At 41.9% G+C, this 71,290-nt stretch overlaps 4 protein-coding genes across 8 annotated transcripts in view; 1 reads left to right on the top strand and 3 right to left on the bottom strand.

Annotated features, from left to right (window-relative positions):
* Window positions 1–2,927, top strand: part of IRF7 (interferon regulatory factor 7) — a 27,184-nt gene extending 24,257 nt beyond the window's left edge. For all 4 annotated transcript variants that reach the window (XM_048487111.1, XM_048487110.1, XM_048487112.1 and 1 more), the window contains one exon: window positions 959–2,927. In XM_048487111.1, coding sequence (XP_048343068.1) covers window positions 959–1,132 — 174 coding nt within the window. In that variant the 3' untranslated portion in view covers window positions 1,133–2,927. The remainder of the gene's footprint in view (window positions 1–958) is intronic.
* On the bottom strand, window positions 2,800–16,802 carry LOC125427554. Its single transcript, XM_048487113.1, has 8 exons — window positions 16,572–16,802; window positions 12,921–13,111; window positions 10,533–11,014; window positions 10,024–10,181; window positions 9,008–9,167; window positions 8,180–8,250; window positions 4,853–4,953; window positions 2,800–3,098 (listed from the first exon to the last, which is right to left on the bottom strand). The coding sequence occupies exons 2-8, from the start codon at window positions 13,107–13,109 to the stop codon at window positions 3,081–3,083; spliced, it is 1,179 nt and encodes a 392-aa protein (XP_048343070.1). The 5' UTR covers window positions 13,110–13,111; window positions 16,572–16,802; the 3' UTR covers window positions 2,800–3,080.
* LOC125426306 (malignant fibrous histiocytoma-amplified sequence 1 homolog) lies at window positions 15,189–22,984 on the bottom strand. The gene is made up of 5 exons (XM_048484565.1): window positions 22,921–22,984; window positions 18,010–18,889; window positions 16,572–16,863; window positions 15,592–15,693; window positions 15,189–15,371 (listed from the first exon to the last, which is right to left on the bottom strand). Exons 1-5 carry the CDS (start codon window positions 22,937–22,939, stop codon window positions 15,189–15,191), a joined length of 1,476 nt encoding a protein of 491 aa, XP_048340522.1. The 5' UTR covers window positions 22,940–22,984.
* A 5,778-nt stretch (window positions 22,985–28,762) lies between these two features.
* PHRF1 (PHD and ring finger domains 1) lies at window positions 28,763–62,783 on the bottom strand. Of its 2 annotated transcripts, none has more exons than XM_048483826.1 (18): window positions 62,627–62,783; window positions 52,952–53,066; window positions 52,090–52,203; window positions 51,343–51,584; window positions 50,224–50,307; window positions 48,663–48,784; window positions 48,301–48,401; window positions 46,433–46,599; window positions 44,583–44,712; window positions 43,637–43,761; window positions 43,078–43,265; window positions 41,952–42,071; window positions 37,239–37,393; window positions 33,906–36,626; window positions 33,316–33,467; window positions 32,136–32,399; window positions 29,908–30,036; window positions 28,763–29,744 (listed from the first exon to the last, which is right to left on the bottom strand). In XM_048483826.1, the coding sequence occupies exons 2-18, from the start codon at window positions 53,040–53,042 to the stop codon at window positions 29,607–29,609; spliced, it is 5,043 nt and encodes a 1,680-aa protein (XP_048339783.1). In that variant the 5' UTR covers window positions 53,043–53,066; window positions 62,627–62,783; the 3' UTR covers window positions 28,763–29,606. The 2 variants fall into 2 exon arrangements, with proteins under 2 accessions (XP_048339783.1, XP_048339784.1); XM_048483827.1 differs by having other exon boundaries at window positions 33,391–33,467.
* Window positions 62,784–71,290: the final 8,507 nt, after the last annotated feature.

Here is a 71,290-nt window from a genome sequence, read left to right as displayed (position 1 = left end):
AAGAGATCTCTTAAGGTTACAGTACAAAGTGCTCTCGTTAATGGGTGGGGGGAAAGAAGTAGCATTTAAACCATTTTTTAATGGCTGCATCGTTCATTACTAAGAGATGTCCTTTAAGAGTGAGGAGGTTGTTGATCCAGCCATTGATGGTGGAGGGTTGAGGAACAGATAAGAGAGTGCCATGAGTTGTGAATGTGAACATCTAGGGAAAGTGCTTTAAGAACATGTTTTATCAGTCTTCAGAGTGTTTTTATACTGGTTTTGAGAGTGTACATAATTGTTTATGGCCTCTGACTACTCCCACAAATGGATGCTGCACAGAAAGAAACAGTCCGGATCTCTATCTAGGGAGCTAGTGCTCATTCTGTCAAGTGTTGACCTAGCTGCACCATGCCTGGCATTCTCACTCATGTTAGCAGCTCAGAGACTCTTACAGACCAATGCTGTAGTTGCTAGTGGCTCTGAGTAAAGGCCTTTTTGTTCTCCTCCTCTTGTGAGATGATACCAACTACTATTGCTTCTTGTATTTCTGCAAGAATCTCACCAATTCCAAAGGATCATTCCCTGTTAGGGGACTCAGTTGTCAGCAGATTCAGACATAGGCTTTTCTGCATGGCCCTGAATCAACCTTCTGCCTCCAGCCATGGCCTTCACTTTTATAGAATAGATCATAAGTGGTTCAGTTCTTAAGTCTTGAAATTCAGCAGCCATCATCTTAAGCAAGTGATCCAGACTTTATACAAGGGGTGTCAAACAGATTTGTTACGAGGGTCAGATATGATATAAATGACTGGGTCAGTATGGGGGTGGAAGGGCGATGAACCTCCTACTGTTAGCCATCTTTCTATATTCTGTCTCCAGTCCCAGACAGCTCTGTTTATATATATAAAATATGAAGACAAATATTTGGATTTTGGAGAAAATAAGTAAAGTGAACTGACTTTTGTATGTTTTTTAGTTGGTGCCCAAGAAGTGTAAAGAGTGGCATGAATTCGTGCTGAGGGAAGGAGCCTCATCTTTAAGCAGTGACATGAGCCTACACATTTCTAACAGCCTGATGGATTGTATAGAACACGAATCACCAGATGTAAGGCAGCTACCTGGATGCTCTGTGCCCCGGCTTGTTCCTTGATGCCTATGGCTTAGGTTTGCAGCCTATATAATGTTACAATCAGCATGCATTATCAGTTCTCACTATTGTTGCCCTAACTAGATTGCTTGGTGAAGTGGGGAAATCTCCAAATTGTAATTTCTTAGAAGCAAATTAGGAAGGATTCTGGGGTGCTGTAGATCCTTCTGGTAGGTTGAAGTTGTCTTCCACTGCACAGGTATGAAAAACCCCTATAGAGATGTTTCTGCCTGTGATTAAAGGTTAGTAGAAAGTGATGCTATATACTCAGCAGTTTCAAACTAGCAAGCACTAATTGCAGGAACAGGAATGATTACCTTTTCAGCATCTTTGCTGTCTGTATTGCTGCATCTACCTGTAGCAGGATAGCTGGAATATTCAGAAATACTACATGGTGAAGCTCTTCTAAAGTTTGTTCTAAGTGCATCACATATCTCAGCAAAAATTCTTTTCAGAGTTGGTCTCGTTTTAGGCTCTACCGTGATTTTTCTTAATGAGAAGGTAGTACATAGTGCACTCCAACCCTAAGGCTCTTTTCTTGAAGATTTGAAAAAGCTGAACATTTTCCAGAAGTTGGATACAGTGGTGAGTTTGGGTTTAGCGTCAATAAGCACTTTAAAGTCCATTATAGGAGGAATAATAAAACAATAGGGTTTTCCCCTTCAGAAAAAAGGTGGATGAACAAAGACACTGTCAAGAAAGTTCTTGAAGCTGCTGCAGATGCAGCCATTATTTTATTCTAGTGTATAGCAGTACATGCTTTGTGTTGTAAAAAAATATTATGCTGTTGAACTAATGGAGTTTCCCTCTGCCCTCTTTTCCTTTATTGTCACTGAGTGAGTGTCAGTGCATGCATGTATGTACTGGTTACTTGTACAGCTAGAAGGAAAAGGAACTCATAGTAAATCCTAGCAAGTCCAAGAAAACTGTAGCCAACCTGGCCTGTGGTGGTGCGGAAGGGGAGAGAATGGTTTTTCTCCTGGAATGCTGACCTGGCAGCACAGTGCCCTGAACGGAGAAGCCTGTTTGAATTCAGAAACTCCATATTGGGACTGGACAAGACTGTCTAATGACCCCTCCCCCCACCTCATGCCTGGCACTTACGCGGGAAACAGCATTTGAATATGAACAACAGCACACCTGGGCGAAACCAGTTCTCTTTTGTCTATATTTCTTAATATTTCCTCTGACTCATCCTCCTTGTGACCATCTACGTTACAACACCCATTAGGGGTCATTACCTGTTTTGTCCAACACCTGGCAAAACCCATCAACACACACACACACACACACACACACACACACACACACACACACACACACACACACACACACACTAAATTTATTTTATCTGCTGGTTTCTTTTAGTGAGCTGAAACCCGTATACACAGGCAGTATGTATCGATCAAGCTACCCAGTGCTCCTTAAGCCACGCTAAGCAACTTTTGCTCTACAGCTAATTTCCCCAACCAAAGAGGGTCGTTGCGTCTCACCATTTTGGGTAACAGAACCTTCCCTGGAAGGTGTTTGTCTCTCCATTCAGAACATGCAAGGAGCTGAAACACTCCTCTCCACTGGAAAAGACTTAACTATTGATTCTTTAGCTAGTGCTCTGGAGTATGCCACATATATGTAGGTATGGAATCTTCAGTATTTAGGATGGTGTGGAAATACAAACTACTCAGAGTTCTATAGAAGAAAATTCTGAAGGCCCTGACAAGTAAAAAAAACAGCCTTTGTGGGACTGATCATTAGCTAGTGTACAGAAATAATGGGTAAATAAATTGACATTCTGTAATGCTTGCAAAGATGGGAAGTGTTTATTAGAATGGTATAGTCAAGAAGACATACCATGGAATATTCAAACTGGTCAGTATGATTTAAACACACTCTTCTGCCCCCACTCTTTTGGAAAGGATTTGTGTCAATGTCCTCTCTTGTGCTGTTGCTGTTAATTGGCCTGGAAGTTCTGCAACAAAAGTCATATAGCTATTAAATTACTATTTAACAAAGCAAAGAAAGATCTAGGTTAGCATCACACTACTGAATGAGGTTTCAGTCACAAATCCCAATTCCAACTCACTTGCCAAATGTCTGTAACTATAAAATTTGAAAGGATTAGAATTGGATGCATAGTATCTGCTCTAGCATGAAAAATTATCTGGTTAATCCCATGTTAATCTCCATAATTCATTTCCTGATGGGGTACATCACCCATAGTCAACCCACCACCAGCCCTTAATCAAAAGGGACCCTGAGAGTTCTGATCCACACCCAAAATCACTGCACAATAAGATATTAACAGCATAGAAAATTTGGCATGTTTTGCCATAAGAACCACAGAAAGTTAAGACTAATAGTCATTGTAATCACTTTCTAGTTTCACCTGACTAATCCTTCCTATATTCCTCTGACCAAAGTTCTTGAGCAAAGTCAGAAGCAAATACAAGATAAAATAGTTAACAGCAAACATTGAAATACAACATGGCAAATTGAATTCCTCTATGCAACAGAAACCATAAGCACTAAAAATTTGGCATTTTTTTCAGATGAGGCCTCACTATCGAGTGTGGTCTGAGTGCTGTTGCTTATAATAGAAACTATAGAAAATTCTTCCATGTCAGTTCCATGCACCAAATCTAACATGGGTAGATAGTACCCATAATGCAAAGAAAATCAATGGAACTTAATCACAACCAATTTCTTATCTTAAGGGGACTGAAGTACATTAATTTTCCCTAGCTTGGACACCAACTCTTCCACAGCAGCATGAACATTCCTAGAGGAATGGGGGCTATCCATGCAGTAGGCAATTCTCACATGGCTGCCATACAGTCGAGATCCAGACAGTCAAAATACAGCACATGCAGCAGAACTGTGGATGCAATATGACAGTGATGGCGAACCTATGGCACGGGTGCCAGAGGTGGCACTCGGAGCCCTCTCTGTGGGCACGCACACACAGAGTTCGTCATGTGGGGAGCAGAAAATCACCCCCCACACACACACACACACATCTAGGCTGGCCTGGGCCACTGAGCACGACGTGCGCACACCGCGGTGAGCAGGGAGGACTCAGCTGGCAGGCCTGGTGTCTGTGCTCTAGGTGGCTGCTGCCTGGGGGGAAGGGGTGCAGAGGAGGCAGAGATACTAGAGAGGCACAGAGCGTTGCGCATGGGACTTGCTGGAGGCTACAGCAGGCTGGCCCCTGCTCGAGCGGGTGGGGCTGAGGAAGAGGGAGCCAACCGGTTTTTTCTAAACCAAAACCTCAGCATACAGGTTAAATTGCCAGGTTGGCACTTTGCGAAAAATAAGTGGGGTTTGGGTTGCAATTTGGGCACCCGGTCTCAAAAAGGTTCACCGTCACTGCAATATGATATATAGACTTGCACCAGGGAGACCCATTCCGCCATGTTTCTCACTGACAGTACAGCCCTAAACAGTTGCACTGTTCTAAGTCCATTTAAATTAGTGGACTTAGAAGGTTACAGTTCAGTTAAGGATTGAACTGGAAGTTATCTTGGACCATTCACTATCAGCCTAACCTCCTTTAGAGCACTGTGAGGGTAAAGTAATGAAATGAGCTCTGATAAGCCACCCCTGAGTTTCCTTAGAGGATGATCATGATAAAAATTAATTATACTTTAAAAATACAAGCTGAGTGGCAAGTTATAAATTTCTGGTTCAAGACTAGTAATACACAGCAAAATACAGCTACAGTACCTGTCTCTCCACATGGAGAGTGCTGGGTCCTATAGTAGCAGTCCCATAGCTGGTGATATTGTAGTATGCAGCAGGCTGGAAGATGTCTAGTTCACTTGGGACTAAGCAGATAAGTGATCACATAACTTAGTTAGCAAACCATTGAACAAACTAATCTCTTTGTCGCTCTCTACCAAGTTTTATATTACTGTGATACTTTAAACTACAATGGATTACCAAACACAATGGTGTAAGCAGGGGCAGTATGTTTAACATGGCAACAGTCATAACTCCTTGAGGCCTAAGGAACTCTTAAGACTGTATTCAGCTGTTACAAACAAACAACAGTTTGTGATGCACATGAGCCTGAAATCCTTGGGCTTCTGCACCAGGACTGAAGACGTTCTGTTCAGGGCCAAGTTGCTATAGCAACAGAACTGAGGAACTTCAAGAAAACCGGAGGGCGGTTGTTTCTTGCAGGCAACTTATTTGGTGATTCTGACACCAAAAAATTGCCAATTTGATCAAGCTGGAAGTTTTCAGCCTCAGCCCATGAGAGGAAACATGTAATTTGAAGCTTGTTCTCATCACAAATAAGTAATGCTTTGCTCATGACATCTGAATGCAGAGGACTACAAGTGCACAGGGCTACTCATCACCTCCACCCAACACTGTCTTACTGTATCTTGGTAGACGACTTTCTGCTAGTTAAAACATTAGCAACAATAACTATAGCTACTACATCCGGCAGCTCACTCTAGGCTGCAACCCAATGCAGGATGTCACAGATCCATGATTTGGTTTTTGTTGTATGTTCAAAGATGGGCTCAAGTAAGATCTGGGTGTTGGTAAGAAACAGGTGACCTCTGCTCCCCAAGTGCTGTTTTCCTCATCTGAATGGCCCCTGCCTGTTATTTGCCCAAAGAACTTGAAATAAATGGGCTTAAGTGCTTGATGTACCATCTTCTTTGGCTGTAGGAGGACATGGTGATTCCCAGCCTTCGATCAGGGAGGCAGAACTAAATCTCGATTTTGCTTCCTGTTTCAGTTATTTTCTGGCCTAGACAAGGGAGAGCAGCCTAGACACTAGGCTCTGCAAGCTTGCACCCTTCTATTTTTTTTCCAACTTTGGTCCTCACTTTTCTCCGCTCTACTACTCTCCTGACCTCCACTCCCCTTACTCTTTGTATCTCTCCTGTCTATCTTCTCTGGAGGGAACCTTTCTCAGTGGAGAGAACTTTTTCCGCATGCCACAAAAAGGCAGGAAACAACTCCAATCACAGCTTCCCTGCTCCTGCTGGTGGTAGTGCTCCCCACCCAACATTCCCCACGCTGCTCAGGAACTGCTACAGTGTACCCGTTGGCAGATGGTGCACAGGGTGATCACCTGGGGAGATAGAGCCTCTACTCTGCGGAGCAACAGAATGCAGAGTCCGCCATTTTGAGCACACCTCACAAGCGCCTGGAGGTTGACTCTGCCAACTGCAAATGCTTCAGCACTCCTCGACAGGGCAGATCGGAGAAAGGGACAGGGGAAGACTCCCGAGATGGTCCTGATCCAGCAGCCAGGGTCTTCTCATGAGTAACACACACACCCCGCATGCAATCCCTCACTCCCATTATGCTGGAGTGATTACATTAACAGGTTTTTCAAGCAAGAGGTGTCTAATCTCAGACAGGAGATGTTATCCCTGCTGCAGGAGGGGGGTAATAGGCAGACAGAGGGGAGTCCTGCTCCTTCCTCTTGTCCCTCTCAGTCTGAACCTAGTCAGGGGGCTAATAAACCTTGGTTCACCAAGGCAGTTCACAAGCTGGGGAGGTTGAACCAGCCCAGAAACCCACTCTCTGGGAACAGGATACCCTCTCTCACAGTGTGTATGAAGACAGGGAAGAGGGGGAATTCATTTCTGATGAGGAAACCACTCCTCTGGAAGTCCCCAAGCAATTCCTCAGATTCTTTAAACAGGAGGAATTTCAAACATTACTCTGCAAAACCATAGCTACCCTTGATTTGCAGGGAAAAGCTCCTTCAGAGCCATCACCCTCCAACCAACCTAACACCAAGGGTAGGATAGCAGGGAACAAAGAGTTCTTTCCTAAACAGGAGTCTCCTGAAAGGGTCTTCCCTTTCCCTATTTTCTTTGATAATTAGATCAAGAAGTGGGCTAAGCCAACTACCAACAAATAGCTTCCTTCATTTGTTAAAAAGCTGCATATCTTGCCGGAGTTTGCCAATGGATTCCTGCAGGTCCCCCTGGTTGACTCTGCAGTGGCGCACTCCAGTCAGGGGGCATTGTCTCTGAAGATGGAGGAAGTCCATCAGAGACTCCTTGAATAGACACTTGCAGAGCATGCATGAAGCCACCTTTATAGCCATCAAAGCCTCAGCAGCTGCATCTATTATATCCAGAGCTACCATCATGTGGACTAGGAAGATGTTTCAGTTATTGCCGGAAACCAACAAGTGACTCATTGAGGGTGCCAATAGACTACTTCCTTTGCAGCAGATGCCACACTGGATTCCCTCATCTTCTCTTCTAGTGTCCTGTTCAGTGGCTTCACAAAGAAACCTGTGGCTTTAAGCATGGCCTGCAGATCTCTGCTCTAAGACTTTTGTCTCTGGGTACCCCTTCCAGGGAGATATGCTCTTTAGCTCTTCTTTAGACAAGGTCCTGGAAGAAACCAAGGATAAGATGAAGGCTGTGCCCTAGTCCTTAGGCCACCATGAGAGACAACCCTCTACTGGGTTCAGTTTTGGTTCTCACCACATCCTACCCCATTATTCAAAGGAGAACAAGGGGCAGAATTAAAACAGTGCCAACCAATCCTTTCATAAACAATGCCAACCAATCTTTTCATAAACAACAAGGAGCAATGGTACACACCAATTTGACAAGAACAACAAGGACACCTGATCTGCCTCCAACTCCAAGGAATGACCATGCCATTTAAAGTTCACGATTCAAAGTTATAAAGTTATATTTAAAGTTCACGATTCAAAGTTATAAAGATGAGTTGAAAGGTTAAGTTAGTGGGTTATACAGGATGGCTATCGGAAGTATTCAAACAGGAGCAGGTGACTCCCAGAAAAAAAGCAGGAAGCAGAATCAAGATTTAATCCTGCTTCCTTGACCCATGGCTGGGAATCACTGCTCAGGATGTCCTCCTGCCTCCAAAGGAGAAGGACTCTTCTCGGTAAGTATCCAATTGACCACTCTCTCCAGGTGTCAGTCAGATTTAATTGGGCCTACAGTTCAGAATTAAACCCCTCACTTTCATTATTCTTCCCGTATTGTTTTGTCAAGCCCCAATAAAGAAAACATTAAAATAAAAAAGCTCTAGTATCACCTTTGGGCAACAGTAGCTCAGTTTTATATCGATGAGCACAAATACGACAAGTTTTGATTTCTTCTTTTGTCCTTTAAAGGAAAATAAAACATGAAAGTACCACTAATGCTACTTGTGGTCACCAGATGTTTCAATATGAAATTATGTACATCCAATATTAAGGAGACACACCTATTTTACATTTTTTTTAAGTGTAACTTAGATTGGGGAGATGATGGCTGCGATCCACCCAAAAGTTTCTCTAACAGAAGAGATTCCCATCAGCAATATGACTCAGCTTCCACCCCACCCCAACACGCACACTGCAGCCCAAAATGCTGCTGCTAGGGAACAAGAGAACCACAAGAACAGCATGAAGTGCAAGTGGGCAAGAATCACTCCCTCCTTTCCTCCATCCATGGAAATCCTTCATCAGACCTAACCCTGGGGTTGGAATCCCTCAACCAGCCACGAAACTTACTGCCAAGCCTTGGACAAATCACTGTCTCTCAGATCAACCTACTTCAGGGTTGTTTCACTTATAAAATAAAACAGCCCTACCTGAGCCTCTCAGAACTCTGTGGAGGAAGGATAAGATTAAAATGAGACAAATGTCCAAGTTACAGCAATGATGTTAAACCCAATTCACACACTGATGTGAAGATTTTAAAAATTATGACCTGACAATACTCTTGCCACATCAGTGCTGTGATATGGTGTCTTTAGTCCAAAAAGAAAAAGTCTAGAACTAATTTATTATAATTTAATTGAAGAAATGTATTACTTTTGAAAACTGGGAGATCCTGTGTGCTTAAAGACTGTCTAAAAATCATAGGTTATGATACATACACAGTGCTGTTATCATCCACGTCTGGCCATATAAATTCTGCAGGACATCCCACTGTACGACATGGTGCCTTTAGACAAAGATGGAGACCAGGCCATTCTTCCAAAAGTTTATGGTTGATGGAGATTATTGTCATGATAAAATCCCAGGACAATTGAAATCCTTTAAAGGGCAACAGAGAGACGACTACATTTGACCACTGGTTAAAGGGTATGACAGCAAGTGTGTCACTAATGCAAGGTGTGTGTTCAAAAAATTTAAGGTGCAGAAAAGCAATTATTGGTATCCCACACTTTTCCCAATGAACACGAGAGCCGGCATGATGTAGTAGTTAAGAGTGGCTGACTCTAATTCCCCACTCCTCTACATGCAGGCTGCTGGGTGACCTTGGGCCAGTCACTGTTCTCTCAGAACTCTATCAGCCCATGCAGAGGCAAGCAATGGCAAACCTCTCTGAACTTCTCTTGCCTTGAAAACCCTACATGGTTGCCATAAGCCAGTTGTAACGCACGCACACACATAACACACAGAATGCATCTTTTAAAATATGTAGTAGCTGGAAAAAGCACCCAGAAATTCCAGCACCTAGTTTGGACTCCCATTTCCACCAAGAAACTGGCACTGGATATGTCATTATCACCAGCTTTAAGTCAGTTTAACAGCCATTTCCTGTCTGCCCCTGGAAGTCCTGGATAATGCAATTCTTTGAGTGGGGTGCTGAGGATATGTAATAGAGAATTCTGTACATCCTTTTATAAATCAAATTTGAGTTAATGCTATGATATTTCCTTGTAGTCGAACAGCTCCATGTACAGTTTGCATCATCTCTGCAGTTTCATAACTTTTAAACACCATTTGGCACACTCTTTTCTCCAAATGCTTTTGAGGCTGTAATATATACCAGTACACATGGCCTCAGTTTTTCATAGTAAGAATTCAACATACAGAAAGGTTAAAGGAAAAAGTGAACTGTTTCTCATGCTCGCTGAAGCAAATCACCACTGATTGTTCCATTTACCTGACCTCTCCACTGGTTTTCTGCACCTGAGTTCAATATAGCTATATCCTTTTTGGCCGTGTGCTTTGATCAGTAATGGTTTGGCATTGCTTATGAGTAGGCACGTTGTTTTTGCAACCCAGTGAGTCGAAAAGAAACAGCAAGCTTTCACCATGAGCCTAGAAAAAGAGAATCACATGCCAATACCTTCATATCCAGCTCCTGGTACCCCATTCCCCCCCGCCCAGTACTAGAATCTCCACTGAAGGTCAAATGCATCTTCTTGCAGACAGGATTTAACAGTGTCTAATCCAGTGATTTCCCAACATCTACAGCCCCCACTCTTAAAAAGTCATGCTCTGTGTTACTGGTGAGATGGGTTTCTGGCAGAGATGCTCAGCTTCCTTAGCAACCAAGTGAACTGTTTGGTTCATCTGTCAGCTATTTATTCCATGTTCCTGCCCTGTTAACTGCTAGAATATTGTCTGGTCAAGCAACAAATAAGAAGTTTAGTAGGATCTATTTACTACCTCTGGAAGAAGCCTTCTGGAATCTCTGGGGAGAAATACACACGGATCTGAAGATCATCTGTGTGATCCCCTCCCCACCTTGATGAAACCTCTGCACTCTGGTTGAGATAGGTAGGAAATAAGTAGTGAGCCTCCTCATGGCTTTGTAGAGTTTTCCACGGTTTCCCAGGTACAAACGCTTTGGCTCTTGGATCTAGTCCTTTGGTGTTTCTGACTTCAAGGCAGATTTCAAAGTGCTCCAGGAGACTGAACAGTTTTCCTTTGTGAGATCTGCTACACACCATTTCTTCAAACACATCTCTCATTCCATCTGAAAAGAGTTGGTGCTTCAGCAAGGCTCTGATGGCTTTTTGACACAGCATGGCCTTGTCCTTAAATGTCCATACCCAATTGGCCTGGTCTCGAATGGTGGCACATTCTCCAATCAAAATGTCCACATCAATGCTTTCTAACTGCTGCACCAGACCATACCGGACAAGAGTCTAGAACATTAAAAAAGCATAAAAGAAGTCATGAACACAGTTTTTCCTTGCTGAAATCAATCAATCGAGGGCAACGTAGCCTCCAGCAAAGATGCCTCGAAGGACATTAAAACTTCTTCCCCTTTGTAGCAAGTATGAAAAGCTGAATTAGACATGCTTGGCTAGTCCAACCTGCTACATCTGGCTCCTGACTTCAGTTCAATAATTCTAATGACCTTGTGTTCCAAATAAGAATCTATTCCATGCTATTGTTTAACTGACTATTTACAATCATTTTAAGAAACAAACATGCATTATGTGGACAGCAGTTTCACATGATCTCATTTGATGCTGGAACTTAAATAGGAGGGCGGAAGGAACTCCATGGAAGCTAGGTATTTCCTCTCACCCCTTGGCTCAGTTTAGGAAGTCAGCAGTGCACACTCCATAGCCTGCAATGTAAACCAGCGGAGAACATGATGGTCTGTCTTTGGAATGCAGAGGATCGGGAGTGCTGAAATAATGCTGATTTCTTCCAATTAGGGCCCACAGATTCAAAATGGAGATGATAGTAGGATAAGTAACAGTATTTGACTTGTTTAAATATTTTAATGTTTCTTATGTACATCATCTTGTGGACCCTGACTGCATGGGAATGTAGCATAAAATGTTCTTAATCTATATATATAAAAAGCAAACAGTGACTTTGTTAGTCACTCCCTAACGCCGAAACGGCTGGACGGATCGCCCCCAAATTTTCACATGACGTCCCTCCCTGTTGCGGGCAGGTAATGGGACCTTCAAATCACCGAAAGTCCATACCTGAGCCAGGTAAAACGTCTTTTTCCTGGTGCACCAGGCCCTGAAGCTGGCTGTGTTTAACTGTCGCCCTTAGAATGTTCTGTGGCCTGAGGGCTTGGGATGCCCCTAGAATGTTCGCAGAGATGGGCAGAGATGAGCAGTGAAAACAGTAAATAGGTAATACTGGTAGGTAATAGGAGTGGAAGTGAAACACATACATACTTTGCCATGTGAGATGTCAGGTGGGGTCCCCCCCCTCACACGTAGGTAACTTTCACTCTCTGTGCCTCACCCACTGCTACCACACAACACACATCCAGCTCATCCTCACACACCTCACTCTGCCCTCCCTCACGTCCAACCACCACTTACCCACTTCCTCACCCATATTCACCACAGCTCTCTTTTACTAAAAGCGAGCTGGAGTTTGCCTTTTTCTTCTAAGAAAATCCACAGGGTGGGGGTGAACCAACACTACCGGCTCCGCTTCTTTTGCACGTGGCCCGTTAAAAACCCAGGGAGCTGGCCTCGATCTGAGCGCCTTACCACCTTGCCTCTGCTGCCTGACTGGGATAGCCTCCTTGCCCCAGTTCTGCCTTACCCAAGCCAGGACTGTGCGTGTCAACCAGCCTCATGGACAGCGGCATTCGCACTCTGGACAGTTCCGTTGTGGAATGGGAAGGGTTACCTTATACTAAAAAAACAAGACAGCACCATATAACAATGTGAATTGAAAAGGGAAAGAGGGATTCCATTCGACCACCCCAAAAGACTCTGCTGCGGATCATTGGACCTGCATGGACATCTGTGTGGGTTGCGGACTGTGATGAGAAGGACAATTGCCACAGCAACGCGTGGCTGGGCCCCGCTAGTAATTCAATAAGATTGGAGGGAAGCATTCTTCTAAATCAGTAGCAAAGAAGCTAGCCATTTCCACATCAATCAGTGCTGATAGATACTGGGTTTCAGGATAAAGGTGAAGTATCTTGGCTTCACAACATGATAATGGCTGAGAAGTCTTTTATTTATTACTTACCTTGGGAAAATTATATATTTTCTGGATGTCCTATGTTAAAAATATGGGCTTTAAAATAAACCAGATGAAAGGAAGACACCAGATACTCACTTTAAATATGGTTATCAAAATAGCTGGATGTAGAAACACTGTATTTTCCAGCAGCTGGACCTCCTCATACCATACAATTAGTCCAATGCGGTGGAGGTATCTCAGGATGTCCTGCAAAAGTGTTTCATCCAAAAAGGTCAGGTGATCTTGGCAAGAAAGCTCACTGTATAGGAGACCACGGTCCATCATACCTGAAGAACCAAAGCAGCGCTTGTTAGCATCTACTACAGAGATGTAGTCCAGGCAGCAATCCCACGCATACTCACAAGGCAGAGAGTGCCACTGAACACAATATGAGCTTTCTGAGTCAGCAGGTTTAAGATTTGAAATACTTTCGAGATCTCAAGAAGAGGCAGAGAATTGACCTTAAATAGAAAAAAATGCTCGTTGGCAATTACAGTTTAACCCTCGCGGCAAACCTACATGTAACAGAAAATCTCTGAGTAGTCTTTCCTGAGGTTTTAAAAATGCTAAAAGCAGTTGGGGAAAGGCTGAACCTGGACAGAAGCTGTGATGATCAGGGGATGGGTGTATATATTTTCCCTTGTGCCCATTTTCTGAACTCAAAACCTCAGTGCTTCCAAGAATGACTATTTTTTCCAATTGGTAAAATCACAGCATTTCCAGTAAGTCTTGGAGATATGGGAATATGAAGCACACAGAAGCCAAGGGAGGTACGGCATTATATTGCTGTGGTCGCCACTGTGGTTCCTCAGACTTCTCATCCTTTGCAGATGTGGAAAACACTTAACAGTACCTAAGGACAGTGAACTGAGATAGCAGCAAATCTTAGCACTGTGTTCAGTGTACAAGCCAGCCAGAAGAAACACATACTGTGATCTGAAAGCCCTGTACCTTCATCCCAGGTGTGTAGGAGTCAACCGCAGTTCTACATGTTTAAAGAAATATGTTCTGGCCATTTTTAGGAGGAAACCTAAGATGATATCTCACATTTATAGCGGCGGGGGGCTCATTAATAACATTTACTTGCCATGCTCTGCCACTTTTTCCTTTCTTTCCATAATATCCACAATTGCTGCTTCCACTTGCTTGTAAACAAGGGGAAGTACTTGGATGATGTTAGGGAATATGTCTTCATTCTTGGCATGGTCCAAAATTGTATCTTCAAGTGTTTTAATGTCCTTGTAATCCATACAATTGACTGGAACAAGATCTAAAATCTGAAGTAGGGGGAAAACAACACGCAAAGCTCCAGTTATCTAGCAAGCAATAGTGCAAACTATTTAAGATACAGGTTGGGAAATAATAATAATCACTCCAGGCTAATTAGGGGGTTTCTCAGATTGATTAATTTACAAATTTTGTACTCTGCCTTTCTACTCTAACCAGAGCCACTAAGGCAGGGGTGGAGCGTGGGGAACCCTGTGCCCCCGCTGCAGTGGCGTTGCCCGCCCCTACCCAGCCCCGGAACACCCCCGGACCGCCCCCACCACAACAAACCCAGGGCATCACACTCCCCCTGTCCCATTGGCACTACACCACTGCACCAAGTCAACTAACAGAATTAAAAACATACAGAATAAAAACACATCTTAAAAATAATTAAACAAACAAAAACATAATTCAAACCAATGATAATCAAATAATTAAAAACAAGGCAGGAGGAAGGGGTCACTGACGGAATGACAGATGAGAAAGAGAAAGACCCTGAAATCTTCACCTACTGATAGCAGACTGGAAAGCAAGGGGACAGGCGAATCTCTCTGAGATAATTCCCATTTTTTAATGCTGTGGCCAAGAGGTAGCTTGTCCCAAGCTATGAGGGGCTTCAAAGGTCAACCAGTCCATTAAATTGTTCCTGGAAACAGACTGTAAGCTACTGTAGATGAGCCAAGGCCAGAGTGATATTGGCCCTACAACCCACTCCAGTTAGCATCCTAATCGCAGCATTCTGTACCAGTTGAAGTTTCTGAACATTTTAAGGCAGCTCCACACAGAGTGTACTGTAGTAATCTAATGTAAATGTAACTAAGGCCTGCGCCACAGTGGCCAGATCTTTTCTGCCAAAGAAAGACTGTAGCTGGCTGATCAGACAAAGCCACTAAAAGGCACTCCTGGCCACAGCTGCCGTCAACTTATCCAGCAGTAGGCTGGAGTCCAAGAGCACTCCAAGTTATGGGACTGCCCCTTCTGGGGGAGTGCAGCCCCATCCAGAACAAGGGACTGCTTGAGACCTGGGTCTAACTCTCGGCTCACCAGTAACCCTTCTGTCTTGTTAGGATTACACTTCAGTTTATTAGCCTACATCTACTCCAGGACTGCCTCCAGGCACTGGTTCAGGGTTTCTGCAGCCTCCATGGGGTCAACCAGAAAGGCAAAGAAAAGTTGAGTGTCACCTGCATATTGGTGACAATCCAGCCCCAATCTCTGTACCACCTCACCCAGTAGTTTCACATAGATGGTGAAAAGAGTAGCAGAAAAGATCAAATACTGTGGTTTCCCACAAATCAGAGCAGCAGTCCCTGAGCACCACCTCTGGAAACCTATCCCCCAGATAAGAGAAGAACCACCATAAAATGGTGCCTCAAGGCCTGGAAAGCTGGTCTAGAAGGATACCATTATTAATGCTACCAGAAGCCACTGAGAGATCCTGAAGAATCACTTAGAGTTGCTGGGCCTCCCAGTATATCTTCTGCCCCTCACTCCTCACCTGGGAGGTGGAAGAAATTCCCAGGAGAAGTGGGGGAGGGACCATCAGCATCTCAGATGTGATGATGGCCACTCCAGAAATGATGTCATTACCTTGTGGGATCTAGTAATTGTTCAAAATTGAGAGTGCTCGCAGTTTCACTTGCAGAAAGCTAAGGAATTTACACTTCCACATTTTATCAGTAACACAATTTATATACTAAGTTATAAATGATGAATTTTATATTGTTTAAGACAATAAAATACATTTAGGCTTGATAAGAAAGCCAGAAAGGCACAACAAAATTCTCCCATATACCTTCACCATTTTTGGAAATGATGCAGCCTGAACCCTGGATCAATTTCAGTAGTGTTCTAGGAATTATGCATTGGAGCTCCATCTTGTGGTCACCAACAGGCAAAGTGTACTCTGTCATTCATTGCCCCCCCCCCCCGCCCACCCCCTATGATTATTTAATTATTCCTGTTAGCATATAACAGCACTCATATTCACAGGCATAGCAACAAAGAAGGCAACGCTTACAACCTAGATTTACAAACAAGATAGACAAGGGGGAAGAACACAGAGGTCTTGGAAGCAGAATTGTGTCCTAAATGCAGCCATCTCTGGTTAAAGTTGTCTTAACCCAGTTTTTTAAAGGTTCAATAGGGGGTCTAATAGCACCTTAAAGACTAAAACTTCATTCTACCATAAGCTTTCATGAGTCAGAGCTCACTTAATCAGATGCATGGGGTATCCAACTGAAGTGAGCTCAGATTCACTCATGTGTGAGTAAAGTTCATTACAATTTAATTAGGGTCATTTAATCCTTTTGACAAAGCATGACATGATTGCTTCCGATAATATTGCTTCCCAAGACAACATTAAAACACCACAATGATAAAGACCCCAGAAATTGTTTGGGTACGCTTCTGGAGTTCATATCTTCCTTTACATCTCAGACACCATAAACATACATAGTAAATCACAGTGCTCCTCACCGTTAGGCTGCAGCTCTCCATTTCCTTCAGTCTATTCCACTGGTCCGCATAGAATTCTGATTCCTCATTGTTCTCCACATTGGCAATGAAGTGGGCCAACCTGGTCTTCCTCTCCTCCAACATAGCTTGGATCTTGCTCATGATGTGCTGTTTCTTCTCTTCTACCTCCCTCTCACAACAGGAATCTATGTGAGTCCCAACTGGAAGGACCACAGAGTTTGGCACTCTCATGAAGAGATTGTTGATCCAAAACTCAACAAGTTCTTTGAAAGAGTCATTACTAAGTTGGTATCTGAAAAAAAAAATCTGCAGTCACACAGTCATAGAAAACTGCCCTAGCATGGAATAGAAAAGCAAACACTTTGACATAAAAATACTGAGTAGTCTACCAACACCTCTAATATTAATAGTATGAAAAAAGTAAATTTTATCCAGATACTAATAACTATGATGTGATCGCTGAGTGGTGGGAAAATGCTGGTGTTCTCAGTTGCAGAGGAAAAAGTGAGGTGGATCACCACTGAAAGTATTCACGGAAGGTGCTAATAAAGTTAATGGCAACACAGAACTCCTGCATATTGACATGCCATTATAATATACCATGCAGGACAGGGAAAAGAACTGTCATTTATGTAGTGAGCAATAGAACAGCAATGTATTGTCAGCTTTCATGGCTGAAATCAATCGGCTGTGGTGTGTTTTCCAGGCTGTGTGGCCGTGGACTGCTAGTTTTTGTGCCTAATTTTTTGCCTGCATCTATGGGTGACAACTGCAAAGCCAGATCACGGTAAAATGTGTTTTTCTCGGTATGGTACAGAAACATATCTTACCATGACATGCTTCAGAAGATACCTGTCATAAATGCGGGCAAAATGTTAGGAGCAAGAGCTACCAAGCCAAGGCCACATCCTGGAAAACCCACAACAGTCAATGGAAAGGCATTCTATTGCATATGCTTAATAATTTTTTTTACTTTGAAAGGGAGCAAAAAGAAATAGCTAAACTGATCATCCCTCCCCCTTTGTCAGTTGGAATTCACCTGTCAGGGCTACAATTTGAGACTGGCTGTATCATGCCTCATTGCTTCAAACAACAGGTCTTTAAGGCAAAACAGAGGAATATGCAGAGTTCATTTTCTATGGTTTTATGGGCAAGCATATAATTGCCTTGCATGGTCATCAGAACAACCTACAAGAATGAATTCCATAGGATGATAGGGTAATTACTCCTTCAATTAGTAAGACCATCTATTTAGTAGATACTATGCCACAGTGATTTTCAGTGACTTGGGAGCAACCTGTGATTCTCCTGAACGCTATGACACCTGACCCACGGAACAGGAAAGTAGGCAAAGCCCTTTTCTAATGAGAGCTCTGGCTGACAGTGATGTTCAGTTCTGCCAGGACCAAGTTTGCAAGGCAGGCAGGATGATACTTACTGCTGAAAATTAATGACCAAGATGACAAGAGCCTGTGGGGTGATGAACACATGATGGGTCACATAGTACTCCAACTGGCCAGCAAAGTCCCAAAAGAGAAAGGTGAAATCTTGGATCTGGAACTTACTGATCTCTATCCCAACTGTCCTCTCTTCTTCTGGTATACAAATAACTTGTCTTTCCTTAAGGCTTTTGCAAATGGTCGACTTCCCTGCCAAGGATGTTCCCAGAAACATTGTTTTTACTCTCCTGTCCTCTTCAGCTGGGCAATTCTGCAGTTGGTCGAAGTAACTTATGATTTGCTTGATGCCTCCCGCACAGACTTCATATGGAGGTTCCCTCAGTGGGTTCCCATTGACCTTGAACATCTTCAGTGACAGTTCTTTGAACAACTCCGCAGGAAGCTGGCGCACCATATTATTCTGCACATAGAACTCTTGCAACCTTTTAAGTTCCAAGACCACCGGAGGGATGGCTAGGAATAAGTTGTTGGACAGGTTGAGGTATTGTAGAGTGCCACTGCAGGCAGCCAGGTCTTTGGGAAGGACATCTAGGCGGTTGTTATTCAACCGGAGATGCTTCAGCTTGGCAAAACAGGAAAAGATCCCTTCTGGGATTATTCTAATTTGATTCTGATTGAGTTCTAGCTTCTCCAGATGAACCAACTTTTTGATTTCCTCTGGGAAGTCTGTTATTTCATTTTTAGACAAAATCAGTGTTTTCAGGTTGCAAAGCTTTGAAATCCCATTGAGATGTTTTAATTTGTTCCTGTCCAAATTCAAGCTCTCTATGTGGTAATTTTGCAGAAGAGAAGGGGGAAGCACTTTGAGCCTAAGTGTGGAGAGTGTCACTTCCTGCAGGAAATCTTCTTGTCCTTGATCTGGGAAACAAATGGCACAAGACTCTGGTTATTTAGAAGCTAGCAGATTCAGCTTGTGTTGCGCGTTTACACAACATTTCATACAGCCATCCACCTAGACTGAATAATTATTTGTTCCTTATAAGCAGTTTGCAAGATCCATTGCTCAGGTTATTTGGTTACACAAATATATATTTGACACCTCATCTCTGAGGTCAGACTTTTGGAAAACAGTGTGCACTTACCTGTAACTATTGTTCATTGCATTGTCTTCTGTGCAGACATATAGTTGCACTGCTTTTGCACGAGCCAGCTACTCTGATTACCCAAATTAGTCTGGTCTGTTCCCTTTTTGATTGGGGAATTAGCTGAGAACAGACCTGCAATGTGAAAGGGAGTAATTGGGGAAAATCTGCACCTGTTTATTCAGAGGTTGCTCCCCTAAGAAATCTGCACAAAAATCAGAACTGAGGAGAAGAGCTACAATTTTATTAAAAGGATTAAAAATAATAAAAAATGTATATAAGTTGCAAATCTCCACACGTAGAGTGTTTTGAGAGACCTAGGATATAAAGATAGGTGATCGATAGAGGGAACAGAAGAGGGCATTAAGTGAAAAGTAATATTTACTATTAGGAAAAGCTATAGTACCAGATTACATCCAAATAAAGATTGCTCAAGATCATGTCTCTAGGCTTGGCTTCTGACAAGGTGACATGTCAGGCAAGCGACTGAGCCATATGGATAATCTGTTCCAGGTAGAGTTTAATGTCTTCACTTGGAGAGAAGTGGTCTGGATTTCCTACAGGGTCATTGGGAGATGAATTGTAGGAAATGCTTGAGCTTTGGCTGGAACAGGAATCTTATTCCTCAGAGTCTAAACTGGTTGAAGTGGGAACGGTGGTGGTGGTGGTGGTGGTGGTGGTGGTGGTGGTGGTGGTGGTGGTGGTGGTGGTATTAGTGCCATCACATCAGTACCGAAGGACGATCCTTTGGTTTTGATGCTGTCCATGGTTTTGAATGGGATGATGATCTTTGGAAATCACTCCAATCCTCATGGCAAGGAGGATACAGGTAGAAAGGGTAATGCTGCCAAGGGTCAGTGGCCACAGAACCAGAGGCATCAGATCCAGAGGGGTCCATCATCAGCCAGTTGTACTGATTTGACCTCTATACCTCCCTCATAAATGGCAGGGTTTTGAGGCAGATGAAGGTTTTTCCACTCTGCTGACAGAACTGGTAAAGGTGTCTTTTCTGTAATGGAACGTGGAACTAATCTGTGCTTCTGTAATGGAATGTGGAACTAATCTGTGCAGCAGTGGTGTAGGAGGTTAAGAGCTCCTCTATCTAATCTGGAGGAACCGGGTTTGATTCCCAGCTCTGCCGCCTGAGCTGTGGAGGTTTATCTGGGGAATTCAGATTAGCCTGTACCCTCCCACACACGCCAGCTGGGTGACCTTGGGCTAGTCACAGCTTTTCGGAGCTCTCTCAGCCCCACCCACCTCACAGGGTGTTTGTTGTGAGGGGGGAAGGGCAAGGAGATTGTAAGCCCCTTTGAGTCTCCTACAGGAGAGAAAGGGGGGATATAAATCCAAACTTCTCCTCCTCCTCCTCCTCCTCCTCCTCCTCCTCCTCCTCCTCCTCCTCCTCCTCCTCCTCCTCCTTCTTCTTCTTGGGCTCAATTTTTGACTGCTGTTTTAGGATGAGGCTCTGAAGAGCAACAGGCCTGAGGAGTGAGATCTCCTCCTGATCAGATCCAAGCTTGGTACTGATAGAACCATGGCAATTGAGGGTAACTGAGGCAGTTGGTCTGTTCTGGTAGTGGTCTTAGCAACAGGAGGTCAGATATGCTCAGCCAGGGCAGATGGCTTTAGTGTCTGGCATTCTGATCTGGTCAAAGACATTTTAAAACACCTGGCTTGACAACACTACATGTGAAAGGGATCTGGGAGTCTTAGTAGACCACAAACTGAACTTGAGTCAGCAGTGTGATGCAGCGGCCAAGAAAGTCAATGCCATTCTGGGCTGTATCAATAGTAATTTAGTGTCTAGATCGAGGGATGTAATTGTACTTCTCTATTCTGCATTGGTTAGACCTCCTCTGGAATATTGTGTACAGTTCTGAGCACCCCAATTCAAGAAGAATATTGACAAGGTGGAATGGGTCCAGAGGAGAGCAACCAAAATGGTTAAAGGTCTGGAATCCATGCCCTATGAGGAGAGGCTTAGGGAACTGGGTATGTTTAGTTTGGTGAAGAGAAGGTTAAGAGGTGACATGATAGCCATGTTTAGATATTTGAAGGGATGTCATGTTGGTGAGGGAGCAAGCTTGTTTTCTGCTGCTCCAGAGACTAGGACCAGGAGTAATGGGTTCAAGGTGAAGGAAAAGAGATTCTACCAAAACATCAGAAGAAACTACCTGACAATAAGGGCTGTTCGATAGTGGAATGCACTACTGGAGTGTGGTAGAGTCTCCTTCTTTGGAGGTTTTTCAACAGAGGCTGGATGGCCATCTGTCAGGAGTGTTTTGATGATATGTTTCTGCATTGCAGGGGGGTGGACTTGATGGCCCTTGGTGTCTCTTCCAACTCTATGATTCTAAAAAAGAAGCATGATTGCTTCTAGCATAGAGATTAAATTGTTGGCACATTTTACAGGCAGCTACATTCTGCCCCTCACTGAGGCATATTAAATGGAGAGAACACTCATTAGCCCAAGTCATCTTCATGCCACAAGAAGAACATTTTTTGAATGAAGTTTTCTGCAATATGATGGAAAGTCTCAGAAAGATAATGAAGAAAATAGGCCAGTGAGGAGAAACCAACTCATGGAGAGCTGGAAGTCTGACCCTTTTGTCATGGCAATGAAGAATGAACTGAGGGAAAGAGGCATCCTCCTGTTAAAGAGATGACTGTTGAAGCAGAAAAATGGGCTCCATTATGCTCCAAAGCGGAGGGGCTCCATCTTGTGACTTTCAAAGGGCTAAAAATAGCTAGAAAAAAAATTCTGAGCAGCTGGAACTGCGCAGAAGACCAAAGATGAACTAATCTTTTACTTATCTGTTGCTGCCTGACTGTGACTATAAATCCTGTACACATGTTACAGTGAATCTGCTCCTGAGTCAAAAGCTAGCACAGGGAATGTGTTCTGATTTTTGCTGTTCTACCTTTCTCCTGGCATTTTTTTAAAGGGAGGAGGGACTTTGAAGATCCTCCTCTTGTACACTGAAGTGATAAGTGTCATCCAAAATTCTACTGCTTCAGTCTGTTGCATATGTAGACTATATGACCCAGTCACTCATGGGAAGCATAATTTCAGCCATCTGTGTCATACAATTAACACTTCTTGAAAACTGAGACACAACACTTACCAAACTGTTGACTCAGACAAAACGATTAGCAGAATCAAGCACAAGAGACAAGAAAATAGTTACTAGAGAAACAGAAGAAGCAAGCTTAAGAGAAAATATATTTTTACAGGACACTATTCTTTCATGTTAGCTTTCCATGGATCCCACCATTAACTTCTCTCTGTAGTGCTAAACTTCTGAACTAGAACAGAGCCACAAGGGGATTTTGTCCCATGGATCTGTTCTGCTAATGGTGGCATTCTCCTCTGACGAAAAAGTCTTTTTTCTGGAGAATTTGCCTTGCACTGAATAAGGTGACAACACATCTAGACCATACCACTTAGAGAAGAGTCAGTATGTTGATTGAAAGGAAGCCGTGTTATATCTGGTATAGCCCAGAAAGGAACTGATCATAATTCACTGCACTGTATTGCTTAGTACACAGAGCAGCTTGTAAAGGCAATCAAATGTCTCACACATTCATAGGGAAACATTTTAAGGCTACATTTCCCTCTTACTGTTGAGAAGTATGCTGTAATATAGCAAGCCAACCACTCTGTCCACTTGGTGCAGAACCTTTTTCCAGTCAAAGAGGCTCTTCCTTCAGAGAAAGGTTCTGCACTTAGCCAAGGGGACTGGTAGGATCTAATGTAGCCTCTCCATCCACCCATCCCCCATAGAGCAGCCATCAGCAGGTACTCACTCAGTCTGTGCCAGGCCATGCTTTCTGTTCCTGTCCCGTCCCTAATGAGGAAGCAGCAGCTGCAGCTTTCTGCTCCCAGCTACTATCACTTCCTCAATTCTTCTCTTTTTGTAAAAAAATTCTGAGTTCCACCCTCTTTACTATAGACTAGTTCCAAATCCCGCACCAACACATCACCACTCTTGTTCAATGCCAACAAAATGAAAAGAAAGAACTAGAGGCTGTTCGCAGCTTCTGACTTGTGAGATGCATCTATCACATGCCTTTAGGAAGCTTCCTTTTCTGCTTACAGTATTCAGAGATATTGTAGGGGCTGGCTTCGGTGCTGATAGAATGCTACTGAGTATTAATTAATTGTGGGGTTCCAATGCTTAATTGGGGGCTTGTCACGGTAAGTGTACGCATCGCAGCTGAGGTAAGCCTTTCTGATAAATATACAGCCTGGAGAAAAATGCCTATTTCCAGAATAGCTGGAGCAGCAGAAAAAGTTTTTTATTTATTTATTTATATTTATTTATTCGACTTATAAGCCGCCTCATCCCCAAAGGACTCGAGGCAGCTCACAACACGGCTGTTATTCCAAACAGCAATCACACAACATAAAACTTAAACCTATTAACCAATTAAAACTTGAGCAGCAGTTACACACCACAAATATAAATTAAACAACAAAAGTTGTTTAACAGTTAATTAAAATCGGCGCCCACCACTTTTTTCTTTCTGTGGGGTGAGTACACTGATTGGGAGCCCTTAGTGGTGTGAGGGCAGCCCTCTGTGTGGCATTGCCCAGCTCAGATTTTTAAGTTTTCCTGTTTAAAAATAATGAGTCTATAGCCAAGAGACAATATGTAGGCCATAACCTGCCAAATCACGCCAAAAGAATACAGTCTGCACCATTTTTCCAGCTTTTAACCTATACATCGACATAAGGGAAAAAGGTGATATGTAGTTTCATATTTCACTCCTTTACATGTACTAACTTGTTAGAATGACAAACAGAATCTGGCTAATGTTTCTTTCTCGAAAAGCTTTTTAAAAACACTTAATAACCAGCTGTTGGCAACATTACAGTGCAAATACCATGTACAGGTACCCCCAGTTTAAGATCAAATGCTTAACAGGGCTGCAACTATTACTTTTCAGAGATGACCATTTCAGGACAGTGCTTTTTCACAATTAATGTATAGATTTCAGCACCATAAGATGACAACCACACATTTTATATATACACTTGGATTAGAAAGCCTCCCCCAGTTATGAAATTTTTGGAAACCAGCACAAACCCAGATTACTTTGGATCCAAGGTAACCTCAGTGATTTACTTTCGTATAATGGAATGAGTTACGATGCTCAAGGAATTTTGCCTGTAATAAGGAAATTCCTTTACTATCTTTGGACAAATCTAAAGTGCAGGCACTCTGTGTGAGCATTCCGTACTTGTAAAATGTTCAAAAACTGGTTTCCCTCTATTTTTTTCTGGTATGAATGCCCAAAATTGCCTTGGGCTAGTCACTGTTATGCCTCAGCTATAAATTGGGACAAAGGACTTATGTATAAAAGGCATAACAGCTCTCTTGAGCAAGGAGCTTCCCCAGGGTGGCTTAAAGAGGCAGTGGTCTGCCCGCTCCTAAAAAGACCGCTGTTAGATCCTGAGGATCCGGCCAATTACCGCTCAGTCTCTAATCTACCTTTTCAGGGTAAGGTAATTGAGCGAGCGGTGGCGGATCAGCTCCAGCGATTTCTGGATAAAGCACACGTGTTGGATCCCTTCCAGTCCGGTTTCCGCTGGCCATGGGACTGAGACGGTGTTGGTCGCCATGGTGGATGAACTTCGGCTGCACTTGGATAGAGGTGGGTCAGCGCTGCTGGTGTTGTTAGATCTCACTGCAGCGTTCGACATGGTCCACCGCCTCGCCAATATCAGAGTCTGCGGGTCGGCCTTGAATTGGCTGGCCTCATTTCTCAGAGACCGGGGACTGCAGGTGACATTGGGGTGTGAGAACTCCAGGCGCTACCCCATTGAATGTGGGGTGCCCCAGGGGGCAATCCTCTCCCCAATGCTTTTCAATATCTACATGCGCCCCCTGGCAAATGTGGTCCAGAGTTTTGGGCTGCAGTGCCACCAGTACGCTGATGACACTCAGATCGTGCTCACAATGGAGGGCAGCCTGTCTGCGGCCCCTGGAGCTCTCCAGCGTTGTTTAGAGGGCGTGGCGGGTTGGTTGAGAGCAATTCGGCTGAAATTAAATCCTACAAAGACGAAGGTCCTGTGGCTGGGATGGGAGGAGAGACCGGTGGACTTTTGCCTGCCATTGCTAGATGGCGAAGCCTTACAATTAGCCTCGTCTGTCAAGAGCCTGGGTATGAACTTGGACTCCACACTATTGTTGGAGGGCCAGGTCGCTCAAACAGCCTGGGTAGCTTTCCATCATTTGCGGCAAGCGCGGCAACTGGCCCCATATCTGTCTTGTTCCGATCTGGCCACTGTGATCCATGCAACGGTCACCTCCAGATTAGATTATTGTAACTCGCTCTATGCTGGCCTGCCTTTGTTGATGGTCCAGAAATTGAAACTCGTGTAACATGCAGCAGCCAGATTACTGATGGGAACATTGTGCCGAGACCGGATCACTCCGGTCTTATACCATCTACACTGGCTGCCCATCGAGTTCCGGGCCATCTTCAAAGTACTGGTTTTGACCTTTAAGGCTGTTAGCGGCATTGGGCCAGCATATCTGAAGGACCGCATCTCCCCATACTGCCCTGCTAGGGCCCCCCGCTCCTCGGAGGAGCATCTGCTGGAAGTCCCCAGCCCAAAACAGATCCGTATGGCCTCTACAAGGGCCAGGGCTTTTACAGCCCTGGCCCCTACCTGGTGGAACAGGCTCCCTAAGGAGAACAGGACCCTGCGGGACCTTCAAAGTTTCCGCAGGGCCTGTAAAATGGACCTATTCCGCCAGGCCCCCCGTGGATGGGGTTGGGGGGAGGGAACTGTCACCATACTGATTGTTTTAAATTATAGATTGAACTACTGTTTTACATTTTATTGTATGTTTTTAATTATGATGTACACCGCCCTGAGCCTACTGGGGAGGGCGGTCTAAAAATATAATAAATAAGATGAACACTGTGTATGTGAAGTAGTAGATACAGAAAAGTGATTTACTTCTCAATATAGTAGTTAGATTCTAGCATTAAAAAATTATTACTTATGAATTCAGTTGTGCTCCAAGAATCACAAAAATTGGGACAAGTCAAAGCTTGACTTCTGAGCACTGTGAGCATAAGATACGTTATACAGTCTGGTGTATTAGGTTTGCTTAGAAATTAGGCTCCATATTCCCTCAATTTGATTTAGGTTCCACCACTTACTTGGACTCAGGAATATGTCCAGACAGAAATTCAACAGATGCAGGTTTCTCAAGCACTTGCTACATACACACCTACTGCATACCTACTCTGTTGCTCCAAATGGTGTGAGATCTCCTACAATGTGAACAGTGCAGCCTGGTGTCCAAAGATGACTGAATATATAAAAATATCTTTACACAATGTCAAATTATAGAAGTCTAAAAAGCAGATGCCAATACTGATTCTAGGCATCTGAGATTTTGAGAAGCAGAAACCCCCCAATTGTTCTATGAATCCTCAGTTCTCTGACTTTCAGCATACCCCATCTGTATAATGGGGCAAATAAAATCTGTATTGTATGCCTGCACTATTTGTGGCCTTCTCTATGAACTGGGCACCTATGGGCTTAATCTGTAAGCTAGTACAGTATTTGAGACTATTTACATGGTGTGGAAGTTCATTTACAATTTCTATGGGTTTTTTGGAGCACATGTTAACTTGGAAGAGAAGGTAAAGTTTCCCCTTCAGTCGTGTTCGACCCTGGGGTACCACTGCAAGCAGTGATTTCAGAGGCAAGCCATTTTTGTGGGGAAGCTTGCCATTGCTTTCCCTGCTATTATTTACCCCCTAGCTATGTACTAGGTACTCATTTACCAACCAAGGAATGGATGGATGGCTGAGTTGACCATGAGCCAGCTACCAGGATATCTGACCCACAGGGGGCTTGAACTCCTGACCGTGTGAGTGGCAGCGCAAGTGCTTAACCACTATGCCACACGGCTCCTAACTTGGAAGTACTAGTAACTTAATTCTTCTATTAAATGAATGGGTTATTTGAGCCTAGAACATGGCAGCCACATTCATAAGCTGGGCACCTGGCTGTGGTGGCCACTCCCAAAGAGACTTCCCCATGGTGAGGGGAGGCTGGATATACCAAACAGCCTCCACACTGATGTGGAGCCTCTAGGGTTTCAATGGCAGCTTAAGTCCAAAGCACAGCCTGCTGGCATAATGCCAACAAAGGCCAGGAGGGAGCCAACTAAGGTTAGCTCCTCCTTGGCCACACCCTCAGCCTGCCCCCACTACAACAGGGGCAGGGGCCTTGGGATGCTGGCACAGTGTCCAGTACCAGGGGGATGGTGGGGGGGGGGGGCAGCGGATCCCACACACTGGTGAAATCATCCCTCCACTGGGGTAAGTGCCTCAGGGAGGGTAAATGTGCTGGCGTGGCAGCGTGCCACTCCCAAGAGTAGATAAGCCTTCCTACCCTTTGAATGGGGCTCTTAGTCCCCATTGGATAGAAAGGTGGGTTACAATTGATAATCTGAAACACTACATAAACCTATAGCCATTCAAGTCCCTGCTGTGGCTGCAAAATTACATGAGGTGACCTGTGAAGAAAATAGTGTGACAAGAAGAGGATTTTGGAGGTTGAATAGCAGAAGCCTTGTTTGAATCAGCTACATTCCCTTCTAGGTAGTCAGACAATTTAAATATTTTGTACTTATAAATCCCTCTCATACTTCCTATTGCCAGGATTTATGGAAATTTGAGGCAATTTTCTGCAGATATAAATATTCAATTTATAGTTAGTGTCTACCACTAACTTTCTGAATACTACACAATAGTTCTCAAAGCAATTTACAATAATAAAATCTATTGCTCACTAAAGAATACTGCTGTTATGTTGATGGAAGTGTTTGAAAGAGTTTTATTAAGTTGGGGTGAACTGGAGTTTGTCACTTGGATGTCTTTAAGCAGATAGCGTAAGCCACCTTGAGCCACAGGGAAGTGTGGTATAAATGTTCCAGCAAATACAATCAGTAATTGCACTGAATGGTAGAGTAGATCATCTTATAATTTTGTTATGTAGCATTTTGGTTAGCTGGAACTGTTTTTCTCTAGTTTGCAATTTTAAAATACAGCTGTCTGAAATGACCTGGGCTAGAAACTTAGTGTTCAGCTACTTACCTTGGAAGATAGGTGCACGGAAGGCAAGTATGGTAGTAACTTGGATAGGGGAGTGAAGAAAACCAGCATGTGGATCTGTTAAGATGTTACATAGACAAGGATGGAATAGAACTAGGACGCTGAAGTTCAGGGACTGGAAGCAGGCCATGGAATCAGGCACAAATTCCGCATTCATCCTTCTCTGTTTGCTTTCATCATCCCGTACCACTATCCACCAACCCAGATTAAACCAAGCTTGGGGATGCTATTACATCCTCTTCAACATCCTGGTTTAAATCAGGCTCCCCAAAGTGAATTTCAGAGCATTGTATATACATTTAAGCTCAAATTAACAAGTTAACATAAAGGGAAACCTACAGGGCTGGGTGCACACAATCCCATGACTCATTTCCTTCTCCCCAAGACTTTATTAACTGCACACCTGTCTTTGAGAAAATAAATACTTTGCTTGATCTAGATTACCACAAACAACCCCCGCCTCCCCCATCTCCCGAACAAAGGACACCTCCTGCAGGACTGAAACAATTCAAAATAATTTTATAAATTGTCACATTTCCACTTTGTACATTCTTCTGTTGCACTCCTCGGGTTTGCCACTGAAAGCTCGCAAATGTATCCCCTCCCCCTCCCCTCTCAGAGAAAGGTAATTTTGTTCAATGCAAAATAAACCATCAGCACATTATTCAAAGGAAGTGCAACTTAGTCCAGTTCTCCCACCATCAAACCCCCACAAATTGAAGTTGGAGTTCCTCATCAAGACAGCCTCACCAAAGTGTAAATAAATGCCACTTGAAGAGCAATATTTTCTGAAGAGAATTTATAAAGGCTAAGTGCATATCTGCATTTCCCATATGACAGAATGAGTCAAAATTTCTCTCACTGAACAGGCAAAAATACCACAGTTCAATTAAACTAATTTCAGAGAAATCTTTAAAGAATCCGTACTTCTCATAAATAAAACCACAATGGGAACAGCATACATTGGCGCATACTGTATAGAAAAAATGTTGTCTTTCAACTGTGAGCAGGTCAGATGCACAGACTCCTCCCCCCCGCCAGATATGTGATCAAACTAAATCATGAAAATTGATAGTGCACTCTCCCTACATATGTACACACTCACACACAGAGTTTTCTATGTCCAGAGCTACTCCTCAAAGTAAAGGGGTGTATGCTGACAATTTGCTTCTTGAATGGCAGTGAAATTTATGATAAGACTCCAGTCCTGCAGGTAAGTCCCACTGCATCCAGTACCAGAGGAGGGGGTGTTCCATAACATGCAACTGCATATCTCCATCTTCCCGTCGACGAAGAAAATTCCTTGGTGAGAAGCATCTCCACTGTTTCATCTGAGTCTCAGTTTCTCAGTTCCCAACTTCCCGAGGCTCTTCTGCTGTGTCAGTCTTCTTGTGTTTCCGTATATGTTTGTACTTCTCAACATAAGCCTTCACAAGATTAGCTACTTTGACAGGGTTGATTTCACCACTTTTACTATGACAGATCTAAGAAACAAAAAAAGTGGATAATGTTAAAGTTTCTAAAACCTTCGTGTTTATCAGCACAATGTGACGGAGTCGGATTTTACTGTGTGAACAGCTAAAATCCAGCTCCCGTTCAAAGCAAGTGACCTGAGCTGCCAGCTAACGAGCTTTTCGCTCCCGTTACCTTTTGCACTGCCTTCCGAAGGATGTCTTTATATTCCTCCTTTGTGATCTCTCTCTTCTGGTAAAAGGGCTTAATTGCAAGTTTCACTTCTTCCACAGCCCTCTCTTGCATGTGAAGCTTCTTCATATACTACAACAAAAAAGTTGAATTAGCCAAAACTGTCTCAATTCAAAATATCCTATGAGTTAAAGAGCACGGCTGCTACCTGCATGCATGAGACCTCAATCCCAGAAAGGCAGCTGTGTAGTCATGATGTAAAATGTAATTAGAGTACTGTATTTTAATAGAGACCAGTACTAAAATGTATGGAGTTTACTTGTTTATTTAATTGTATTGTATACCTGTGCTGTGAACCGCCCTGAGCCCTCCGGGGGAGGGCGGCCTACCAGCCTAATCAATCAATCAATCAATCAATCAATCAATCAATCAATCAATCAATCAATCAATCAATCAATCAGAGAAGAGGTTTGCTTAAGAATCAGTGACTAAAAAAAGAGGAAGGAGACCATTTTCATAATGAACAGAAACAGTAACTGGATCTTCCAAACACCGGGACTTTAGACAAGTTCATAAAGGAAAGTGCTTAGTAAGATAATCAGTAATCTTGGCAAAGTTATTGGAAATATTAAAAGAGCAACTCCAGAAGGATGTTTCTGTACCAGAAATGGGGGTAACAAGATGACATACATTATCTGAAGTAAGCAAATGTGTGAACAAAAGACAAAATCAAACGTCAGATAAAAGCAGAAAGAAGAAAAACATAGCATTAACGCAGTGATTTTTCACAATGGCATTATGGTATGCATGTGGGTGATTCTAATCATCACATTTCTATAAGTACCGTATATACTCATGTATAAGTCGAATTTTTCAGTACATTTTTAATGCTGAAAAAGCTCCCCTCGACTTATATGCGGGTCATTAAAATTTTTTGTGTGTTTTTACTTTGCCGGCCAGCAGGGGGCGCAGTTTTTGCTAGCAACACCAAATTTTCAGGGTACCCTCAGAAGACACCCCTGGTGATACCAGCCAAGTTTGGTAAAGTTTGGTTCAGGGGGTCCAAAGTTATGGACCCCCAAAGGAGGTGCCCCCATTCCCCATTGTTTTCAATGGGAGCTATTAGTAGATGGGGCTACCCTTTTGAGGGTCCATAACTTTCGACCCTCTGAACCAAACTTCACCAAACCTGGCTGGTCTCATCAGGAGAGTCTCTTTATGATACCAGCCAGGTTTGGTGAAGTTTGGGTCAGGGGATCCAAAGTTATTGATCCCCAAAAGGGTGCCCCATCCCCCATTGTTTACAATGGAAGCTAATAGTAGATTTTCCATTTCTGATAATATCCCTCTTAAAATCTAAGTTGAGTTACATTTGGACATACAAATGATGAGGAGGAATCCAGTTTTGAAGGATTTTAACTCTTGTGTTTTAGCTTAGTTGCTGATTGAGCTAAGGTTTTTGTACTTTTAAAGTTATTGTTGAGACCATATTGTTCTTGTTGACCCTCTTTTCCACTTACAGAGCCAGTTTACTGTTTTTCTTTTAAATAAATATTCAAAAACATTTAACCTACTGATGCCTCAATTGATGTAATTTTATTGGTATCTATTTTTATTTTTGAAATTTACCAGCTGCTGCTGCATTTCCCACCCTCGACTTATACGCAAGTCAATAAGTCTTCCCAGCTATTTGTGGTAAAATTAGGTGCCTCGACTTATATGCGGGTCGACTAATACACGAGTATATACGGTATCTAGTAAAAATGGAGACCGTACTAACCAGTATTTAAGATGATCAATCACTTGGAAGACCTTTCTTATGAAGATAAATTCAAGGAACTGAAGCATTTCATTTTAGAAAATGACAAGTTAGGAGGGACATGGACATTTATAAGAAGATTATAAATGGCTCCCAAACAGAATTCATCAGGAGAGGTTTCTCTCTCTTTCTCTCAATGCATATAGGATCACTCAGCAAAACTGTGACTGGCAATAACAGAGGTAAAGTCTATCAACAGCCTTGCACGACATTAGTTAAATGGAACCTCCATGTCCAGTAGTTATACACCACTGGTGAGAAATACTATGCCATCGAGGGCCATCACGTCTGGCTTGCAGGTTTTCCTGCTGCATCAGTTGACTGCTGCTAGAGAAAGAAGGCTGGACTAAGTGGTCTGACGCAGCAGGCCTATTCTTAGGTGCCTGTATCCCTTTCAGGCTCAATCACTCACCTCTTCATTTTTTGTTTTCTCTACTGGGGATTGAGGAGCTTTGACTTCCTCTTCCTCTGCATTGCCGGTGGAAGCTGCCTGGATTCCTGGCTCCGAGGCCGTAGTCAGATTGCCAGGCTCCGGAGTCAGTCCTTGTCCTGCCACATAGCCAAGCAAAGGAAGGCTCCCCTGCATTATGAACTGAACGGTGGGCTGGCTAACAGGTGCATAAGGTGGCAGACTCGAGGCCAGCGGTGCTGCCAAAGGTAGGTTTTGGTTGTAAACCTGAAGTGAAAGAACAGATGTCAGAAACCACGCCACTAAACGTCCTCAGGAACACCAAGGGCAGTATCCCCCAGAACTTAATGCCTGTTCAAAATGGCTCATCAGCCTCTATTTCCACTACTGGTAAGAAGCACAAGAAAACATGTTTTTGTCATGATATAAAAAAAAGAGAGAAAAGTTCACTAAAGGGTCATTTCAAGTTAGCAGAAGTTTGCAAACCCCAGAGGCCAGAGACAGTCAGTCTAGGGGCGAAGGAGCAGTTAACCTTTAACATGATTGGTTAATTCAACTGCAACTCTAGACCAATGAGAGGCTGATGCCGGGGCGGGGAAAAGTATCCTGTTGGATGTATGCTTTGTGTATGCTATGCTAAGTAGAGATAGAGACTGAGTCTAAGTTAAGTTCTGTGTGTGTGTGTTGAACTTTGTTATTACTGAAGAGTTCTGTATAGTCTTATAGTCTTGTATAGAATAGACTTGTGTAGCCTTGCAACTGCTAAAATAAAACCTTCCTATGGAAAGAACATCTTGAATGGAGAGTATTCTTTTCCAAGTGTGAGAGAAGGTTGCAGAGAGTGCAAGAAGATTATTATCCTTCTCATCTTACCAGAGTGACTCTGCTTTAAACTCTGCTGATAGTTTTTACACAGTCCAATAACTGATTTGTTTTTATAGTCAGCTCCTGAAATTACAAGTCTGTGGCAAAGCGGCAGAAATTTGTTTCCATTTTAAAACAGAAGGCATGGTGGGAATACCAACATCAGGAGATTACCGACATATATGGGCTGTATGAAATGTAGTGCATGGAAGAGGCGGTGGAGCAGCATTCCACAATAAAAGTCAGGTGGGGCACAAAGAGGTTACAGATGAAGTGGAATGGCCTTCCATGACACTGGGATTCTAGTAGGGCAACCAACCTGAGAGGAATCTAGATCAGGAAACATAGGCTCAGGAATCATATAATTGGTTGGAGGAGACTCAGATAACTGCACCTGATTTAATGTTTGGGTCAAATCCTCTGCTTTCCAGACCCCTTCTTTCGTTCTCTGCTGTTTGCAGAATGGCACTCCTAGAACATCCCCAGGAAAAAAGCAGCATTTCAGGATAGCAAGAAATCCAGCATCACAAGTCAAAACTGAAGTGTAGCCCCTCCCTTAATCAACTTAGCACTGACTGCCTAGGGATTCTATCCCATTAGTATATGGCCTTCTACAATGTTCTTTAAACAGAATGCTTTATCTCCAAGTGGAAGTATTTGTTTAAATACAAAAAGAACTAGAGAAGTTGTATCCCTAACTTAAAATTCCTTAAAATGGACTTTTTAGAAAATGCAATGCAGTATACAGAGAAGTCAGTACCATTATTTATATTTATTTATATTTAGGGAGTTTTGAAGAATGTCCCACTATAAACAGTGCTAAGCTATTACACTTATTGTTTCTTTAAAAGTGACTTCTACATTCATTACATGGTCTTTTCATATTTTTAAGAACTACAATATGCTTACTTGGTGTTTTGTCCGCAGCCGTTGTATCACTTCCTTCCTCTTGTAAATTCCATGTAACCCTTTTTACTAACGTTTTAGATTTCAACACAGGGCCTGGGGCTACTGCCTCTAGTTCAGGTTTATTTACATTAGCTGCCTTCTCATCTAACAAAAGGTCCATATCTTTAGCTTCCATTGCTGTTTTGACTTCAGCTGAAGCTTGGGCTGGCAATGCCTCATCACCGTCTTGTACAAGTTCCTCCTCCTTCAAAAGAGAATCTGTTAGAAATGGACAGACATCTTCTTGCTTGGTTGCAGTGTCCTCCGATGTATCACTTTGCTTACTAAGCTCTAGTGATTCAGTGCCTGTTGCCAGTTCCTTCTTGGAGGAGGAATTTACATTGTCTGGCAATATTTCAGAATCTGTGCATTCCAGTTGAGAAAGAATTGCTTCATTCATAAGTTTTTCACAGACTTGTTCCACTGCCATGGGCTCCTCTAGATCAGCTTCTAATAGGGTACCTTTTACAGTAATGTCCTGTGTAGACATTCGGTCTATATGAACATCCAAAGGTTCTTGCATGGTATTTTCTAGCTCTTGTATCAGAGGAACAGTGTGTTCAAGACACCTGTTCAGGTTATCACCTGAAGATTTCTGATCCTTCCCTTGAGGAGGCAGCAACACCTCTTTTGGCTTGTGTTTCTTTTCTTTGGACCATGACCTAGATTGCAACTGTTTCTCCTTAGATTTAGTTCTTTTATGTTCTCTAAATCTTGATGGAGAAGATGATTTTGATTTCCTTTTTCGTCTTTCCAGAGACCTAGATCTTGATCTTTTTCTCTCTTGGGATCTTGAGGACCTCTCTTTCTCATACCTGTCATAGCTCCTGCCTCTTCTATGCTTCTTTTTTTTAATTCTCTCAGCACATTCTTGTTCCCTTGCCTTAGAAACAGAATGTTTTTTTTTCTTTCGGCTTCCGTAGTATTCAAAAGGAGAGTGGCCTGGACTAGCAGATCGCGACCTGGACCTCTTGCGTTCTTTTGGCCAGGAACTCTTTGCTTTTTTGTCTTTAGTTTTATCCTTTGCTTTCTTCTTTTTGGATCGATCACAACTACTGGAGTAATCACTAGATGACTGCCTGACCTTTGATTTAATCCTTTGGCTTCTGCTTTCCTCACCAGACGCAGAAGCAGATCTTGAGCTTCTGTCCCTTGAACACGTCCTTGATCTGGATCTTGACCTGGTGGACTTGTATTCTTTCACCGCTGTCTTTTTCTGTTTTACCTTCTTCTCGTTCAGAGAACTGGAATTTGATGGGAAGTGTGATAATGACAGTTTCTCAGATTGCTCATTTTTAGGTGTATTTTGCTGCTGATTCTCACCTGAAGGACTGTCCAAGTCCATTTTTACTCTAGATTTAACCTGAGCCTCTTCAAAACCAATCCTAAAATTTTCTTTATGTAAATGCTCTACATCAGTAACTTCTTGTTTGATGGCAGTGGAAGTACAGGGTGTCCTTGATAATTCTTCCTCATCAATTTTTTCTTGTTCTGTATCAGAGACCTGCTCCACAAGCCTCTCTTTAATTACTGCATCATCGTTAGACTCTGCATTACTCGATGGAACATCAGACGATTCTGCCCCAGACCCAAAGATATTTTCCAGCATGTAAGGGGTAAAACGACGCACTGTTTGGAATGTCTGGACTTTTGGACTTGCTATGGATATTGTCCTAGTGATGTTAGTCAGAGGCAACCTTTCAGGACTGCTGTTGGTAGAACTCGAATCAGAACCTGTTGGATCAAAAGGATCATAAATTTCACTTTTCATTGGTTTTGTTTTTTTCAGAGAAAAGAGAGGTGAAGGGTTCTCTTTCTGCTGCACTTTGTTGTCAACAGGCCGGAAAGTATTGCAAAATCCAGGATTTGACAGTCTGCTGGAATGCCCAACATTTCCAGGGATATTGATTCTAAAGCTCTCAAAGGAAGAGCTTCCAACTTTCCCTCTGGATGGAGGATCTGAGGAAGTGCCGCGGGCGACAGCATTTATAGCAGGAGTACCGCCACTCACGTGTGCTTGTCTCTGAGGGGCATTTGCTGCGCTGCTTTCCATTTTACTACCCCTGACTGGCTGGTTTGTGCTCCCTTTGCCAGTCAATTGTGTTATACAAGAGCTGGGAATGTCACCACTTCGATTACTGGTGGACTGAGATTCCAAATGCCCACTATTTGCTTCCTTTTTAATCTTTGGTATCCTGGGAAGTTCAGAGATATCAAGCCTTTTAGGAGCAGGTTTTAGAGGCTGCCTCACAGGAACAGTTTTTGAAACTGAACTGACGGCATTATGCAGAGACTTAGAAGATGCAGCAGGAAGGCCAGCAGGCAGTTTAGAGCCACCATTAAATCTGGATCCTTCGCCCAGTTTGGGAACACATCTATTGATATTTGCCAGATTCTGATTCTGAACAGACCTTGGAGTCATTGAATATTCAAATCGAACAGGTGCCCTTCCAGCTGTAGTCTGCAACGGACTTGCTGCTTTATTTGTTATGTTTAACGAAGGTGGGGATGATGAATAAGTATTTGAGGTGGTGGACCTGGAGTTCGGATTCAGTTGTACCAAAGGTTCAGCACCAGAACTACTAACTGCAGTCTCCAAACATGCTGCATCAGGCTGGGAAGCGCCTTCCAAGCTTTCTTCTACTCTTGAATTACTTACTGAATTGCTGTGAAGTAATGGAACTGGAAGGGAACATGAGAAAAACATTAAGCTTTTCCATTATTTACAAGCACCAAAGTAAAACCAAAAGCCATTCATTTAATATCAAGCTACCATAGTATAGGTGTATTTACTGACAACTATTGCTGCTATGCAAGTCACTGTTGCTGAACTGAAGTTTCTAGCTAGTGTCACAGTAGTTATCCCCTTGAGCACACAGGCTAGGTACACAAGTTATGACTCTCTGAGAAATCTATCACTGCACTATATGTTTGTTTCATATTAGTTCAATCTACCTTTGAACAATTTGAATACCCACATGCATGGTCACATATTCTGCAATTCAGATGCATATGATTGATCACTGTTGGGCTTCCTACAGTAGAAATAGTTGACTATCATAGGCAGTTTTCCTCTGAGGCCAAGTTTCCAAACCCTACGTGAACTGTGAAATATCCACAATAAGGCCTGTGACTTACAAAGTGCAAAGGATGAAAACCAAATACTTGTATTTATTTGCCCAGTTTCACAAGAATTAGATGTTCCTAAACCTAAGAATGAGACACATCTGCTGGACTTAGGATTGATCTGGTCAGTCACGTTGGTAAATAAGGACTGAAACCAAAAATCCTTACCAGTTTTCTTTGCCGTTAAAGAGCCATCTCTATTAATCACAACATCAGAACCACTCATCATAAGAAGGCTTTGTCCAGACAAAATGCTCCCCAACAGGTCAGGCACAGGTGCTGGCTCAGCTTCTGATTCAGGTATCAAGGCAGGCATACTCCTCCTATAAGTTATACATGGAACACTGTTTCTATTTTTTTTAAGTATGAAATCCTACTACACCAGACCCATCAAAACAAAGGCACTTTTACATCAGTTTACCATTAGAGCTCAGTACAGATCTAGGACAGGATCCTATGATTACCCCTGACCCAGAAAGATTTCCCTCCATAAAATAATTACTTTTCTTCATCAGTTGAAGACTTTGTCCGACAGAATAAATTCTCCACTGGAGGAAAACTTGGTGGAATACAGACACAGGATCCAGCTTGGCCAAAGAGTTTTGGAATACAAATCCTACAGTTGCAGCTCTATAAGCATGGAGCAGCTGCATGGTTCAAAACAGGAAATCAAGATCAACTGTACAATGGTTGGTCACTGTTTTCAGAAGGAGGGGTCTATGAAGAGTACAAACACAGTTATGAACAAGGTACAGTTATTTAGGCAGGAAACAAGATTTAAGGGCAACTTCCTATGCAGAAAGCTTTAGAAATCGGTTGAAAGGTTTACTGGTTATTAAGGGGCATATTATGTAACTCCCAGAAAGCTGTAAATATCTGCCTGTGTACCTAGATATTTGCATAAATGAAAATAGGCTGCAGAACATTTTTTCTTGGCTGAGCATGCATAGTGCCAGCAATGTCTCATTTTTATTCCAATAAGACATCTAAAATTATTCAAATAAATCAAGTGAATAGTACATCTATTTATTGTGTTGAAGAATTAGAAAAGAAAAGAACAGTAAGGAATTTCCAAAAGTTATTTCTGAAAGCACAAGTCCAAATCTGCATACTGACAGCTTGGCTTTATCCCTATGTTATTTTGGTCCATATCTTCCCTAAATTTAAGTTTAGGAATGCCTGATGCTATCAGCAAGGTTCCCATGAAACTTATCTTTTTGCAAAGTGCACAAAACAGAAATGTTCCAAAGGACATTTTGAGAAAGAGATCAGAAGTATGGTATAACAGATCAGCTCAAACAGTTACTTGTGTAAAGGGTTGTATTGTAGTATATCACATTATTTATTGCATGAATATTGCAGTTTAATGTCAATTTAATGTCTTCTAACTTAATAACACTTTCTTCAGCATGACCTACATTGACTGTTTCTTATTATTTCTCCCCACTGTCTTTCAATTCTAGCACTTTTTTTAAAAAATGTGTGCTATTTGGCTGAATTTGCATTTCATATTTTGTAATCTGCCTTGAGTCTCAGGTAGGCTAGAAAGGAGATTATTAATATTTCATTCAGCATCCAGCAGTTCAAGTTCTTTTTTTTCAAAAGCAGGAATGCTTACTCTAGCTGGCTTATGCACATGAATAGCCACAGCACAAATTTTTCTACCGTGTATTTTGATACAATGGTAATAATAATGTAATCGTGTGGTTCTAACTTTCTAGGCACCTGTCTGTTCTGGCAAAACAGACACGGATGTAAAAATCTCAAACAACACTCCTTCTACCTACCCCTAGCTCAGAACTTTCACTAGAGAAGAGTATTCAGGGTGGCGAAAACAAAGATCCTTGGAGGACAGGTGAGATTAGTATTAAATGTTCTTCTAATGTAGTGGTTCTCAACCTTTCTAATGCCGCAACCCTTTCATACAGTTCCTCATGTTGTGGTGACCCCCAACCCTAACATTTATCCATTTTACAGATGGAGAACACTGATGCAGAGAGTCTTAGGTGACCCCTGGGTCCCCAAAGGGGTCCCGACCCACAGGTTGAGAACCACTGTTCTAATGAATACCTCTGAAATCCAATTTTGAACAGAGAGGCAGTGTTGTACAGTAGTTAGAATGTCAGACTAGAACAGAAGAGACCTGGATTAAAATTCCTACTCAGCTATGAAGCTCCCAGTATTGCTGTGATGATAAAATGGGGGAGGAGAGGAGAATCACGTGCACTGCCCTGACCTTGTTGAAGAAAAGGGAACGTTGTGTTTTTTTTAAATGACAGACAAGGACCTAAAGACAACACTCCCCTCCATGGCAAGGATTGACGTACAGAGGGCAACTCCCTCATGGACCCACAAAGCCATGAGGGATGCCACAGACAAGCTAAAGCCTGCCTTCCCAGTCTATGCCCACATTTGAGAACGCCACTAGCAGTCATTACAGCAAGCAAAGCCTATCAGTGCCACAGAAAGATGGGGGTTAATGACCTTGCCTGAGACTGAAAATACACACATTCCTCTCCATAAACTTTCACACGCATTCAACCTCCACGACAATGCAACCACATAATATAAAAGATAAGCCTCATATTCACACTGACTTTTCACAGAAATGCCAACAAACCTGCCTTCAAACCAACTGAGTGCTAAAGTAAAAGATTTGCCAAGGAAGGTCTGAGCCAAGTACTTGCAAACAAGCTGTCTGTAACAGACATGCTGCACATCTGAAACATGTCTAAGCAACATAATTGTAGCATACCTCAACTGCAAAACCAAGTTAAAAACTTAGGCTAAGAGGCTCCAGTTTAAACAAATACATCTGCAATGTTGCTAAATGAACTTGAACTAAGTATTTTTTAAAAAAATCTGTGTCCCATCATGGCATTCCTCTTATGTTTTTGTCTTACCTGTGGCAACTCACCTTCACTGGAGGTTAGTATTTGGCTGCATTCCTGCTCTTTGGTAGATTCTCCCTAAATGTCAATGGGGTTTTGGCCTCTTTGGCTCTAGAGGAAACATCTCAGTGTACTCAGTTTACACTTTGGCTCCTAATAAAAAGGAAGCAAAAAGCTCCCTAAACCTTAAAAGCATTTGAGTTTATTTCACAAGCATGGAACCACATCATAGAAGCTTCATTTCTGGTGATTCCTTGTGGAAGATGAGCAGGAATCCAGCCAAATAACCATTCTAGGGCAGGGAATCTGTATTTTCCTCCAAATACACAATTGAAACTGTCTTTACAAGTGAAATCACAATTTCTGACTACACTATCTTGGATGGCTTTGTTGAAGGTGTTTAAACAGGGCCATTTCAATCTCCACCCAACTCTGACCCACAAAACAAACTAAAGATGGTAATTCCACTGTTATGTGTCCAGTCTCCTCCCCTTCTTTTTCAAGCCAGTGACCTCTCCTGTTCGGCAAAGTCATAAATTGTTCCTCATTCACCCTTTCAGTCTCCCTGTTTTTAGTTCCAACTGCAACAGAATCTACTAGTGCCAGCATTCTCTGTCTTAACCCTGTTAAAGAAACAACACCTTATTGACTGAGACCTACTTTAAACATGAGGCTGGGGGTGTATTAAAAAAGGAAGAGGTTATGACAGGGAGGTTTCCATACACACAGTATCACATATAATTTGAGTTTCAACATTTGCCCACTGGCCCTGCATGCTTCCAGGCTGTGGATCTGGGGCCTGTGGGCAGGTACAAATGCTGAGTGTGTTCATTCCAGCATCAGATTTAAGTGTGATCCTCAGAGTGAGGAAACTCATTGTTTCGATTTAACATAATAACATGTTTCACAACATGCTCAAACTGTCCAATGCAGATCTGAATAATGAGAGGAAGACCTGGGCTAACCTCATGGCAAGTTATTCTTTATGCAGGAACAGGCAGAAAACACAGGCTTTCCCTTTTTCCACCTGACTGAAGCAGCAGGAATGTCTGTGGGATTATGAAGAAGTTCACCACATGAGAATAAATGCCAACAGCTGCAGCAGCATTGCCTCAACCAGCAGGGCAGGTGTCCACTGAAGGGTGGGGGGAGAGGGGGAGAACAGTTTGCCAAGTCATGCTCTGTTCTTCTCCAGCTCAAAGTGGCCGTCTGTGCATGTCTCTCTTCTTAGCCTCCTCCCTCAAATTAGAAAGCACCATGATGGCAATTTCACTTCAGCAATATGGTCGTATTAAATGCTTACACTTAATGCTGGGAAAATCTGTTTTTATTTCCTAGTGCTGAAGGTAAACATAATTCCTGGCTACCATTAGAAAACTCCCCAAAGAGTTCAAAGTACACAAAGAGGATCTCCCACTTTCCGTTACTCCGGCAGGACGGATTTGATTTAAATTAGCACGACTTGATTTAAATCAGGGTCTGTTACATAGAGAAAAATTCTTGCTGGTATAATCTTAAGTACAAGCAGCTGAAGGTTTTATTTTTGGAATAATTATTGATTTTTATCTACCCTGCCTAAATGCCATTTGAAGAACGAGAGTACCCCGAGCTTCATTTGCACCAAATTTCATCTGTCTTCATATTGCATAAGTGCTTGAATTTTTATACCCTTTTAAATAAAATAACCAATAGAGCCCGAGCACCTATAACTGAGAGTTCACCTGTTTATCATTAAGGCATAGGGACAGAAGCACTATTTTACTGAATTAAATTGCCACTGCTACTAGTTTCACAGACAGGGACTGAGGTGAAAGACAGTAAGTTATCCACAGCTAAGCCACGATTTGAACCACTTTTTGTATATATCCAGCTCTGCAGCCTACAGCACAAAACACAAGTCCATGAAAAGGTCAGGTCTTCATCATGCTGTGCGAAGAAACATCTATATCCTGCTGTTTTACACAAAAAAGCATGAACCAGTTGGCCTTACCCAGGAAGTCCCACAGCAACTGGCCTAGCAACAGGACGATGGGATCGAAGTGCCGACTGAGAGAGGACCCTCCTTTTGGCGCTCACAGGTGAGGCTGAGTTTACAGGAAGCTCTTCATTACTAATAGGAAAGAAGTTTGGAAAATGACTGCCAGTTTCATCTCAGCTTTGTGTACAACTGGAATGGACAGTCTCCTTCCGTCTGTTCTGGTGAATCAACTACAGTCTTTAGGCTGCTACCTGCTGGCTGTTTCCCCACTCAGAATGACCCATCCAGCATCAACCAAAGTCTGGGCTTTTTTCATCACAGCTCCCACACTATGGAAAGGGCTTTCTGAAGAGGTGACGGGAGCTCCCTCAACGGAGATCTTTAGGATGAGCTGCCAGACTTACCTGCTTGCTAGAGCTTCTGATGGCATTTAACAGAAGGCATTTTTTTGGTGGGGGTGTGTATAGGGTTTTAAAAAATTCTATTTGGTTTTAATTTGTAATGATTTTATTATCACTTTAGGCTACCTTGAGCCAAGAGGAAAAGTAAGATTTAAACTTTTTAACAAATATTCAATCTGCAAAAAACAAAAAAACCAGTCTTTCAAAGTAATACAACACATTTTAAAACTGGAAGGGTGTGCATAGCAAATTCAGTATATTCTCTGACTGATCCAATTTGGTTTTTGTAATTCTGAACAAAGGAAACTCAAAACTTATGCTGCAGGACATACTTTGGTTAACAACTGGTTAGAGGAGGATTTTAACCACACCAAAGAATCTGAGACAGCAAACATAAGCATGAAGCTCCCTCCCAGAAAGAGAACTGTGAAGGTACAATATCTTTAGGTCTGTAAAGTAAAGCACAACCAAGACAAGAACTATACTCAAATCTCAGCGCTAAGAACTGGATTACACCAGCCTCTCTTTAAAGCAAGGTTTTACATATTTCAATTTCAGACATGTAGGCATGAATCTACTGTCTTAACCCACCCCAGCATTAAGACTTAGAATGGGTAAATTGGAAATATGTAACCCTGGCAGCTAGAAAACTATGCCAACAGTTCTTAAAACATTTAATTACTGATAAAGCCAAAGAGTAAATTTAATTGTTTTCTTGTCACTTGTCCATTTCTTACCTGTTGTATGGATCCAGCTCAAAGGGGTCTCCAAAAACAGAGAGAGATGCTGCTCCAATATCTGCTCTCATAAGGCCAAGCGAGGGATCCACTGGTTTGTACATGGAAGGGATGGACATGCCATGTACAGGCTTGCCAAGACCAAGAGTTTTGGCAATTCGGGAACGGACAGTCACATCAGTTTTTATCTGAGCAGAAAAACTGTAAGTTAACCGCAAGCAAGGAACAGGAGTTCAATAAAGCCTTCTGAAGCCAGAAAACAGCATATCAGTCATACAAACATAAGGGATGGCGACTGTGACTAGTATTTGGCTGGGAGACCTCTAAGGAATGCCAGGGGCAAGATGTGGAGGCAGGCAATGGCAAACTACCTCCAAATATCTCTTGCCTTGAAAACCCTACTAGGTTGCCATAAGAAAGCTATGACGACAACAACAAAGGGGGGGGGGGATGGTGGCATGTTCATACCTCATCAAACATAGTCACACAAAAGTACTGTCTTACAAGAAGGTATCAACTAAGCATCTGCACAATCAGCAAGAACAATCTGAGAATATACTTTTATTTTCTTCCCCTTTCTCTTCTTTGTTCGACGTCGACGTCTCTTAATCCAGGTTCCTGCGCTCCTTTTGCCAACAGACGATTTTGTACCAGTCTTTTTGCCTGCCGCTTTCTTTCTTCTCCCTGAAGATGACACAACAAAGAGTTCTCGGATTTGAAAGACAACAGACATGAATGTCTGAACCCCCCGCCCCCGTTCGACCCACACATGAAACCCCGCTAAAGTACATGAAGGGAAATCAGTGCATTGTTTCAGACAGCCCCATCTAATGAAATTCCAATGGAAATTACTGCAAAAAAATGTGTGTTTTGATGGAACTTTTATTTCCTGAAGTCCCACAAGTCTGGAGTGGGTTCCGGTGGAAATTCTAACCCTATAAAACCAAACAGACATTTCTTTAATAACTTGAACATGACTTAAATTCCTTGAACATGATACTGACATATGGCATGAAATCATCAAAACCTGGCTCAAGCTAGATTTCACAAATTTTCAAGAGTACAGAAAATCTGCTCCTGGACAGCCCAGGAGAACTCAGCCTTGTCAGGTCTCAGCAGCTAAGCAGTGTCAGCCCTGGTTAGCACTTGGATAGGAGACTTCCAAGGAATACCAGAGTCATGAGGTGGAGGCAGACAAAGGCAAACCACCTCTGAACATCTCTTCCCTTGAGAACCCTAGGAGGTTGCCACAAGTCTGTTGTGACTTGATGGAAAAAAACAAAACAGTAAACCCCAATTCACTATGTGCATATGACAAGCTCATATGGCTAATCCTTAACAAAACAGAAGGAGGCGTTGAGACAGCATAACTACTGTCTAAATCCACCCTTTAACTCATTCAACTATAGCTTTCAGGTGAATGTTAAAGTTCATGCACTCATAACAAGTGCTCTATTTCTTCAGGTGATTATTTCTTGCCAAAGTTACCGTTCTGAGCTCCTTACCTCTTTTTCTCTTCTTCTTGGTGGTGACCCGAGGAGTCAATGGTCTCTGGTATGTCGCCGTGCTCAACCCTGCAGCAACTGCCTCAATTGCTTCATCAAGAAAGGAAGACATAAGGTACCTTGGCACATGCTGAAATCCAGATGGATATTCAGAGTTATTTGCTTAGGTTGCCCATAACAAAGTGTGCCATAAGTTGCTTTAAAGCATTATAATCAGAGACCAAATGAGATCTGCTCCATCTTTCCTCTTACTGTAAGCAGCGTCCCTCTGCTATTCAAGGCCCTCCCACTCACCACCTAGGAAGACACCTCAGTTTTCCAAAGTAACCATTTTGATAGTTATCATTTAAATATTCTTCAGATTGCAGAACTGTTGAATCAGAACAGTTCAGCCACTATCACAAGTCAATCATTAATTAAAGGATATCTATCCAGCTTCTATATGTACTATGAGTTTTATAAAGAGTCCATCACATCAGGAATATCTGTCTTAAACTTCAGTATTTATTCATTAAAAGATTAGCACAAAATAGCAGGCAATCTTTGATATGTACACCTTTCCACTGACATTTCCAAAATAAACCAAGGACTACTTTGTCCACCAAGTCATTTTAGCTAACTGTGGGTCTGCAGCACACCATGAATCCTCAGTAGTGTAAAGAACTTCACAAACTACTACAGAAAGAACACTGGATCTTACAAACCACTGACCACCTTTCCTGTCCCCCAGTATCTCCCTTCAACACCCCCCCCCAGCCAATGCAAGGGGGACAAGGAAGCCTCATGGAGCCTACTCCATAAGGCACAGGTGGTCCAGCAACATGGGGAAGAGAGAGGAATAGTGCTTCCACTGAATGTCCCATCCTTACTGCAACGTCCATTACTCATGGCATTTTGTAAAATAAGTTATTCTGACCTCCTGCACCAGATTTTGGGGGAATCTCAGAGGAATGCTGGGGAAAGTGCCTTGCAGTTGAAGTTTGCAGGACATAAATCCACAATGATTTTTGTGGTAGGCACATTCAGAGTCCCATGAGGGCTTCTCACAGATCTGCATAGTGTTCTTCACAGGTCCCATTAATTGGAACAGGTCTTATGAAGGATTGATTGTATCTGTTCTTTTTCTGACTATGCACCACAGTATTTGCAAGCTATAGATATATTACAGCTTACTGTCTCCATGTAGTCACAAAGTTACATTCAAAACACACAAGGAAATTGGTTCTGGAGGGTTTTCCGGGCTGTGTGGCCGAGGTCTGGTGGATTTTGTTCCCAACATTTCGCCTGCATCTGTGGCTGGCATCTTCAGGGGTGTATCACAGAGAAAAGTCTGTTTCTCACTGTGTCTAAGTGAGAAGGGAAAGTTTAGTGTGGTATATTGTCCATGTCCCAGGGCGGGGAACCAATCACAAACACCAGGACAACTTCAATAAGAAAGAAGAGACTTTGAAGATTAGCAGGGGCTGGCTCCCAGTACTTAAAAAATGTACTGATAACCCCACCCGCAGTACAATGCACTCAACCACACCTTTGTATAGCAAGTTCCATCCAAACAGTTAATGATTGGTTCCCCACCCTGGGACATGGACAATATACCACACTAAACTTTCCCTTCTCACTTACACAGTGAGAAACAGACTTTTCTCCGTGATAAACCTCTGAAGATGCCAGCCACAGATGCAGGTGAAACGTTAGGAACAAAATCCACCAGACCACAGCCACACAGCCCGGAAAACCCTCCAGAACCAGTTGAATCTGGCCGTGAAAGCCTTCGACAATACACAAGGAAATGTTCACTTACTGGGATCAACAATGTGGAATTTATTTCATCCCCTCAAATCATACAATACCTGAATGCGCTGTGCAGTTGTTATCCTGTTTCTATTTACAGTTGCTCGCACACGTTCACTCTGGCGAGTCCTAGCTATTGCTCGTGTTCGGACATTCGGACGTAATCTACTGGTGGTGGGGACAGCATCAGCTATGAGGGAAGCAACTTCCTCTTCACTTACATGATCTGTTCGTTAAAGCACAATCTTTGTGTCAGTTACAAACCAGATCCTGAACACCTCTCTAGAGATCTAGCACCAAGTATTCTGTAAAACCTCCAGTACAAAATTTGGAAGAGTTTTAAGGGGGGGGTGTGTGTGTGTGTTAACTACAAACCTCAAACAGAAAAGAAATAGAAAATACAAGTCTACAAATAAGCATCTAGAAGAGGTTTCCAAGTCTCTAAAAATATGTCCATAGGCAGCAGTCTATACGCCACATGTTTAAAGGTTGATGAGGTCTTCAATACACTGGAGTGTGGCAGTGGACATTTATCTGTTCAGTGTTGTAATATAAGTCTTCTAACAACAGTTTGGGCACAGAGTGTCCATTTTCTCTAACCATCAGTTAGCCTCCAGAAGACAGGCAAGTATCCTCAAAGATAAATTAATATTCTAATACAAAATTAATATGGGCATGTCCAAAGCATACATTTAAAAGACACAACCTGTGAGTCATATTTAGACACATTACTCAGTCCTTTGCTAAAGAGTCCAGTATATCCTGAACATAATTTTTGATGAATAAGCCACAAGTTAAGATCCATGGAAAAAGCAAGTATAAATCTCATTGCTTTGGCAAAACAAGGTAATCCACCTTTTTACTCCATTCGTTACTGAGACGGCATCTCATATCTGTTAATTAAAATCAAATATTTATAGATAAATACTGTAGGTTTTGTTTTCTGCCTCAATTCAATTCAAGTTTCCAGGGCCAAGAGGGACTCTGAGACAGTACCTCAGGGCCATATTTAGATACCAACTAATGTCGCAGTTGAAAACGTGACCATTCAACAGCTGTTAACAAGTCATATCCAGACTTGTTAACTCAACTAAAAAAATTACAGCCCATTTGGGTGGCGTGAGTCTACTAAATCCAAATGATGGTTTTCTGGAGGCGGGGAGGCTTTTTTTTGTTTCTTGCCTCCCTGTGCCACTGACAAGCTCTCTTGGAGGTGGCAGGGTGGTGCTGCAGTGTGTAGCATTCCACCGCCAAGGGCTTCCTGGATTGTGCTGAAAAACTCAGCGTCACAATTGGTCCAAAGTACAAATCCCCCGATCTGTCCAAGCCTTCCATTAAAAAATTCTTCCCAATTTCTAGGTTTGCACTGGCTCATATGATAATTTAGCATGTGCAACTGGGTCAACTGATTGTTGGAAAATTATGTGCCACAATTTTCTAACTGCAGAAGGAGGAGCACCTATTTTAGCATGAGCAGACCGTGGTGCATTTCATTAAAAGAGGGGCACCAGACTGGAAGGCTCTAAAATAGCCCAAGGTGGACATAGTTCTGAAATGTGAGAGAATTCGTCAAATCCCCTTGGCTTCTAATCCCCTCATGGAAATCTCAAATTCTCCTACTTGTAAACCAATACTCTGATGATAAAAAAAAAACTATCATTGTTTAAAAGAGACTAATAATGCAAACATAAGGAGAGTTACTTCAGTCTAAGCATTTCAATAGGCTTAGAGTGGAGTTACTCCACTAAAGATTGCATTGCAAGCTATTTTTTTCTGTACCCTCATGCAGTTTATTCTGCTTCAATCAGATTTATATCAGTTTTACCAAAAGAAATAGAACAACTGTTGTGTAAAATGTGGGGAAGACCTGTTCTTTGACTATCAACGTTGGGCCACAAACAAAACAGGCTATACAGAAGATAGTTACCGTTATCTGCAGATGCCATATTAGCTGGCGCGCAAGGTGGACAGAACCATTCATCCACAGGAACCTCACTCAGAGGTGGATTAAGGCATTCCATATGGTAACTAAAAAAAAAGAAAACACCATACCACATGCCTTACAAAAAGAAGGCCATTCTCCCCCTCTAATATGCAAAATCACCCTTCAGTTTGCAGTCAGTCAGTACTTTCATCATAACTGGAAAAAGGCCCAAACTAGATTAGCATGTTCAGATGCCAAAAGTCTCTACAATCACCAAGCAGATACCAAATGAATCTCTCATCTGATCGTTGCTCTAACCATTACCACAAAGATGATTAAACATGTAACAGGCAAAGGCGCCTTACCCAGCATCACAACCATCACACAGTAACAGGCGGTCTTCTCTGTCACTCCTGCCACACACCTCACAGAAGGTAGGATCATCCTCCACCTCCTCCTTCTGAGACTTTGTATTCTCAACAGGAATCTGAAAAAAAGCGCCCACTTTAGGGAAGACAGGAACTGCACTGCACTGGGCCCTTCGGGGGAAGGCAATATAAAAATTTAAAATACAAATAAATAAAATATAAATAAACAGTAATTGTACTCAGTTGCTACTGTAGTGACTACCTGATTCATCACAGTCAAAAATAAAGATTTTATTTTATATCCTTTCATCAAGGACATAACATTTAAAGAAACAGGCATCATCAACAGTTTAAGAATTCCCACCTTTTGTGTCTCATTCAGCTGCAAATAAAGGCAGACTACTATTGGTTGCTGTGGGTTTTCCAGACTGGACAAAGTGTGTAACAGACTTCTCTCTGTGATACACCTCTGAAGATGCCAGCCTCAGATGCAGGCGAAACTTTAGGAACAAGATCCACCACATGGTCACACAGCCCAGAAAACCCACCAGAACCAGCTGAATTCGGCCATGAAAGCCGACAATACAGCAGACTACTATTGTTTCTCATGTTAAGCTGTGCATTTGAGAAACTTCTGACATAATACCAACTCTGCTCTGTATGTTTTCTACAGGATATAAATACCTGATGCTTCCTGTTTCTAATTAATAGCCCAATAATTAACTGAATAAGTGAACTACAGCAGAGGCAGTGCAATTAGTAACACATGAATCAGTTCATCAGCATTTTAGGCATAAAATAATGTTGAAGTTAAGACAAGGTCAACCAGATCTGTACAAGTTCACACCACTGCAAGTCCTAATCTGTCAAATGAGGCTTGCCCTAAACTGTGCATAGGACTGCGAGCTTGGTACAATTGGTCAGTGTGGCACCTCTAGTGCTGCCAACATTTTGCAACGAAAAACTCACTGCCACCAACTTAATTGTTCAATTCTAGACTTTGAACAGCAGACATGCTTCCTCACCACCTTCTCTGATATTTAACAATACTCCCAGCAGCACTATTGCTTGCATATGATTAAAAACACATCACTGTAATGTACAGGCATTACACAGTTGAGACGAAATATCTAGGAGGCTGATGCTATGCTAGGAACTGCAAAATGGCAGTTGGCATCAGGATGGGGTGAAGCACCAATCAGCCAAGAAGCCTACTGGATGATCTTGCTCTAGCCACTCTCTCAGCCTAACCTACTTCACAGGTTGCAATGAGGATCAAGTACAAGAAGAGAAAATGGTATACATTGCTCTGAACTCCTTAGAACACAGGTGTCAAACTCACGGCCCTCCAGATGTTATGGACTACAGTTCCCATCATCCCCTGCCAGCATGATGCTGGCAGGGGATAATAGGAACTGCAGTCCATAACATCTGGAGGGCCACAAGTTTGACACCTGTGCCTTAGAAGGAGGTGGGATAAAAATGTAAAGGACACCCCTTTCATGCACACCCATAAACTGACGGTTATAGGTTTGCTTAAAATCAACAGAAAGCCTACTTTTTTCAGGACTTCTCCCCCTAAACGCACTCGAACGCAGATAGAGTTAAAAAGGATTCGATCCACTGGACAAGAGTTGGCATTCTGCAGAAAGGAATAAAAGAAGTTATGCGTACACACTTTTAACGGTTTGAAAGGATTTCAACATTAAAATTATCAAATTAAATGTCCTTCTGTTTATGTGTTGGCTGCTCCAAATAACAATAAGTGAAACATTAATAGAAATGGCTGAAGTGTAAGAGCTCACAACTGCTCTCATGAGCAACGAGCACATTTTTTAACCCAGTCTGAACAAAGTAAGAGACTGGGGGAGGTTCCTCTCTGAACTCATCCTGGGCTTTAGAGACACAAGGAAGGAGCAAGACCTCACTGATTCCACAAATGTCTGAAATTCAGCACAGCAGATCTCCCTGCCTCCCTCCCAAGAGGCAAGATTCAAGACTGTCTGCCAAGGCCAGCCAATATGCATGGTCATCTGCCAGATCAACCGTTTGCCAACAACATGGGGGACTGTCCAAAACTAAAGCAACTAATGTGCAAGCATTCTGAAAAAACTTAGCAACTTTAAGATCAATTAAGTTGGTAACCTGGTGACTACTGTCAAAACTGAATAAAAGCTTAGCAGTTGGGCTCAAACAATGATGTAAATGTATCACAGGAAATCAGATTCATTTAGTTCTTAAGGCTGTGCTAGTTTACAATGGTAAACATTTAACATTAAATCACAAATTTCCATTCAAACGACTAGAGATTCTGTGCAGTTCAATTACTGAATCTTCAAATTGGCAGTGAAATAATGCCAAGATGGATACCTACACAACCTGGGCTCACAATTCTTGGCCCCACACAAAGTCTTATTAGACTACCATCATGGCAGCTTAAGAGAAGGGCAAAAATTTATTACAGAATTGACTCCACCTTCTCTCCTCAAGGAGATACTTTAACAGTGAAGGGAGTCTGGAGCTGAAATGGCTGTATACTCCTATCCACTGCCATCAATGGAAGCTAGCAGATATGTAAACACTAAGTAACCAGGACACTCATGCTGTAACATGGAACCAGAAAGATATTCAAACAGTAAAGGCAAAGTCATTACTTTATCAAACTGCAATTTCTTACTTTAGACCATTCTACTATGCAGTCCAAGCAGAAGTAATGGGCACAGTTCTCAGGTGTTCCAACTGCCTGATCCCTGAACGTATTGAGACATATGGGACAGTTTTCAGCATCTTCATCAGAAGAAGAACCACCTCCTTGATTCAACTGTGGTTTTTCGTTCACCAAATGGTTTGGTTGTTCAGCAGAAATTTCCATTTCATCCTCTTCCTCCTCCTCCTCCTCCTCATCATCTTCTTCAGAATCTTGAGACAATGAAAAATACCCTACAGATTATTTTCACTTAACACATTTTGGATTGGAATAATAGTATGCAATACAGTTCTTACAAGAGGAAAACACTGAATAAGTTTCTGGAGCATTATCGATGCACAAACAATCAATTTCAATACAAGAAATGCAGAAGACTGCAATTTTGAGAACACATGCTCTGGAACTTCCATGGCACAGCTCCAGAGACCTATTAGCAAGCAAGCGCTCAGTATTATGGTGAAATCCTAATTAACCCATGCAAAGTACCAATTTGAGACAAATTGTACAAATTCACAGTACAAGTGGAATTGCAACCCCCTCGTGTGATATAGCACTAGGAAAAGGCTGTGCAACTGAAGTTAGCAGTAGTTCTCCACCCCCTGATCGGTTACATGGTTTAATGAGTTTACTCATTCATTTTTAAAGGTTTTAAAATCAACTTTATTCTTTTAAGTACTAACTTTCAGATGTACTTAACATTTGTAATGCTACACTCACCGTCTAAATCTTCATCTTCACCTTCTTCATCCTCTTCACCTGCATCTTCATCAGTATCACCCTCTTCCGCACTGCCTGTATCATCCGATACTCCGCTACTTCCATCACTGCTTTCTTTTGAACAATGAGAGCAAAAGAATAGGAAGAAACAGATGTGAATCCTCACAGCCACCCACTATATGATGCAAAGAAATTTAAAGAGGAGACAAGAATTGTTTAATTAATTTTTATTTTCTCTCCACTAAGGACCCAAAGTGCTCCTCTCCTTCACTTCATCCTCACAACAACTCTGCGAGGTAGGTTAGGCTGACAGTGTGTGACTGGCCCAAGATCACCAAGAAAGCTTCCATAGCATGTGGGGATTTGAACGTGGGTCTCCCAGATCCTAGTTCTGTGTCAAGTTGGTTCTCAGGGGAGGAGAAAGGGAGAGGTTACTATCTCTGATGGCTGAAGGATAGCATGGAAATGCATGGGCAATGAAAAATGGAAATTCAGTAGTTAAATGGGGAGTAATCAAGAACTGCTTCCCTTCCTCCATGGATAGCAAAACCAAAGCAAGTATACCAAAACAAGCCATTAAAATTCAATTAGTAATTCATACTGTAGAGTCAGGCTTTCCTAGGAAGAAAAAGAAGGAATATTGCAAATATATATTGCACCATAATAATTTTTAAAGGATATAAATACATGGTATTTGGTGATGCTATGGGAAGTAAAGCAAGATTGAGGAGGTGCTTTCTGTAGACATTTCCAATACTGTCCAGTGTAAGGTTGCTAATGGGTCCAAGTATTAAGAGGAACTAAGAATGGAAAAAAGAGGCAGCAGAGGCAGCTTGAACATGCTCCACTTGCTTTTGCGTACCTGCATCACTGAAAAGCAGCGCATTCGTTCTCCTGACTTTGCCTACTGCAGCATTCTTATTAATGAGTTCATCTTGACTGTCATCATCCATGGCAGGGCATCTGGAATTGGCTCCCTGCAAGAAGTAAGTTGAAAATAAATATTTGCACAGAACATGTAATGCTGTGTTTGAATAAGGTAAACTCCTGTAGCTTGAAAAAAACATTCCTGAGGCCTTCTAAGAGAAGCATGAAAGTTGAACCAGTAAAACTAGAAACTATACCAAAAAAGTAGACAACTGTCAAGCTAGCATAGGGATTCATCTGATCCCATGGAAACTACTGGCAACTGTTAAGGTTACATGTTGGTATTTGCATGGTACAGGTGTTTTTTTTAAATAAATTTTTAATTGATATTTTGGATTGTTACAGATTTATGTTATACATCTTTATGTTTCATGCTCCATATCCATTTACCCCCTTTCCCCCCTTCCCCCTTCTTTTCTTTAAATGTGCAGCAGCAGGTCCATTTTTTCTAATCTTCTTTTCCAGTTTTCTTCTGTGATTCCAATTTCGTTTAACCAGTCTTTGAATTCAGTCCAGATCCACTTCATATCTTTTTGTCTGTCTTGCCACATTTGGTTTCTTGACATTATGTCAAAAATTTCTAATTGTATTTGTTCCCATATATATTCCAACCATTTCTGTATTGTCCAGATTCTTTTGTCCTTCCACCCTAATGCTATTACGGCATGGGCCGCACTGATCATAAGTTTAAATAGCATTCTCTTTCTCTGTTCTATTATTGTATAATCCAGTATGCCTATAAATAATAGATCTATGTTTATCTTTATTTTTACATTCATATATTTTTCCATATACATTGTAACATTTTCCCACAGGTGTTTTACCTCTGGACATTCTAACCACGTATGGGTGTAAATTGCATTTTTTCCCCCTCAATGCCAACATTTCGGGCTGAGTCCATTTATCATATATGCCAACTGTTTCGGTGTTCTATACCATTTTAATATTAGTTTCTTCTCCAATTCTGCATATTTCTCTATTTTTATCTTATTTATATTGTCATTTGTTTTATAGAATCTATGTCTTTTACTCCATCTTGTTGCCATTTTCCCATTACAACTCTTACCATAAATTCTTGATCTTCTATCATGTATTTATATAAAACTCCTAACATTTTTCCTTTCCTTTCATTATATGTTTTTATACAATTTTTCATTATACAATCTCCTTCTATCCTGGAGACTTCTATCTTTTCCCAAATTACTCTTAGTACTAACCAGTTCTCAGTACTTCCTTTCTCCATAAGATGTGGAAACGTTATTAAATCTCCTCTTTCATTATACAAATGTGCTACTTTTTGTAGTCCTTGTCTATGTAGAGATCTTATTACTTGGCCTCCCTCCTTGCTGATCATGCTCCCTATTGGTGCCGTGTCCAGAATCCCTGGCATCCATTTCCCTTTCTCCCAAATCTCTGATATCACTTTTCGAGGGCTTATTAGTTTTTGTCTTTCTGTTTTTGAACAACTTGAGTATATTTGAATGGTACAGGTGTTATACAAACAGTTAATAACAGAAAGTTTAAAATTTAGTAATGAAGGTTCAAGGCAATACATAAACAGCATTAGGACTAGAAAAACATTTTGATACCCACTCGATTACACTGAATACTTAGGATTTGAAACTATCACCAGTGGTAGCAAAGCAGATCTTTGGTACATTCCCCTGTGCCCTTCCAAAAGTCTCTTCCATCTCTGGAACCTAAACTTGGGGGGGGGGGGATCACCCTTCCCACCAATTCCATCACCATGGAGAGAGGAGAAAGCAAACCCCCCCCCCCCCATTGCATGTGAGCTCTGGTGGTAAAACGGACTAATAGGTGGGGGGGCAGTGGAGCAAAGATCCATGTCTTTCACTGGTAGCAGTTAGGATGGATCCAACTTTAGGTACTGAAATGTCAGGTTAGAGGACAGTGCATGTATTGTATAACTACACTTTTAAAAACCAACATTCCTAAATCCATTTGAGAATTACACTTGCACGTTAGGTTACTTCCTTGTTAATTTTGAATAAACATAAGCAAGTGGCAGAGAAAGAACATCCTTAATATAATCCACAAAGTGTAATGGAATAATGGAATTTAACTCCATGTCTTTTTAAGGCTATGATTGAAATATCTTTAAATGTGTTCAGCACGAGATTTCTTGTCTTCCAAACTGAAAGCCTATGCTATGAAAATTTGCTGATAGTTTAACAGTTAAGCATTAGCTTCCTTCCAAAATATTCAACAATCCCTAAACATTCAAGCATTTAACATTTTAGCTTTAACACTACACAGAATTAAAATCAGGTGAAAACATATACAACTAAAAGGAGAGAAGTCTTTACAGAAGAGGAAAACCATGTCAGACAATCCTGAAAAGTTCTTCCACCTATGAAGTGCTTTAAAAAGCTAAAATCTACAGAAGTTTCTTTTTCTGAAAAAGACCATGTGGCCTGAAGCATATTAGTTCAGTTAAAATTACTTGCGTGCTAGAACACTGTGCTAAACCTGGCAAGTGATTAGTAACATGGCTTGATCAAAATTCATAATTAACGCCATCCACACTAATGTCATCACAACAAATTCTAATATATGACCCAATTATAAAACAAAGGCTATTGTATTCTTTGTCCATATACACCTACACTTAAAAGACACACATCTTGTGAAAAAAATACTTTCCCCCTCCCAAAACCAGAGTATGAGAATATTCTGTGAACATAGGAATGAAGTTCCAATTAGTTGTCTAATTAGATATGAAATGGAAGAATAATCATCAAGCCTCATGCAACTGCAGATTTGAGATTTGTATTTTAAAAAAATTAACACAGTTGTGAGTTTTATTCATAGCTGTGACGCCCCAGGCAGTTCCTCACTTTTTTTTTTGCTTTTTCCTGCTGCATATTAATATAAAGGCCTGTCAAAACACTTTTTATTAATCCCTTGGCCTGACCCAGAATTCTGTCCTTTCTGAATGGAGGAAGGAAAAGAGATCTGGAGATTTATTTAACATTGTTTTTAAGATTAAACATCCAAGATATTGCAGAGAAAAAACCAAGTGCTACATTTAGATCTGGTTCCTAAGGGTCATAAGTTTTAGAAGAAACCTTGTACCAAGCACAAGGAAACAGAACATTCTCCTCAGTCAGCTAAGACGATCCAGGGTTGTAAACTGTGTGCACCACTTACTGTTTTGGTGACTGCTGTTATACATTCAATGAATTTGCATTTGCAATTTTATGAGCAACCCATCTGACTGCACTGTATTGCTTTGAATAGGATACACATTTCAGAATGCAGTGAAATGAGGCGGACAGTAAGTTCTTGTTTGTGTGTGACAAAAGATAGGTGGAGGCCATTCATTGAGTGAGGTTCTCCTATAATTATCATAACAAAGTACTGGGGTCTTATTTTCCAACAAGAAGGTCTGTGGATAAGGAGTGATAGCATTTTATTTAACTTAAAAGACCTAAACCAACATGGTGGAATGGTTAAGATCAGTGGACTCTAATGTGGAGAACCAGGTTTGATTTCTCGTTCATTTACATGTGCAGCAGACTCTTAACTGATGAACTGAATTTGTTTCCCTGCTTCTACATATGAAGGCTGCTGGGTGACTTTGCGCTAGCCTCAGAATGTTCAGAACTCTTAAGAACTTTCTTGGCCCCCCTCACAGGATGCCAGTTGTGGGGAGAGGAAGGGAGGGAGTTTGTAAGCCACTTTGAGATTCCTTATGGTTGAGAAAAGTGGGGTATAAATTCAAACTCTTCTTCTATTATTAATATTAAATATGTAGCTTTGTCATTCAAAATAATGTTGAATGTTAAAAGTATGAACTGCAACATTACTAGAAATATTTTTTGTTATTCCTAGGGCATTCATGCAGCCTCATGTTTAATGTGGTGTACATTTTTAATCCTACAATGATGTTTTTATTATATGAAAAAATGGTTGTCAAAAAAGTGAACTTTTATTTCTAGATACTTACACTGAGAGGTTTGCTGGACCTGGTTATCAAAACACAAATTCCCTCAAAGATGTAGGATTTGCTTTTGGTTTAGTTTTCTGAAAGTCTGTATTAAACAGAACTTGAAAATCGTTTTGTTATGGGGAAAATTCTGTAGCCATTCAGTGTATTTATACATCTTTATTTGATGCTTCATTTGGTTTACTAAATTACTGTGTGGATAAAACCGACCTTGGACACCCAGGTTCAGAGCTGTCCTCTTGTCACTAAAGTTCAAATCCCCACTCTGTCCTGTAGTTAATTTTGTGCTGATCACTCTTTCAGCCAAGCCTACCTCACATGGGACAAAACTAATAAGAGGAGAATTCTATCACCAGCTGCTTTGGGTTCCCATAAAGCGGGGAAAAACAGGGATAAAACATTTTGACTGTTTCTGCCCTATATAAAAAGAGAAAGCTCTTATACTTTAGTATTGACTATTTTTAAACAGCCTTCCTAATTAAACAACGATTCTGAAATCTAGAAAGATCTGCAATCCCTTCAGCCAATATTCTCTTCTGGAAGGTTTAATAATTTTTTTTCTGTCCCAGCTTACAAAATCAGAGATTTCAGAAGTCACAAATACAGCTCAAGACAGATACATGCAAAGGCTTCAAATAAACTAGGTCTTCAGGGAAGCTATTGAATCTGCGGAAGATTTCAGTAAGAGGCTCAAATAAGTGGTTTATTGGGATCTCTATATTTCTGTAAGGTATAAACATTTGACAACTGGGTAACTGTTCTCAAAATATAAGCCATGCCTCCTAAAGAGGAAGCATAACAGGCAGCAACTGAGAGAAAACTCCATGTCCTCACAGACTTCACAGCATAGTTTGTGTATGATGATTGGTACCAACCTTCTCCGCCCCCCAAATATCACTTCCAACTATAGCAAAGCTATGAATTAATGTCCACCAATAGGGCCAATCATTAACAGCCTTGTTCAGGTCTGGCAAACTGAGGGCCCTGGTCTCTTTTATACTGTCAATCCATCTCATGTTGGGTCTTCCTCTTTTCCTAGCATGATTTTTGTTTCCAATTACTCATTTTCTCATAACGTGAAGAAAGTACAATAGCCTGCCTATAGTCATTTTAGCTTCTAGGGATAGTTTTATTTTATTTATTTATTTCTTCGACACCCCTGGAGGGCTCTGAGAAGTATACCACAACTAATATAATTTAAAATAACAAGAAGAACACATTCGATAAATACATACAATATAATAAAATTAGGGCTCTAAATCTCACATTAAAACCATTTAAAACAGCGTATAAAACATTCCGTCCGGCAATCTAAAGATCCCTCTGAGGAGGGAACGGAAAGGCCCAATATGTAAAAGGCCAAAGATGATAAAAAGGGAAGGAGGGGGCGCCATAAGCGGCCGGCTTGTCCAAAGGCCCAGTGAAACAGTTCGGTCTTACAGGCCCTGTGGAACTCTCCAAGGTCCCGCAGGGCCCGGACAATTGGAGGAAGAGCGTTCCACCAGGCAAGGACCAGGGCTATAAAGGCCCTGGCCCTAGTGGAGGCCAGCCACATCATTGAAGGGCCGGGGACCACCAGAAGATTGGCCTCCGCTGAACGCAGAGGCCGAACTGGGACATGTGGGGTCAGACAGTCCCGAAGGTACGAGGGTCCCAGACCGCATAAGGCCTTAAAGGTTAGCACTAACACCTTGAAGAGGATTCAGAACTCAACTGGGAGCCAATGCAGACACCGAAACACTGGCAAGATATGATCTCTAACGATACCACCAGTGAACAGCCAGGCCGCAGCATTTTGGACCAGTTTCAGCTTCCGAATCAGACGCAAGGGAAGGCCCGCATAGAGCAAATTACAATAGTCTAACCTGGAGGTGACCGTTGCATGGATCACAGTGGCTAGGTCCTCTTGGGAGAGGTTTGTTTGTTTGTTTGTTTATTAAATTTGTTAAACCGCCCACCCCCGATGGGCTCTGGGCGGTGTACAGTAGCCCGAGGACCACATTGCATCCAACAGGCCAAGAACAACATGACAAGGTTACCCAAAGGAAATTGGCCATTGAATCAAGCAAACTTAGTTGCAAGGCCATTAGCCGCTATTTTCGCACCAAAGGTCATGAATTTGTACCTGCAGCCATTAAGGCATTTAATGCTAAAATCACCATGCAATTACTATACGGAATCCCACTGTGGATACAAGCATGGAGCTGCGATATGGAAAGAGTTCAGTCATGCTTTCTCTATAGTATACTCCGACTTACTCACTCCAGTCCCCATATGCTATGCGGTCTGTTTGGAGGTGTGGGTGCCAACATCTACCTCCATACAAGAGCAGCATGGTGCATGACCTTCCAATTCTGGATACGACATTGCTTTTAACAACTGTCACAAAGCTTTACTCTACCAGGCTCTTTCTTTCATAGCCAAAACCGAAAGTGGTGGTCCTTTGTTGAGGCGAAAATCCAAATGAAATAAGGTCTATCCTTGGATGCATTGGTTTTAATGAATGCCAATGAGCTCAAAGCTGACTATCAAAAGAGATTGTATGATCTCGAGTATAGTCACCTGGATGCAGCAGGCTAATAAACGCTGCTCTCCTCCTTGCACTTGGGTATACCATTAAAATAACCCTATACCTTGGCCAGAGTATTTCCATTTGGTCTTAGAAGACCTAAATTGCGGCGAGCCCCTGGACTCCTTGCCAGGTGCAATATTTCTCCCTTCAGCTACCACTCAGGTTAGCAGAATACAGAAAGTGCCTTTTTTTTTTTAATTTGAAAAGATTTTTTGTCCCTGCAGTTCAGCTTACGAAGAATCAATCCAACACGTGATATTACACTGCCCGTTACACAGTTTAGCCAGGAACAAATATCTAAACCCGTGGCTAAAACCCCCCATTGATAATATTAATCTATCAATTGTGGTAACGATGTTGGATTGTGGTTCTGCAAGTGTATTGGAAGCGCTGGCTAACTTTTTGTGCTCTGTCATCAGCAAACGGTTATAACTGTACTGGAGATTGTATCATTACACTGAGGTCGCCATTTTTCTGGTATATTGCTGCTGTTTTAATTATGCCATTAAAGGTTTATATATATATATATATAACAACATGACAACAGTAAATTAAGTTAAATTAAAACAATGTACAAAATCCATAAAAAACCATAACATAGACCATAGCAGCATTAGACAAAATGACAATAGTGCAAAAGCAAGAAGCATAAAGCCTAGCGCCTGATCCCAAAGCCGGGGGGGGGGGGGGGGGACGTTATTTGATGTTATATTGGGCGTGCTAATGATGGAACAGCACGCCGTACAGGGGCATCCTGGAGGAGGAACCTGCAGCCGGCCTCACCAAAGGCCTGGTGGAACAAAACCATTTTGCAGGCCCTGCGGAACTCTCCAAGATCCTATAGGGCCTGCACCTTAGATGGAAGAGTGTTCCACCAGGCAAGGGCCAGGGCTCTAAAAGCCCTGGCCTGGCTAGAGGCCAGCCGCACCATGGAGGGGCCAGGGACCACCAGTAGATTGCTGATCGCAGAGGCCTACCCGGGACATATGGGGTGAGACGGTCATGAAGGTATGAGGGACCCAAGCCGCTAAGGGCCTCAAAGGTTAACACCAACACCTTGAAGGTGACCCGGAATTCAACTGGGAGCCAGTGCAGACGGAGAAACGGGGGTGATATGCTCTCTGAATGAACCACCCACCAGTAGTCACACCGCTGCATTCTGGACCAGTTTCAGTTTCCGGATCATCCGCAAGGGAAGGCCCACGTAGAGCGAGTTACAATAGTCCAGCCTGCAGGTGACCGTTGCATGGATCACAGTGGCCAGGTTGGCCTGGGAGAGATAGGTTCATGTTTGATTTGATCCAGAACCTACTGACTTTTCTTTTGGACAGTCCACAGTGTATGTAAAACTCTCCTCTCCACCACCATCTTTCAAATGAAATCTACTTTCTTCCATTCACCTTTCTTAGTTGTCCAACTTTCACACCCTACAAAGCAATGGGAAATACTATTGCATAAACTAACTTAATCTTGGTCACCAGCAACACATCCTTACACTTAAGCATATTTTGTAGCTCCTTCATGGCTGACCTCCACAGTCTCGATTTCCTTCTGATTTCTTGATTGCAGTCTCCCTTTTGGTTGATGATGAAACCAAAGAACAGAAAATCTTGAACAATTTCAATTTCTTCATTGTCACCAGTCAAAGTTGTATAATTCCCCTTTATCTTCTTGATGTTCAGCTGTAATTCTGCTTTGGCACTTTCTGCTTCAGCAGTAGTTGTTTCAAATCTTTGTTATATTATGTCAGTCTTGGTGTCATCTGCATATCTCAAATTGTTAATGTTCTACGGTCTTTATCTAAATCTAATCCAGTTTTCTTTATTATGTGTTCTGCATGTAGACTGAACAGGTAGGGAGATAAAATACATCATCTAGCTTTGCCAACTGGAAACCATTCTGTTTCTCCATGTTCTGCCTTAACAGTAGCCTCTTGTTCAGAGTACAGGTTGTGCATCAAAAGAATTGTGGCACACCCATTTATTTTAAAACTGACCATAACTTTTCATGATCCACATAGTCAAAAACTTTGCTGTACTCTATGAAACACAAGATGATTTTCTTCTGAAATTCTTTCCTACCTTCCAGTAACAAACAACAATTAGCAGTTTTGGTGCCTCAATCTTTTCTGAGTCCATCTTGAACATCTGGCATTTCTCATTTTACATACAGTTTTTTGTTGTAAGATTTTCAGCATCACTTTACTTAAGTGAGAAATTAACGTGAGGGCCAAGGACCTATGCAGCATTAATTCCTGGCTTTAGTCTTCCTACTTCCAAGATCAGAAAACCACAAATAAATGGCATTTTAACTTAAATCAGAATTGGACACATTTGGTGCATTGGCCAACTAAGCAAACGAATAGGTACTTGCTTGCTTTCTTCCCCCTCCCCCGTACAGCTTGTTGGCCTTCATGGGAAGACTCTAAAACAGGAGGCAGATCTGTTTGCTCACAGCCAACCACCTGCAAATGTAATTCCATCATCCACTTGCGAGTTACTTATTTGTACCTCAGGAGCCATTTAGCATCAATTTGCTTGAACAGCGAGCAGGGGCAGCTATAAATCCCGCCTCATCACCACTTTCTCTATGGCAGTGGTGCGAGCGTGGAAACCCTCGATTACCAAGTCCTACTGAGAAGACATCCGCTGGTGAGAACTCCCACGAAGTGCAACCTAACAGCGCGCTGGTCGGCATGGGGAGAAAACATGGAAATAACCGGAGTTTGCGCGTTAGATTTCTACCCTACACCAGATCCGGAAAATCCAGAAACGAAACGAAAACAAACACAACAGATATGAAAGCCCTCCCGAGATCCAGCAGGAAAAAAAACCCGCATCCGCACACACACCCCCAACCATCGTACCCGGCGGAGCAAGCCTCCCCTTCCCCGTGAGACTGCTTCCTCGGAGCTCCAAACCAGACCCCCATCAGCACTTCAGCTGCCTTGCGAGGCATCCACAGCCACTGCAGACCTGTTGATCTCTTCCAGTGGTCGGTCCCCAGTCAGCCAGCCGGTGCACGAGCTGCACAGAGAGGCGCTTCCAAGGGCAAAACCCTCCACTTACCTGCCAGGAGGAGACCCCGCAAGGCTACGAGGGACGCGCCGACGACTTTCCGGAAGCGAGAAGTCCGTAAAAGAAAGACGAAGCGGCCCACCTCGTCCTCGACACAAAAGGCCCAGAGCACCTTTCAATGGCGCTCCGGAAGCGAACACGCAACTCTTCCGGGTACCATGACGTCATGGGCAACGGAACGCTGCCAGGTGCGCTGCCCTGCACTGCTCCACTGCTGGGCGGAGCAGAAAAACGAGCAGAAGGCGGGCGCTGTGAAACTTGACAGATGCTTGTATTCATCTGTAACAACAAAAATAATACCAGAGTCCTGGGATACTTTAGCAGAATATATTGCAGTACTCGCTTTCGTACGTAGTGTTTATTATTTTATGCATAATTATTTGTAAAATATTTATGTTGCTTCTTCAGAAATCTGAAATGAAAAAAATACATTAACAGATACTAAGTTAAACCCAGCATTAAAACTCAACCCTGTATACGAATATAGACCATAACAACACACCACTGGCCACTTAAAATAACAATTTCCACACTAAAAGCGTATTTGTGAAAAGAAAAAAAATTCAAAACCTTAATTAAAAGTCTGGGTTAACAGAACTGTTTCATCTTGGTGCCTCTTGATGTCTCTGTTTCATCTTGGTGCCTCTTAATGACTCTAACCCAAGTCATTACAGCTTAAGAACCAGCATATATTTCTTGAATGAATAGTGAAACAAATTCTTAGTCTCTAAAGTGCTACTGACTTTTGTTTTGCTGCAGGCAAGTTTACCCATCAGAATTAGCAAAAAATAAAACATGCTGGAACTGGTCTCGTGCCATGATTAACCTGTTAGCCTTTAATGATTCCTGGGTTTTCCCCCCAGATCCTTTCAAACCACTGGGTGGGGTAAGCAAAGGGATGGCTCATCTGGATTTGCTCCTGCTAGCCCAGGTGCTTCAGCCTTATGTAGATCCAAAGAAGGGACAAGGACTTAAGATTCCCCTCCCAGCTGCCTCCAATGTGATTGTAAAGCAGGGTCTGCTCAGAAGACTGGTGGTCTTTGTATGAGCATGTGAAATAGCTTTGGAGTTCATTCAAATCAACTTCCAAAGGGCTTATCTAAAACTTCAGACTCTTCAGCTGATCAGCAGCAGTTCTCCAGGGTCTTAGGCAGAGCCTTTCTCAAGTCCTCCTTATATTTTGATAGTAGATATCAAAGAATGAGCTCTGCATATACTGAAGGATGTTCCTGTTTATTAATGTTTCTGAGGTGACAAAGGAGGGTCCTGCTTCTTTATGTTGTGCTGCCTGATGCACACATTTATTCAGAAAATGAAGTAGATATGAAATAGCAGAAAGGGAATGTGGAGAGGTGTAAGTTGTTCTGCAAGGGGTGAGATAAGATGCACATGCTGAGATTATGTTTTCAGTCTCCAGAAAGTAATCCATCTGTTTTCTAAAGCTGTGCGGGGGGGGGGGGGGGGATGTTTTCAACTTTATTGTATGAAATGCGAAATCACAAATATAGGCTTAAATTTTTTAAAATAAACCTATTTTAATGTGATGGTATAGCATTTCTGCCACACATTTTAATTAGTATATAATAAACTAAGGGGAAACACTCCCTTCTGATACATATAGTCCTGCCCCCATGTAGTGCATTCTTGAAAAGTGTCTCTGAAGGATTTAGTTTCTTTAAAGTAGAATTTGGGCAAATGATCCTTGATATGCACATCTTGCACTTTTCTGCTGCTTTAATTAAGATTTCAAATCTAAACTCACTCACGAGGCAGTTACAGAACAAAGTTTTATAAAGTCCTAGTTGCTATCAAAGGTATGAAGAACCTTTATGATTATTTTGCAGTTTCCTCATCTGAGCTTAATTTTGTGTGTGTGCTATGATTATTGCTATGATGATAATGCAGCCTAAAAAGAACACAACAGGGAAGATTAAAAACCATTCTTGCCAGTCCAATGTCTACCACAAGAGGTCTCTGCTGTACTCATTGAGGTTACCACACCCTGCAATCTAATGAGCGCGAGCTGTGCGTGTCAAACCCAGTTGAACGAACAGACAGAACTGCATGCCAGTATTCTCTTGCTGAAAAGTTCCAGATTATATAAAGATTACAGTGAGCATGAATGAGAAGGCTAAACATATTGGGGCTGCTCTAAGTCACTAAACGTGATGAAATCCAAAAGTCGTTCTCGGAACACAAGGAAGCAAGAATCAAACTGGAAAATGTTAACTACATTAAAAAATCATTATTTTAATAGAGAATGTAAAACAGATTTGTTATCTTGAGTTGCATGGATTTGGTGAAATGGTAGGAACTGAATTCTTCAAATTCAAAAACTAAATTGGATCCTTTGCATCAAATTTTCATTTCCAGCTCCAGGTTTTTTCTAAGCTGATAATCTTCAACCTTTTGTGATGGTTCCTTAGATTGTTTTACAAGAGAATCTGCTGACATGGGCAGGAGACTATTATATGACATAACATGCCAGGCTGGCTTGTGCTGATTTTTTTTTTCAGGTGTGGCTAGGTTTTGACTTCTTAGTTACTGATTTCCTATGATGAATTATAAGAAAAGGTAAAATTATTCTCTGGATATCAAGTAAACTATTACATGAGATTTTTACATTTTCCCCTGCAGAATTAAATAGTATTAAGGTTACAATTTTGTGTTAGAATTAGAGCTGCACTTGAAGTGGAACAGTCTCTATAAAATCAACCAGACCACACAAGAAAAAAAATGGTCTTCCATTCAGAGTAGGAATTTAAACTCCCAATGTAAGATTTACACATAACTTCTTTTAAATCCAGTTTATTTACTGCTGGAAAACTGAGAAGTATTTCCAAATGTTCCATGGACAATGCAGATGTAAGGTGCATGATTCTAGGATTCAGCTTGCAAACCCAAGAACATTCCTAAAAATAAGCCCCAATGAATAAAATGAGGGTTACTTCCAATTAGCCAATTTAAGATTGTTCTTTTGGTGTAACTGACTGGGAGTGCGACTCTAAAAATAATTATTCCAGTTTAAGTCCATTCATTTCAATGGGCTTAGACGGGAATAATTTTGTTTAGGATTGCACTGCTGGTGTTTCGTAAGGTTGCCAGGCAATATTTTTTCTGGCAGGGTTCCTGTTAACCAACAGCTGAGTGACAAGCTGAAATCCAGCAGTTGAAGTTTTCCCCAATATGCAGTGTTAGATTTATCTGCTTGATTTCTGCATGTCATGTAGCTGTAAAGAAAAACCACTGGCAGCTCTAGCCTCTTAGTTTCCATCCCATGTAGCTGTTAAAGTACTCTTACCTGAGAATCTGGGTCCAGCCAGCACTGAGCAAGCCGATGAGAATGGAAGTCAGACCTATGTCTCTTCTGTTGCCTAACATTTGTCCAGTACTGTGAAAATGCTTCTACTCCCAGGCACCTTAATCCAGCTGCCTCTTCTTCATTCCTGGCCTTCAGTACTATCTGACTTCCCTAAACCCATTTTCTTTAGATGTAGATATGAGAATTTAATAGGGATGGATGGCATGTAACTTTCGACTTATAGAGCAATCACAGACCTTTCTAAGCCCATTGACTTCAGTGGATATGGGAAGATGTACCTGTGCTTAGGAAGGCATGCTATCAAGGGCAGAATAGTCCCTGTTGTCCCAGTCACACTGCAATCCTATGCATAACAGAAAAGTCCCTTGAACTCAGTGGGACAAGAAATTTGGAAAATACACAGAATGGCCTGTCTCCTCCATGAACATGCACACACATAAATTGCATATGTTTCTTGCCAGCCTCAAGATGGAAAAGAGAGTGTACTTCCCTGATGATATCAAATATAGCTAAGTATGAACCATGCTGCCATCAGCTGTCTCTCTGAAGCAGCTCTGAGAGTGAAATGAAGCAAAAGGAAGTGAGAGGAAACTGCCTTGCAAGCTATAATTCATGAACCTCTGATGCTTAAGAGCAAGCTATGAACAACAGGCCACTGAAATGCACTGCTGAACACTCCATTTTGAAAGAAAACATTTGTTACTTTTGAGCGTTCATTGGGGAGCTGTAGGAAGAGAGCCCGGTGATTGGGAAAAATAATCTAAAGCTAAAAAGACCTGGCAATTCTGCATTTCCAATACATTTTAGACCAATTTTGAGCCAGCCTAGTAAGAACTACACGGTAGAAAAGGGGAATAAGGGGAACATTTTATTATTCAAGGCCAGATTTTAACAACTCTTGGGGCTGACACAATTTGGCCACAGCACATCAGGGCTTGGGAGCTAAGCAGAATTTGGTTGGGAGACCACCAAAGACGACTGGGGTTGTATCGTCTGGAATTACTGGGGTGTTGTGTATTTTCCAGGCTGTATGGCCGTGTTCCAGTAGAATTTTCTCCTGACATTTCACCTGCATCTGCGGCTGGGATTTTCAGAGGATCCTCTAGCCTCTGAAGATCCTCTGAAGATGCCAGCCACAGATGCAGGCGAAATGTCAGGAGGAAATTCTACTGGAACACAGCCATACAGCCTGAAAACTGCACAACACCCCTAGACTGGGGTTGTTACAAGGAGGAAGACAAACCACCTCTGCTCATCTCATGTCTGGAATGCCCTGTACAAGGGATTTTGTGAGTTGATTGCACCTCAAGAACATGTTCTTCTCCTTGTGAAATGTCACACACACACATAAATCTGTGTTTGTGTTGGCAGGTGTGGGTGTTTCACAGTACGAAGAAGAAGAAGAAGAAGAAGAAGAAGAAGAAGAAGAAGAAGAAGAAGAAGAAGAAGAAGAAGAAGAAGAAGAAGAGGAGGAGGAGGAGGAGGAGGAGGAGGAGGAGGAGGAGGAGGAGGAGGAGGAGGAGGAGGAGGAGGAGGAGGAGTTCGGATTTATATCCCCCCTTTCTCTCCTGCAGGAGACTCAAAGGGGCTTACAATTTCCTTGCCCTTCCCCCCTCACAACAAACACCTTGTGAGGTAGGTGGGGCTGAGAGAGCTCTGAGAAGCTGTGACTAGCCCAAGGTCACCCAGCTGGCGTGTGTGGGAGTGTACAGGCTAATCTGAGTTCCCCAGATAAGCCTCCACAGCTCAGGCGGCAGAGCTGGGAATCAAACCCGGTTCCTCCAGATTAGATACACGAACTCTTAACCTCCTACGCCACTGCTGCTTCTAAGAGCCAAGACACACATTCACATGGGGTCGAATGTTTCTTTTCAATAGATTTTGCTCCCTCCTCCCACTTTTGCATATTGAGTAAATTTCACACTTGTTTTGTTCCATTATAAAGCTATTTTTAATTTTAACCTTATTTTATTCTTATTTTGAACCCAAAATGTTCAAAAATCAACATAACAGGTGAATGAAAACATGTATCATTATCAATCACGATAAGTGATTTGCAGCATGATATAGTCCGATCTCATCAGATCTCAGAAACGAAGCATTGTCACACACACACACACACACACACATAGTAGTCTGTTGGGTGTTTGCAGTATTATTATTGTATTCTTAAAAGATATCTGTGGTGAGGTAAATGTTCTGAAGTAAAACCCATTGTTTGTTCCAACACACAGGTCTCCATAACATTTCAGTCCCTGGATCAGTTTTCCTTTGCAATACTGAATGAAATATGTTTTATTTCAGTATGTTACGCTGACTAGGGAAAAAACCCCAACCCAATGTCCAAATCAGTAGATTTTGGAGGCATTGTTTAAGGGTGCAGGTGGTTTTCACATTATAGAAACAAAATTTGTGGCTGTATTGACAGGAGATGGATTACTAACTGAACTCCAGGTGACAATGCTCTAAAGAAATGTTAGGAGCTGTATACATTCTGCCATGAAAAGCACAACTGGGGTAAATTATTATCCCAGATTTTCTTTTGTAAGTTAGACTAAATAAGTAGAAAATAAGCAGTCTATATCAGTGTACTATATGAAAGTAGAGAAATCAAGAACTAGGCTGTTGTCCTTCACTCCTTGATTCTTTTCCATGCGTAACCTAAAAATTAAAATAGAAAAATAATTGTCATGGTAATGGTGGTAATATACTGAACAGTTACTGAGACTAAATATAGGAATGGTGCAGTATTACTGCTCTTTCCCTAGAAAAATACAGTAAGAATCTGGAAAGTATACATTTGAGTAATATACTATTTCCCTACCTTAAGACATATCAACTATCGGTAGCAATGATCAGATTGCCTCCCTGTGGTAAGAATTGTGAAAATTCAAGAACTGGATATTGTAGTATCTAAGGTTGCTACTCTCTGACAGAAAGATATATTTTGGGTTCTGACTAAAAATCACTTTACTGTCTTCTCACAGTGGATTTGAATTTTCCAAACTCTGCCGTGCTTATCACTGGATGTCAGGTGCCGCTAAAAACTGGAAGAATTAAAACAGCAAACATATTTCCCACATAAACGTGATGGTGGAATGTTCAATTTATTGTTGGGCTATAACAGTTTTTGTAAGTCATACAAAAGCTCAGCCAGATGAGACTGTACCATAAAAGCTCAGTCAGATGGAACTTTACCGCTACTATATAATGGGGGTACACTTTGTGTACATTATAAACTTTGTAATCACATGCAAAGATATCCCAGGATTTGGTACTTTTCTACTGTAAAATCCCTGCAAAAGACAGCGAGCCTGCATCTAATCTCCTAATCTCAATAGGTTTAAACCACTGTAATTCCATGCCTGCAGTGGTATTACTACATGAATGCCAGTAGCACTGGATTAACCAGTAAGCTTTATATGCTCGTGCAAACAGGTTAGTGCCCTAAGAAGCCCCACGGAGCCTGTAAAATCTATGCTGTTTTGTACTAGACCTGACCATGTGCTTACATCCAAATAAATGCTACTTCAAAGAAAAATAGGCAAAAAATATGACTGTCTTAAACAGTGGTCTTTCTGTTGACTTCTACTGGTTTGCACAAACAAATTTACCTGGTGGAGTTGCGGTGACCAGAAAATGCCCACAGAAAAAAGCCCACAGTCACGAACACCCACACGAAAAATTGCCCACATGGGAAAATTCCCACAGGATTTTGAGAAGACTTATATGATTGCAGTGAGCATTGCCTTTCCACACACTGAGGTCAAAAGGTGTTATTTTCATCTGTGTCAGAGTCTCATCAAGAAAATCAAAACTGTTGGCTTGAAGACTGAATATGAACATATTAGCATGTACAGATGAGGAGGTAGTCATAATAGTATGGGGGCAGCAACAGCCTGCAGATGCTATTATGAGACAACAAGAAGTAGTGGGTTAATATTTATGCAGCAACTATAGATGGGCTGTTGGGCAACACTTGCTAAACGAACAAATAGTTGGGCCGATAGAAGAAGGGACCCAGGGCAATCAGACTCCTTCCCTGAAGGCTTTACAGTGGAAACTGGGTGATCTGATTTGCCAACTTTTCCCTAGCAAAGTTTTTTTAAAATGAGATTTTTTATTTATTTTACACATCCAAATAACACCTACATAGAAAAAGAAAAGATCCCAATCTAATCCCCCTCCTGCCCTATAATACTACTAAATGAAAAGAAAAAAAAACAGATACACAAACACCTACACATATACATGGTGACATCCAGCTACCTCACTAAGGATCCAAGCATAAATCTAACTCCATGCTTATAATTAATATCTACATTTTTTTCACTTTTAGTCCTTCTTATAAAGTTGTCTTAATCCAATAGCTGTTTTAATTTAAGTCTCGAATCCTGCTGTTGTTTCTGTTTGTATGTTTTCAAAAAGTAGTCCGCAAAGGATTTCCAGTCATTCAGAAAATTGTCTGTATTCTTGTCTCTTATGACCGCTTTTGTGCCTTTAACAGCTACATGAGAAACATGGATCAGTTGATTTTTGTTGCCATGCCATTGTTAAAGGAACAGGAATTAGGCCAGTAAAAAAATTACCTGAACACATCACTATTTCTTGCTGTAGGTTTTCTCCCTCCAATTGTTTTATCTGTCCACCATTCCTTTTCACAGGAGGGTTTTAACATCTATCCAGTTTCATCAACTATGCCGTCTGCTATTTTAGCTGGATGTTACATTAAACTACCAATTGCCTTGGTTCTGGAAGATCTCCCACATTATAGTTTGCTCTTCTTTATACACAGCCTAGAAATAAGTTTCTCACTGATATTTTGAAGGGGTTAGAATGATCCTTCACAGTGGAGCAGAAAGTCATTTTTCTTTTCTCACAATCTGATTAGTTTGTCTTCTACACAGTGGTGAAGTTTGCTTTTTTCCAGATAAGAAAACAGACTGTACTTGTTTTTAATCTGTTTTAACCTTGTTGGGACTGATTGTTCATCATTACTTTTTTTTCCCTGTGTGTTTTAATTGTCATGGCCCTTGGCATCATAATATAAATGCTTGGCTCTGATTCTGAAAATTGTCAATCCTACAAGCATCAGGAGGAGTTGCAGTCTAAGAAAACTCATAACCCCATATTATGGACAGGACAGTCTTCAGGTATTATCTGACATTATGATTTGGAGCGGCTGAGCTCTTAATTTAACAATGTAATTACAACAACAAAGTTATGATTAGGCCTTTGTGTATTAAATGCCGCTGCAAGTTAACTGAACATGGTATCCTGGCATTTCAAGGGTATGATCCTAAGCACTTGCTTGGAGCATGACTACCTTGGAG

The sequence above is a fragment of the Sphaerodactylus townsendi genome, linkage group LG02 (genome assembly GCF_021028975.2).
Source record: "Sphaerodactylus townsendi isolate TG3544 linkage group LG02, MPM_Stown_v2.3, whole genome shotgun sequence".
NCBI classification, from domain to species: Eukaryota; Metazoa; Chordata; class Lepidosauria; order Squamata; family Sphaerodactylidae; genus Sphaerodactylus; species Sphaerodactylus townsendi.
This window is presented reverse-complemented; position numbering and strand designations above follow the sequence as displayed.

Excerpts from the sequence above, each read along its gene's own strand:
- LOC125427554 (XM_048487113.1), bottom strand. The coding sequence starts at position 13,109 with ATGATGGACCGTGGTCTCCTATACAGTGAGCTTTCTTGCCAAGATCAC. Across the intron at positions 9,168-10,023 it reads AAAACCAGTGGAGAGGTCAG|GATTTCAATTGTCCTGGGAT; the intron begins GTAAATGGAACA and ends TGCCCTTTAAAG. Across the intron at positions 8,251-9,007 it reads GTGGATGATAACAGCACTGT|GACAAAAGAAGAAATCAAAA; the intron begins GTATGTATCATA and ends TTTCCTTTAAAG.
- LOC125426306 (XM_048484565.1), bottom strand. Across the intron at positions 15,694-16,571 it reads TGGAGAGCTGCAGCCTAACG|ATCCCACAAGGTAATGACAT; the intron begins GTGAGGAGCACT and ends AACAATTACTAG. Across the intron at positions 15,372-15,591 it reads GAATTTCTTCCACCTCCCAG|TATTTGATCTTTTCTGCTAC; the intron begins GTGAGGAGTGAG and ends GGGAAACCACAG.
- PHRF1 (XM_048483826.1), bottom strand. The coding sequence starts at position 53,042 with ATGGATGATGACAGTCAAGATGAACTCATTAATAAGAATGCTGCAGTA. Across the intron at positions 51,585-52,089 it reads TGAAGATGAAGATTTAGACG|ATTCTGAAGAAGATGATGAG; the intron begins GTGAGTGTAGCA and ends CATTGTCTCAAG. Across the intron at positions 44,713-46,432 it reads CAACTGCACAGCGCATTCAG|CATGTGCCAAGGTACCTTAT; the intron begins GTATTGTATGAT and ends TCTGGATTTCAG.